This window comes from Tachyglossus aculeatus, chromosome 21 (assembly GCF_015852505.1).
Source record: "Tachyglossus aculeatus isolate mTacAcu1 chromosome 21, mTacAcu1.pri, whole genome shotgun sequence".
Lineage (NCBI taxonomy): Eukaryota > Metazoa > Chordata > Mammalia > Monotremata > Tachyglossidae > Tachyglossus > Tachyglossus aculeatus.
The window spans coordinates 1465256-1521514 of record NC_052086.1 but is presented as its reverse complement, the minus strand read 5'-3'; the positions used below and the strand labels follow the sequence as shown (position 1 = coordinate 1521514).

At 52.0% G+C, this 56259-nt stretch overlaps 2 protein-coding genes across 2 annotated transcripts; one reads left to right on the top strand and one right to left on the bottom strand.

Moving 5' to 3' along the window:
- Positions 1–9178: 9178 nt before the first annotated feature.
- LOC119941814 (peripheral-type benzodiazepine receptor-associated protein 1-like) lies at positions 9179–14071 on the bottom strand. The gene is made up of 3 exons (XM_038762323.1): positions 13331–14071; positions 10683–13248; positions 9179–9774 (listed from the first exon to the last, which is right to left on the bottom strand). Exons 1-3 carry the CDS (start codon positions 14024–14026, stop codon positions 9179–9181), a joined length of 3858 nt encoding a protein of 1285 aa, XP_038618251.1. The 5' UTR covers positions 14027–14071.
- A 13145-nt stretch (positions 14072–27216) lies between these two features.
- UBE2L3 (ubiquitin conjugating enzyme E2 L3) lies at positions 27217–55515 on the top strand. The gene is made up of 4 exons (XM_038763509.1): positions 27217–27293; positions 45402–45497; positions 53563–53749; positions 55341–55515. Exons 1-4 carry the CDS (start codon positions 27267–27269, stop codon positions 55493–55495), a joined length of 465 nt encoding a protein of 154 aa, XP_038619437.1. The 5' UTR covers positions 27217–27266; the 3' UTR covers positions 55496–55515.
- Positions 55516–56259: the final 744 nt, after the last annotated feature.

Genomic DNA, 56259 nt, shown 5'->3' with positions numbered 1-56259 from the left:
GCACTTACTGTGTGCAGAACACTGGACTAAGCGCTTGGGAAGTCCAAGTTGGCAACATATAGAGACAGTCCCTACTCAACAGTGGGCTCACAGTCTAGAAGGGGGAGACAGACAACAAAACAAAACATATTAACAGGATAAAATAAATAGAATAAATATGTACAAGTAAAATAAATCAATGAATATTCATTCATTCAATCGTATTTATTGAGCGCTTACTGTGTGCAGAGCACTGTACTAAGTGCTTGGGAAGTCCAAGTTGGCAACATCTAGAGACGGTCCCTACCCAACAGCGGGCTCACAATCTAGAAGACTTATGTCCATATCGGTCATTTATTTATTTCCATTTGTGTCCGTCTCCTCCTCCCTCCTCCCGTATGTTGCCAACTTGTACTTCCCAAGCGCTTAGTACAGTGCTCTGCACGCAGTAAGCACGATTGAATGAATGAATGAATCAATCAGTCGATGGCATTTAGAAGCAGTGTGGCTCAGTGGAAAGAGCCCGGGCTTGGGAGTCAGAGGTCATGGGTTCGAATCCCGGCTCCGCCACCTCTCTGCCGTGTGACTTGGGCAAGTCACTTCACTTCTCTGGGCCTCACTTACCACATCTGTCAAATGGGGATGAAGACTGTGAGCCCTGATCACCTTGTAACCTCCCCAGCGCTTAGTACAGTGCTTTGCACATAGTAAGCGCTTAAAGACTGTGAACCCACTGTTGGCTAGGGACCGTCTCTATATGTTGCCAACTTGTACTTCCCAAGCGCTTGGTACAGTGCTCTGCACCCAGTAAGCGCTCAATAAATATGATTGATTGATTAACAAATGCCATTATTATTATTATTATTATTATTATTATTATTGTTATTATTATTCTCTGGGCCTCAGTTCCCTCAGCTGTCAAATGGGGATGAAGACTGTGAGCCCCACCTGATCACCTTGTATCCTCCCCAGCGCTTAGAACAGTGCCTTGCACATAGTGCTTAACAAATGCCATCGTTATATTTATTGAGCGCTTGCTATGTGCAGGACACTGTACCAAGCTCTTGGGAGCGTCCAATACAATACAATACATTAGAATTAGCGGGAAAGTGTTTATTGTTCTACCGTACTCTCCCAAGCGCTTAGTACAGTGCTCTGTACACAGTCAGCGCTCAGTAAATACAACTGAGTACCCCCTCCTTCCTCTCCCCCTCCCCCCGCCCTACCTCCTTCCCCTCCCCACAGCACCTGTATATATGTTTGTACAGATTTATTACTCTATTTTTATTTTATTTGTGCATATTTATTCTATTTATTTTATTTTGTTAATATGTTTTCTTTTGTTCTCCGTCTCCCCCTTCTAGACTGTGAGCCCGCTGTTGGGTCGGGACCGTCTCTATATGTTGCCAACTTGGGCTTCCCAAGCGCTTAGTACAGTGCTCCGCACACAGTAAGCGCTCAATAAGCAGCGTGGCTCAGTGGAAAGAGCCCGGGCTTTGGAGTCAGAGGTCATGAGTTCAAATCCCGGCTCCGCCAATTGTCAACCGTGTGACTTTGGGCAAGTCGCTTCACTTCTCCGTGCCTCAGTTCCCTCATCTGTAAAATGGGGATGAAGACTGTGAGCCCCACGTGGGACAACCTGATCACCTTGTAACCTCCCCAGCGCTTAGAACAGTGCTTGGCACATAGTAAGCGCTTAATAAATGCCATCGTTATTATTATTAGTATTAATAAATACGATTGAATGAGTGAATGAATGAGTGAATCGATCACTCAGTGGTATTTATTGAGAGCTGGCTATGTGCTGAGCACTGTACTAAGCTCCTGGGAGCGTCCCATACAATAGAATTAGCAGGAACGTGTCGGCTTATAGTTCTACTGTCCTCTCCCAAGCGTTTAGCACAGTGCTCTGCACACACTGAGCGTTGGATAAATAGGTTTGAACGAATGAGCCAAGCAGTGGTATTTATTGGGCGCTTGCTATGTTCACTCGTATTTACTGAGCGCTTACTGTGTGCGGAGCACTGTACTAAGCGCTTGGGAAGTCCAAGTGGGCAACATCTAGAGACGGTCCCTACCCGACAGCGGGCTCGCACTCTAGAAGGGGGAGACGGACAACAAAACAAAACATCTTCACAAAATAAAATAAATCTGTACAAGTAAAATAAATAAACAGTAATAAATATGTACAACCCTATATACATTTGTTTTGTTCATATTAACAAAATAAAATAAATAGAATAAATATGTACAAGTAAAATAAATACATAAACAGTAATGAAACAGAAAAAGAAATCAATCAATCGTATTTATTGAGCGCTTACTGTGTGCAGAGCACTGGACTAAGCGCTTGGGAAGTCCCAGTCGGCAACATCTAGAGACGGTCCCTACCCGACAGCGGGCTCACGGTCTAGAAGGGGGAGACGGACCACAAAACAAAACATATTAACAAAATAGAATAAATATGTACAAGTAAAATAAATACATAAACAGTACTAAATATGTACAAACGTATATACATTTGTTTTGTTCATATTAACAAAATAAAACAAATAGAATAAATATGTACAAGTAAAATAAATACATAAACAGTAATGAAACAGAAAAAGAAATCAATCAATCAATCAATCGTATTTATTGAGCGCTTACTGTGTGCAGAGCACTGTACTAAGCGCTTGGGAAGTCCAAGTTGGCAACATATAGAGACAGTCCCTACCCGACAGCAGGCTCGCAGTCTAGAAGGGGGAGACGGACAACAAAACAAAACATAGTCACAAAATAAAATAAATATGTACAAGTAAAATAAATAAATAAACAGTAATAAATATGTACAAACATATATACATTTGTTTTGTTCATATTAACAAAATAAAATAAATAGAATAAATATGTACAAGTAAAATAAATACATAAACAGTAATGAAACAGAAAAAAATCAATCAATCAATCGTATTTATTGAGCGCTTACTGTGTGCAGAGCACTGTACTAAGCGCTTGGGAAGTCCAAGTTGGCAACATCTAGAGACAGTCCCTACCCGACAGCAGGCTCGCAGTCTAGAAGGGGGAGACGGACAACAAAACAAAACATAGTCACAAAATAAAATAAATCTGTACAAGTAAAATAAATAAACAGTAATAAATATGTACAACCATATATACATTTGTTTTGTTCATATTAACAAAATAAAACAAATAGAATAAATATGTACAAGTAAAATAAATACATAAACAGTAATGAAACAGAAAAAGAAATCAATCAATCAATCACATTTATTGAGCGCTTACTGTGTGCAGAGCACTGTACTAAGCGCTTGGGAAGTCCAAGTCGGCAACATCTAGAGACGGTCCCTACCCGACAGCGGGCTCACAGTCTAGAAGGGGGAGACGGACAACAAAACAAAACATATTCACAAAATAAAATAAATATGTACAAGTAAAATAAATAAATAAACAGTAATAAGTATGTACAAACATATATACATTTGTTTCGTTCATATTAACAAAATAAAATAAATAGAATAAATATGTACAAGTAAAATAAATACATAAACAGTACTAAATATGTACAAACATATATACATTTGTTTTGTTCATATTAACAAAATAAAACAAATAGAATAAATATGTACAAGTAAAATAAATACACGAACAGTACTAAATATGTACAAACATATATATATATGTTTGGTTTTGTTGTCTGTCTCCCCCTTTTAGACTGTGAGCCCACCGTCGGGTAGGGACCGTCTCTACATGTTGCCAACCTGGGCCTCCCAAGCGCCCAGTACAGCGCTCTGCACACAGTAAGCGCTCAATAAATACGATTGAATGAAGGAATGAACGAATTTATGTAGTTATTATTACTCTGTTTACTATCAATCGTATTTATTGAGCGCTTACTGCGTGCCGAGCGCTGGACTAGGCGCTTGGGAGTGTCCCATTCGGTGTCCAGTCGGATTATCTCCTGTGTACCCCAGCGCTTAGTAGAGTGCCCGGCACATAGTAAGCGCCTAATAAATACTATTAAAAAGAAAAATCAAAAATCTTGGCCGATCCCAAGCGAGAAGGCGCTGCCTTCTGGTTCCCTCTGGTGGCAAGGCTCCTGGTTCGTTTATTCATTCAATCCTATTTATGATGATTATTACTAATTACTATTATTAGTATTATTACTTATTACTATCATTAGTATTATTACTATTATTACTAATTACTATTATTAGTATTGTTACTATTATGTCTTATTACTATTATTAGTCTTATTACTATTATTACTAATTACTATTATTATTATTATTACTATTCTTAGTACTGATTACTATGATTACTAACAATATTATTACTACTAATCATAATAATGGGATTTGTTAAGCGCTTGAGCGCTTCCTGTGTGCAGAGCACTGTACTAAGCGCTTGGAAAGTACAATTCAGCAACAAATAGAAATAATAATAATGATGGGATTTGGTAAGCGTTCACTCATTCATTCAAGCGTATTTATTGAGCGCTTCCTGTGTGCAGAGCACTGGACTAAGCGCTTGGAAAGTACAATTCAGCAACAAATAGAAATAATAATAATGATGGGATTTGGTAAGCGTTCACTCATTCATTCAAGCGTATTTATTGAGCGCTTCCTGTGTGCAGAGCACTGGACTAAGCGCTTGGAAAGTACAATTCAGCAACAAATAGAAATAATAATAATGATGGGATTTGGTAAGCATTCACTCATTCATTCAAGCGTATTTATTGAGCGCTTACTGTGTGCAGAGCACTGGACTAAGCGCTTGGAAAGTACAATTCAGCGACAAATAGAAATAATAATAATGATGGGATTTGGTAAGCGTTCACTCATTCATTCAAGCGTATTTATTGAGCGCTTACTGTGTGCAGAGCACTGGACTAAGCGCTTGGAAAGTACAATTCAGCAACAAATAGAAATAATAATAATGATGGGATTTGGTAAGCATTCACTCATTCATTCAAGCGTATTTATTGAGCGCTTACTGTGTGCAGAGCACTGGACTAAGCGCTTGGAAAGTACAATTCAGCAACAAATAGAAATAATAATAATGATGGGATTTGGTAAGCGTTCACTCATTCATTCAAGCGTATTTATTGAGCGCTTACTGTGTGCAGAGCACTGGACTAAGCGCTTGGGAAGTACAATTCAGCGACAAATAGAAATAATAATAATGATGGCATTTGGTAAGCATTCACTCATTCATTCAAGCGTATTTATTGAGCGCTTACTGTGTGCAGAGCACTGGACTAAGCGCTTGGAAAGTACAATTCAGCGACAAATAGAAATAATAATAATGATGGGATTTGGTAAGCATTCACTCATTCATTCAAGCGTATTTATTGAGCGCTTACTGTGTGCAGAGCACTGGACTAAGCGCTTGGAAAGTACAATTCAGCAACAAATAGAAATAATAATAATGATGGCATTTGGTAAGCGTTCACTCATTCATTCGAGCGTATTTATTGAGCGCTTACTGTGTGCAGAGCACTGGACTAAGCGCTTGGAAAGTACAATTCAGCGACAAATAGAAATAATAATAATGATGGGATTTGGTAAGCATTCACTCATTCATTCAAGCGTATTTATTGAGCGCTTACTGTGTGCAGAGCACTGGACTAAGCGCTTGGAAAGTACAATTCAGCAACAAATAGAAATAATAATAATGATGGCATTTGGTAAGCGTTCACTCATTCATTCGAGCGTATTTATTGAGCGCTTACTGTGTGCAGAGCACTGGACTAAGCGCTTGGAAAGTACAATTCAGCAACAAATAGAAATAATAATAATGATGGGATTTGGTAAGCGTTCACTCATTCATTCAAGCGTATTTATTGAGCGCTTACTGTGTGCAGAGCACTGGACTAAGCGCTTGGGAAGTACAATTCAGCAACAAATAGAAATAATAATAATGATGGGATTTGGTAAGCGTTCACTCATTCATTCAAGCGTATTTATTGAGCGCTTCCTGTGTGCAGAGCACTGGACTAAGCGCTTCTAGACTATGAGCCCTCTCTTCTAGACTGTGAGCCCACTGTTGGGTAGGGACCGTCTCTATATGTTGCCAACTTGGACTTCCCAAGCGCTTAGTCCAGTGCTCTGCACACAGTAAGCGCTCAATAAATACGATTGATTGATTGGATTGAAAGTACAATTCAGCGACAAATAGAAATACTGTGTGCAGAGCACTGTACTAAGCGCTTGGAAAGTACAATTCAGCGACAAATAGAAAGACTGTGTGCAGAGCACTGTACTAAGCGCTTGGAAAGTACAATTCAGCGACAAATAGAAAGACTGTGTGCAGAGCACTGTACTAAGTGCTTGGAAAGTGCAATTCAGCAACAAATAGAAATAATAATAATAATAATGATGGTATTTAAGCATTCATTCATTCATTCAATCGTATTTATTGAGCGCTTACTGTGTGCAGAGCACTGGACTAAGCGCTTGGGAAGTACAAGGTGGCAACATATAGAGACGGTCCCTACCCACAGTGGGTTCACAGTTTAGAAGGGGGAGACTGAGCGCTTGAGCGCGTACTGTGTGCAGAGCACTGTACTAAGCGCTTGGAAAGTACAATTCAGCAATAGAAATAATAATAATAATGATGGTATTTGTTAAGCATTCACTCATTCATTCATTCATTCATTCAATCGTATTTATTGAGCGCTTACTGTGTGCAGAGCACTGTACTAAGCGCTTGGGAAGTACAAGGTGGCAACATATAGAGACGGTCCCTACCCACAGTGGGTTCACAGTTTAGAAGGGGGAGACTGAGCGCTTGAGCGCGTACTGTGTGCAGAGCACTGTACTAAGCGCTTGGAAAGTACAATTCAGCAATAGAAATAATAATAATAATGATGGTATTTGTTAAGCATTCACTCATTCATTCATTCATTCATTCAATCGTATTTATTGAGCGCTTACTGTGTGCAGAGCACGGGACTAAGCGCTTGGGAAGTACAAGTTGGCAATCGATCAATCAATCGTATTTATTGAGCGCTTACTGTGTGCAGAGCACTGTACTAAGTGCTTGGAAAGTACAATTCAGCAATAGAAATAATAATAATAATGATGGTATTTGTTAAGCATTCACTCATTCATTCATTCATTCATTCAATCGTATTTATTGAGCGCTTACTGTGTGCAGAGCACGGGACTAAGCGCTTGGGAAGTACAAGTTGGCAATCAATCAATCGTATTTATTGAGCGCTTACTGTGTGCAGAGCACTGTACTAAGCGCTTGGGAAGTCCAAGTTGGCAACATCTAGAGACGGTCCCTACCCAACAGTGGGCTCACAGTCTGAAAGGGGGAGACAGAGAACAAAACCAAACATACTAACAAAATAAAATAAATAGAATAGATAGAGACGGTCCCAGCCACTTAATATGTGCCAAGAACTGTTCAATCATTCATTCATTCATTCATTCAGTCGTATTTATTGAGCGCTTACTGCGTGCAGAGCACTGTACTAAGCGCTTGGGGAGTACAAGGCCTCACCTCGTTCTCACCACATCCTACGTGTGAGGAGGGAGAACGAGGGAGTTATCTCCCCATCTCATTCATTCATTCATTCATTCGTATTTATTGAGCACTTACTTTCACAGAGGAGGAAACCGAGGCCCACGGCGGTTGCGAAGCGCCCTGTCGAAACTCTCCCCCTTGGTGCCCAACCCTCTCCAAGACGTTGTTGAGCAGCGATGTGACCTAGTGGAGCGAGCCAGGGCCTCGGAATCGGAAGCCCTGGATTCCCCTACCGGCTCTCCCCTTCGTCTGCTGTGAGAACCTGGGCAAGCCAATTAACCTCTCTGTGCCTCAGTTTCCTTAACTGTAAAAGGGGCGTTCGAAACCCGTTCTCCTTCCCGTGACCGTGAGCCCCATGTGGGCTGAGGGACTGATTAACTCTATCTACCCCAGTGCTCAGGACGGTGCCGGACAAATAGCGAGAAGCGGCGTGGCTCGGTGGAAAAGAGCCCGGGCTCTGGAGTCCGAGGTCATGGGTTCAAATCCCGGCTCCGCCAGTTGTCAGCTGGGTGACTCTGGGCAGGTCGCTTCACTTCTCTGGGCCTCAGTTCCCTCATCTGTCAAATGGGGATGAAGACTGGGAGCCCTCCGTGTAGGGACTGTCTCTATATGTTGCCAACTTGTACTTCCCAAGCGCTCAGTACAGTGCTCCGCACACAGTAAGCGCTCAATAAATATGATTGATTGATTGATTGATGACCTGATCACCTTGTAACCTCCCCAGCGCTTAGAACGGTGCTTGGCACATAGTAAGCGCTTAATAAATGCCATTATTATTATTATTATTATTATCAAGCGCTTACCAAATACCATTGGAAAAAAATCCTTTGGAAGTCACCGCCCAGGTTTGCGAGCCAGCTGGACTCTTCGCTGGGGCTCTGGTGGCGCTCGGCCCAGGCCCGGGGGGTCCCGAGCAAGACCACCAGCCTCACGGGCAGCCGGACGTCCAGCCCTCCACCCCCTTTCTTATTTTCTCCCCCCCCGTCGGTCCCCCCTTTCTCTTCCGCGCCCGTGCCGCGTCCAAGATGGGGACTTGCTCTTTGTCCCGACGGCTGCCGGGCCCGAAGGCTGTCCTGAAGGGGATTCACTCCGACTGGGTGGGAGCTGGAAAAGGGGATGCTCCTATAACTCGGAGAGCTGCCGGCCGCGACCGTTGGGCCAGGCCGGATCGATGGGTGGGAGCCGGCCGGCGAGGTGGACCCCGGCCTTGTTGGGGGGAAAGGGGTCCGGCTGGAAGCCCAGAAGGCCAGGCCCCCTCTGGACTGTAAACTCCTGGTGGGCAGGGAACGTGTGTACCAACTCTGCCGTGGGCAGGGAACATGTGTACCAAGTCTGTTGCACTGTCCCCTCCTTAATACGGTGCTCTGCTCACGGGATGCGCTCGATCGATACCACTGATGATGAAAATCTGGTGGGAAGCAGGGGCATGAAGTAGAGGTGGCCTAAAGCTTGCCCGAGCTGACCCCATGAGGCCTAGGCCTTTAGGCTGGTGGGCCTGCCCCGTCCCCCCCACCCCCTCTCTACAATTTCCAAATCTTTTTCTGAGAGAACTTGCCCGCGGAAGAGCTCGGAGGGCCCCGGCCGCAATCTCCCGCAGATTTGACAGGCGGGATTTCTGTGGAAGATGTTTTATTGGCGGCTTTCATTTCCACGGCCTCGGCTTTCAGGCCCCTCGCTGGCGGTCCGGGGGGGTCTCGGCCTTCAGCAGGGCCGAGGGGACGGGCCCCCCCCGGGTCTTTTTATTCCCCGGGAGGGGGGCCCTCCCGGTTCTCGGCCCCGGGCTCGAGGTGGGCTGGCCCGGGGTGACGGTGGTGGGGTGGCGGGGGTTCCCGGGCCCGTGGCCGGGGGCCGCCGGGCCCCCCGAGCGTGGAAGGTGGGCGCCACATGGCTCGCCCGGGCGTGATCCATCCGCCCCTGGCCCCGGGGCCGGGGGGGCGTCCGGCGTGGCCGGGGGACTGCCGGCGGCATGGGATGCCGGCGGCTCCGGGCCAGGGTTTCCCGGAGATCCCGGGGGCAGGGCCCCGTGGTTTTCCGCCGGGGATTGGGTTTCTTGGTCCGGTGATGGTTGACATTCCCAGCAGCCTCTCAGGCCGGGGACCTGGGGCTCTCTCTTTCTAAATACGCCACGTCTAGCACTTGGGTTGCCTTGTTTCTCCTTCACATTGTGCGGGTCGGAGTCCCCAACGCCTTCAAGCAGACTCTCCTCCTCCTCCTCCTCCTCCTCCTCCTCTTCTTCTTCCTCCTCCTCTTCCCCGTCACCTGCAAGGACAGAGATGTGCCCGGCTTAGATGTGCTTTCCAAACATCGTTCTCCGCCCTTCCTCCCTCCTCTGGGTCCTTCTCCGACGGGACCGTTTCCTCTCCAGCCTTCCTTCCCCCGAGTCCGGTCATGGTGGGGTTGGGGCGGGGGTGTTGTAATCGATCCGGACTCGATTCCGGATCGGGCTCCCGTTGGGCCCAAATTCACTCGGCCGTTCTCCTCCGATGGGAGGCAGGACCGGGGGAAGAGTGGGGGCTGCCTGTGGGAGCAATGTGGCCGGTGCCTTCATACTGAGACCCTCGAAAGGACACTGGGAAAGCCAAGCACGGCCTAGTGGAAAGAAGGGAAACCCGGATCTAATTCCAGGCTCGCTGTGTTACGTTGGGCAAGTCACTCCGCTTCCCTGCGCCTCAGTTCTCCTGTTCTCCCTTCTACTTCGCCTGGGAGCCCCATGTGGGATGGGGACTGTGTCCGACCCAATTGACTTGTATCTACCCCAGCGCTTAGAGCGGCGCTTGACACCTAGTGAGCGCTTAACCAATTCCATTAAAGGGAAAAAAAGGCCGGCGAGGGTTCAGGAGAGTGCCGGCCGGACGGCGGGCGCTCAGAGTCGAGCTCGGGGCACAGAAGGCCCGTGCTCGGCACACGTGGAGGGGCAGGGGATCGTTGAAGGGAAGGAGTTCTGTTCCGGCCCCACGCCCTCCTCTTCCCCAGCGTCCGGTGCCGAGCCACGCCTTCGTCGGGTTCAGGGACCGGGACGGAGGCCGCTCTGGTTCCCGGCCGGGTCCGGCCCCCTTCGCCCGCAGCCCCCGTCACCGTGAGCCAAGCCGGGGGTGGTGGTTCCGGGGTGGGACCCTCCGCGCCTGGAGAGGCGGCGGCCGGGCCCGTTCCTCAGCCCCGAGGCTCACCTGCTGAGCTCTCCGTCCTCTTTTCCGGGGTGACTTCCGAGCATCCCTCCGCGGCCGGACCACGGTGGAGGGTGGGCTGGGAGGAGGGGTAGGCCTCACACTGGTGGGCAGACTGGGCCGCGGGGTGGGCAGGTGGCTGGGTGTCAGTCTGGGCTTCCGGGAGGGCAGAAGACGTGGGTTGGGCCGCGGCCTGGGGGTCAGGCTGAGTTGTAAGGTGAATGGCGGGGCCTAGCGCAGGCTGGCCGTCTGGCTGGGCTGTACGGTGGACCGGGGGCCGGCCTGCGGGGTCGACGGCAGGCTGGGCGTCAGGCGGGGCCGCAGGGTGGACGGCGGGCTGGGCGGCCAGGTAGACGGTAGCCTGGACCGCGGCAGCGTGGCTGGTGAGCAGGACCAGGGGCCGGGCGGCCAGGCGGGCAGGGGCCGGGGGCGACGCCGACCGCGGGGCCTCGGGGGATTCCGGAGGCGGCGGGCCGGGCCGGGCCGGGGTCGCCCGCTCCCAGGGGTGGCTGGCGGGGGGAGCGGAGGGCGGCACCAGGTCCGCGGGGATCTGGGCGGGCACCGAGTCCGGGGACTCCCCGTAGCGTGACAGGGTCCTGACGGACACCGCGTGGGGGGGCCGCGGGGCCCGCGGCCAGGGCAGCTCCAGCAGGGCGCTCCCGGCCGTGGGGGACACCACTTCGGCCACCCTCAGCCCGTCGGCGTACACCGCGTAGCCCGTGACCCGCGCCCCGTTGGAGGAGCCCGCGGCGTCGATGGTCACCGGGATCCAGCTGACCGCCACGGCCCCCGGGGTGGGGAGCGGCTCCACGGCCACGGCCAGGGGCGGGTCCGGGGGCCCGGGGGCCCGGGTGGTGAAGGTCAGCCGGGGGGCCGGCGGCCACTCCCAACGGGCCGGCGGCCAGGCCGCCACGCTGGCGCCGTACCGGGTGCGGGGCCGCAGGCCTCGGAAGGAGTAGCCGCCCACGCCGGCCCCGGTCAGCGCCTGCTGCACGCCGTCCAGGTAGACCGCGTGCGGGGAGGCGCCGTCGCCCGACCAGGTGATCTCGGCCGAGGTGGCGGTGACACCGCGCAGGCTGAGGCGGAGCGGTGACCTGGGGGAGCCCGGCAAGGCCCGGCCGCCCCCCGAGAGGCCGGGGCGGCCGACCCGGGCCCTCCCGCGCCCGGCCCGGGTGGCCGGCAGCAGGCACCGCGGGCAGGGCGCGCCGGGGGCCTCCCGCAGTGCCCGCGGACCCCTCCGCGCCCACTCGTACCACGCGCCGTCCTCCTCCAGGTAGTCGCTCTCGTCCCAGGGCCCGAGGGGGCCGGCGGAGAAGTCGCTGAGCTCCGGGGGCGGGAGGGAGGCCCTGTCGCTGTCGGACACCTGCTCCACCAGGTTGGAGGGCACCAGGCCCCGCCGGCCGTCCATCAGCTCCCCCTCGAAGAAGCCGTCCTCGTCCCCCTCCCCGAAGACGTAGATGTACTCGCCCGCCGTCAGGGGCAGCTCCGCCTCGGGGCTGTCGTTGGGGCCGAGGAAGGGGTCGTAGCTGTGCCGGGCCAGGAAGACCCTGAGCCGGGCCGAGGCGGGGCGGACACCGGCCGGGCCGGGCCCGGAGCCCTCCGGCCGGTCCGGGGCGAGGCGGGGGGCCGGTCCGGCCCGGAGACTCAGCCTCGCCGTCGGCCGCCCGCGGAGCCGGGCCTTCTCCGGCGGGCTTCCCTCGCCGCCGGCGGCATCTTCTCCGTCGTCGTCATCGTCGTCCCGCGGCCCCTGGGCCTCCCGGTCGTCGGGCCGGGCTCTCTCCCGCAGACGGGCGTTCTCCCGGGCCAGGCGGGCGCTCTCCCGCAGGGCCTCCCGCAGCTGCGCCTCCAGCCGCCGGCAGCGGTCCTGGGCGGCCCGCACGTCCAGCTCCAGCCGCTCGCACTGACCCCGCCTGTCCCCCAGCTCCATGTCCAGGGTGTGCACCCGCTGCAGGACCTGCTGCTCGGCGGGGCCGGCTGTCGGCGGCCCGTCCCGCGCCGCCCCCGTCGCGGGCTCCCCGGCCTGCGGCGAGGCCCGCAGGGCCTGCAGCGTCACCTGCCTCTGCAGCCGCAGCACTTCCTTCTGGGCCTCGCAGAGGAGACGGCGGCCCCCATCCGCGCCGACGGCGGCCCCAGGTCCGGGCGGGACGGCCTCCAGCCGGGCCCGCAGGGCCCCGCACTCCTCCTGCAGGGCTCGGATCTCCTTGTCGCGGGCCAGCAGCGCGGCGGCCTGCTCGGCCAGGTCCCGGGCCCGCTGGCGGGCGAAGGCCTTCCCGAGCCGGTCCACGTCGAGGCCGGGCAGCCCCAGGCTGGCCTCCTGAAGGGCCCGGGAGTGGTCGTCGAGGCGGCGGGCCAGTCCGGTGAGACGCCGCGCCTTCTCCCGCAGCCGCTCGTCCGGCTCCCGCGGCCCCCGGCTCTCGCCCTCCTCCCCCGGGCGGCGGGCCCCGCGGCGGCAGGGCGGCTCCCAGGGCCGGCGCGGGGCGTCCCCGGCCCGGCCGTAGCCCGGGCGGCCGTCCAGCGAGCGGGAGCGGACGGCGGCGGGGCCGCCGGCCCCGGGCCGGTCCCGGAGGCTCTCCAGCGAGCGTCGCCGGCGGGCCGGGCCGGGGCGCGGATGGACGGCGGCCACGGCGGCCGGGTCGGGGGCCGGGGCCGGCCCGCCCCCGGCGGGCCCGGGCCGGCCCCGGGCTGAGCGGCGGGAGCGTGAGCACGGCGGCCGGGTCCCAGTGGAAGTGCTCCAGGATGTACTTGAGGAACAGGCCGCGCTCCAGCTCCAGCGCGGCCTGGAGGTGCCGGATGCGCGCGGCCTGCTCGCCCTCCAGCTCCCAGCGCGGCTGGGCCTCGGCGGCGACGACGGCGGCGACGACGGGGTCCCCGGCGTCCGTTCCGGGCCTCGCGCCGCGCCCGCGGGCCAGCAGCTCCTCGGCCAGCTGGCGCTGCAGCTCGCGGGCCTGGCGGACGGCCACGTCCCGCTCGTGTCGCAGCAGGTGCCGCACCTCCCGCATCTCGGCCTCCTTCCAGCGCAGCAGCTGCCGGATCTCGGCCTCCCGCGCCCGGAGGGTGTCCTCCCGCAGCTGGCGCAGGTCCCGGGCCCGCTGGCGCTCCCAGCGCGAGCGCAGCTGGTCGCAGAGCCGCTGGCGGTCCCGCTCGGCCGCTTCCCTCAGCTCCCGGGCCTCGGCCCAGAACTGGCGGCGGGCCGCCTGGGCCCGGGCCCGCTCGCCCTGCAGCTGGGCCCTGAGGGCCTCGGCCTCCCGCTTCTGCTCCTCCAGCAGGGCCGCGGGTCCCGGGCCGGCCGGCTTTTTGGGGGCCGCGCGGCCCGGGGCTCCCGGGGCTCCCGGGGCGCCCCTGGCCATGGCTGAGGCCCTGGACCCGCTAATGGCGCCCGCCGCCCCACGACGCCAAGGCCCAACCGCTCCCTCGCACGTGCCCTCTCCGCGCGTGACGCCCGCCCGTCACGTGGGGCTCCCCCAGCCAATCACGTTCTCCCTCTGCCGCCGCGCCCCCCCCCCCGTCTGTCACGTGCTCCTCCCTACCAATCACGTTTGCCCTCTCCCGCCCCCATCCGCTTGTCACGTGCTCCCCCCCACCCTGGTGCGTGGGCCTTCTGCAGCCAATCACGTTTGCCCTCTGCCGCCACCCCGCCTGTCACGTGCTCCTCCCTTCCAATCACGTTCCCCCTCTCCCGCCCCCATCTACTTGTCACGTGCTCCCCCACCCCACCCTGGCGCGTTGGCCTCCCCCAGCCAATCACGTTCTCCCTCTCCCGCCCCTCCCGCCTATCATGTGCTCCTCCCTACCAATCACGTTTGCCCTCTCCCGCCCCCCCCCTCCGCCTGTCACGTGCTACCCCCCACCCCGGCGCGTGGGCCTTCCACAGCCAATCACATTCTCCCTCTCCCGCCCCCCAGTCTGTCACGTGCTCCTCCCTTCCAATCACGTTCGCCCCCTCCCGCCCCCATCCGCCTGTCACGTGCTCCCCACCCCCACCCCGGCCCGTGGAGCCTCCCCCAGCCAATCACGTTCTCCCTCTCCCGCCCCCGCCTGTCACGTGCTCCCCCACCCCACCCCGGCGCGTTGGCCTCCCCCAGCCAATCACGTTCTCCCACTCCCGCCCCCCATCCGCCTGTCACGTGCTCCCCCCACCCCGGCACGTGCGCCTCCCCCAGCCAATCACGTTCTCCCTTTCCCACCCCCCCACCCCCGCCTGTCATGTGGTCCTCCCTTCCAATCACGTTTTCCCTTTTCCACCCCCTCCCCCCCCGCCTGTCACGTGCTCCCCCCACCTCCATGTGTGGGCCTCCCCCAGCCAATCACGTTCTCCCTCTCCCGCCCCCCCCCACCTTTCATGTGTGCCTCTCTTCCAATCACGTTCTCCCTCTTCCGCCCCCCACCTGTCACGTGCACCTCCAGTCCAATCAAGTTCTCCCTCTTCCGCCCCCGCCTGTCACGTGCTCCCTCCCACCCGGCACGTGGGCCTCCTCCAGCTAATCACGTTCCCCCTCTCCCGCCCCCCCCCCGCCCGTCACGTGCTCCCCAGCCCCGGCACGCGGTGGGCCCCCCCCCAACCCACACGAGGCTCACCTCTCCCTATCTCCGACCTGTCACGTGCTGCCCAGGCCCTGCACGTGGGCCTCCCCTTGTCAATCAATTATTCCCTCCCCCGCCTGTCACGTGGTTCCCAGCCCTGACACATATGCCTCCTCCCGCCAATCACGTGCTCCCTCTCCCGCCTGTCACGTGCTCCCCCCAGGCCCGGCACGTGGGCTTCCTCCCACCCGGCTCCTCCACTTGTAAGCTGTGTGATTTGGGACAAGTCACTTCACTTCTCTGGACTTCAGTGACCTCATCTGTGAAATGGGGATGAAGACTGTGAGCTCCACGTGGGACAACCTGAGCACCTTGTATCCCTCCCAGCGCTTAGAACAGTGCTTCGTACATAGTAAGCCCTTAACAAATGCCTTCATTAATCACGTTCTCTCCCCCCCCCCCCCCGGCACGAGGTCGACCCCTCCATGTCACGTGCTACCTTGAGCCCCGGCACGCGGCCCACCCCTTTCCATTGGTCTGGTTTTCCCCGCCCCCGTTTGTCACGTGGTCCCCAGCCCCGTCACGTGGGCCTCCTCCTGCCAATCACGTTCTCCCCCTTCCGCCCCCTCCCCGCCTGTCACGTGGCTCCCCGGCACGCGGAGGGCCCCCCCCCACCCCTCCCATTGGTCACGTACTCCCACCCCCCTCCCACCCGCACGAGGCCCCCCCCCCCCCGCCTGTCACGTGCTGCCCAGGCCCGGCACGTGGACCTCCTCCTGTCAATCACTTATTCCCCTCCCCCGCCCTCCCGCACGAGGCCGACCCCCCCGTCACGTGCTTCCCCCATCCCCGGCACGTGGGCCTCCTCCCGCCAATCACGTTCTCCCTCTCCCGCCCCCTCGCCTGTCACGTGCTTCCCCCTTCCAATCACGTCCCCCCGCCTGTCACGTGCTCCCCGCCGGCCCAGCACGTGGGCCTCCTCCTGCCAATCACGTTCTCCCTCCCCCGCACCCCCCCCCCGCCTGTCACGTGCTTCCCCCTGCCAATCACGTTCTCCCTCTCCTCCCCCCTTGTCACGTGCTCCCCCCGCCCCAATCAATCAATCAGTCAATCAATCAATCGTATTTATTGAGCGCTTACTGTGTGCAGAGCACTGGACTAAGCGCTTGGGAAGTTCAAGTCGGCCACATCTAGAGACGGTCCCTACCCAACAATCAATCAATCAATCAATCATATTTATTGAGCGCTTACTGTGTGCAGAGCACTGTACTAAGCGCTCGGGAAGTACAAGTCGGCCACATCTAGAGACGGCCCTACCCAACAATCAATCAATCAATCAATCGTATTTATTGAGTGCTTACTGTGTGCAGAGGACTGGACTAAGCGCTTGGGAAGTCCAAGTCGGCAACCTATGGAGACGGTCCCTACCCAACAATCAATCAATCATATTTATTGAGCGCTTACTGTGTGCAGAGCACTGGACTAAGCGCTTGGGAAGTACAAGTCGGCCACATCTAGAGATGGTCCCTACCCAACAACGGGCTCACAGTCTAGGAGGGGGAGACAGATGACCAAACAAAACATGTAGACAGGTGTACATGAATTCACTTGACTTCTCTGTGCCTCAGTTACCTCATCTGTAAAATGGGGATTAAGACTGTGAGCCCCCTGTGGGGGCAACCTGATCACCTTGTAGCCTCCCCAGTGCTTAGAACAGTGCTTTGCACATAGTAAGCGCTTAATAAATGCCATTATTATTATTACATTATATTGCCGGGTAATCAGGTTGGCCCACGGGGGGCTCACAGTCTTAATCCCCATTTTGCAGATGAGGGAACTGAGGCCCAGAGAAGTGAAGTGACTTGGCCAAGGTCACACAGCTGACAAGTGGCGGAGCAATTGATTGTGGCCGTGAGGATGGGTCAGAGGGGACAACGCTCACGTCCAAGAGACCTTCCCCTCTGAAGCCTTTTTTCCCCCAGCTCACTCACCCTTCTGCGTCATCTCTTCGTACCGTAATAATAATGAGGGCGTTTATTAAGCGCTTACTCTGTGCAAAGCACTGTTCAAAAAAGTTAAGTGACTTGCCCAAGTTCACACAGTAATAATGCTAATAATAATAATACTAATGGCATTTATTAAGCGCTTACTATGTGCAAAGCACTGTTCTAAGCGCTGGGGAGGTTACAAGGTGATCAGGATGTCCCACGGGGGGCTCACAGTCTTCATCCCCATTTTCCAGATGAGGGAACTGAGGCACAGAGCAGGGAAGTGACTTGCCCAGAGTCACACGGCTGACGAGGCAGCGTGGCTCAGTGGAAAGAGCCCGGGCTTGGGAGTCAGAGGTCGTGGGTTCAAATCCCGGCTCCGCCGCTTGTCAGCCGTGTGACTTTGGACAAGTCACTTAACTTATAATAATAATAATACTAATAATGCTGGCATTTATTAAGCGCTTACTATATGCAAAGCACTGTTCTAAGCACTGGGGAGGTTACAAGGTGATCAGGTTGTCCCATGGTGGGGCTCACAGTCTTAATCCCCATTTTACAGATGAGGGAACTGAGGCACAGAGAAGTGAAGTGATTGTGCCTCAGTTCCCTCATCTGTAAAGTGGGGATTAAGATTGTGAGCCCCACATGGGACAACCAACTTGTACTTCCCAAGCGCTTAGTACAGTGCTCTGCACACAGTAAGCACTCAGTAAATACGATTGAATGAATGAATGAATGAATGACAACCTGATCACCTTGTAACCTCCCCAGCGCTTAGAACAGTGCTTTGCACGTAGTAAGCGCTTGACAAATGCCAAAATTATTATTATTATTATCTCTGCACCACGATCTGTGACCTTCAAACTTTGGATATTTACCCTGCTCCCAACCCCACCGCACTTCTGGGCTTATCTTTAAATGACATGTTATAAATTCCTTATTTATTCATAGAGAAGCAGCATGGCTTAGTGGCTAGAATTCGGGGCTGGGAGTCTGAAGGACCTGGGTTCTAATGCCGACTCCACCACCTGTCCGCTGTGTGACCTTGGACATGTCACTTCTCTTCTCTGGGCCTCAGTTACCTCATCTGTAAAATGGGGACTGAGACTGTGAGCCCCACGTTGGACAGGGACTGAGTCCAACTCGCTTTGCTTGTAACGATAACCATGGCATTTATTAAGCGCTTACTATGTGTAAAGCACTGTCCACCCCAGCTCTTAGTTTAGTGCCCGGCACACAGTAAGCGTTTAACAAATACCACAATCATTATTATTATTATTGTTATATTCATTCATTCAATCGTATTTATTGAGCGCTTACTGTGTGCAGAGCACTGTACTAAGTGCTTGGGAAGTACAAGTTGGCAACATCTAGAGACGGTCCCTACCCGACAGCAGGCTCACAGTCTAGAAGGGGGAGACGTATAACAGAACACATATTAACCAAATAAAATAAATGGAATAAATATGTACAAGTGAAATAAATCAATAAATAGAGTAATAAATCCGTACAAACATATATCCATATATCCAGGTGCTGTGGGGAGGGGAAGGGGGTAAGGCGGGGGGGATGGGGAAGGCCTCCTGGAGGAGGTGAGCTCTTAGTAGAGAACAGATAAGCCACGTTTCCCAGTGGATAGATCCCGGGCTTGGGCGTCAGAAGGACCTGGGTTCGAATCCTGCTTCCGCCACTTATCTGCCGTGTCACCTTAACCAATTTGCTTCGCTTCTCGGTTCCTCAGTTCCCTCGTCTGTAAAATGAGGATTAAGAGGAGGCCTTCCCAGACTGAGCCCGCTCCTTCCTCTCCCCGTCCTCCTCCTCCCCATCCCCCCCGCCTTACCTCCTTCCCCTCCCCACAGCACCTGGATATATGGATATATGTTTGTACATATTTATTACTCTATTTATTTATTTTACATCTATTTTATTTATTTTATTTTGTTAATATGTTTTGTTTTGTTGTCTGTCTCCCCCTCCTAGACTGTGAGCCTCCTACTTCATTAACAAAATTAAATCCATCAGGTCCGACCTCCCCAAAGTCTCTTCCCCCCTTTCTCCATCCCCCCGGCTCTCAACACTCTCTGCTACTCTCCCATCCTTCCCAGCGGTATCCTCAGAGGAACTCTCCTCCCTCCTCTCAAGTGCTACTCCAGCCACCTGTGCTTCTGACCCCATTCCCTCTCATCTTATGAAATCTCTCGCTCCATCCCTTCTCCCCTCCTTAACTTCCATCTTCAACCGCTCACTCTCCACTGGTTCCTTCCCCTCTGCCTTCAAACATGCCCATGTCTCTCCCATCCTAAAAAAACCCTCTCTTGACCCCACCTCACCTTCTAGTTATCGTCCCATATCCCTCCTACCATTCCTTTCCAAACTCCTTGAACGAGTTGTCTACACGCGCTGCCTAGAATTCCTCAACGATAACTCTCTCCTCGACCCCCTCCAGTCTGGCTTCCGTCCCCTTCATTCCACGGAAACTGCGCTCTCAAAGGTCACCAATGACCTCCTGCTTGCCAAATCCAACGGCTCATATTCTGTCCTAATCCTCCTCGACCTCTCAGCTGCCTTTGACACTGTGGACCACCCCCTTCTCCTCAACACGCTATCTGACCTTGGCTTCACAGACTCCATCCTCTCCTAGTTCTCCTCTTATCTCTCCGGTCGTTCTTTCTCAGTCTCTTTTGCAGGCTCCTCCTCCCCCTCCCATCCCCTTACTGTGGGGGTTCCCCAAGGTTCAGTGCTTGGTCCCCTTCTGTTCTCAATCTACACTTACTCCCTTGGTGACCTCATTCGCTCCCACGGCTTCAACTATCATCTCTACGCTGACGACACCCAGATCTCCATCTCTGCCCCTGCTCTCTCCCCCTCCCTCCAGGCTCGCATCTCCTCCTGCCTTCAGGACATCTCCATCTGGATGTCCGCCCGCCACCTAAAGCTCAACATGTCGAAGACTGAGCTCCTTGTCTTCCCTCCCAAACCTTGTCCTCTCCCTGACTTTCCCATCTCTGTTGACGGCACTACCATCCTTCCCGTCTCACAAGCCCGCAACCTTGGTGTCATCCTCGACTCCGCTCTCTCATTCACCCCTCACATCCAAGCCGTCACCAAAACCTGCCGGTCTCAGCTCCGCAACATTGCCAAGATCCGCCCTTTCCTCTCCATCCGAACCGCTACCCTGCTCGTTCAAGCTCTCATCCTATCCCGTCTGGATTACTGTATCAGCCTCCTCTCTGATCTCCCATCCTCGTGTCTCTCCCCACTTCATTCCATACTTAACACCGCTGCCCGGATTGTCTTTGTCCAGAAACGCTCTGGGCATGTTACTCCCCTCCTCAAAAATCTCCAGTGGCTACCAATCAATCTGCGCATCAGGCAGAAACTCCTCACCCTGGGCTTCAAGGCTGTCCATCACCTCGCCCCCTCCTACCTCACCTCCCTTCTCTCCTTCTCCTGCCCAGCCCGCAACCTCCGCTCCTCCACCGCTAATCTCCTCACCGTACCTCGCTCTCGCCTGTCCCGCCGTCGACCCCCGGCCCACGTCATCCCCCGGGCCTGGAATGGCCTCCCTCTGCCCCTCCGCCAAGCTAGCTCTCTTCCTCCTTTCAAGGCCCTGCTGAGAGCTCACCTCCTCCAGGAGGCCTTCCCAGACTGAGCCCCTTCCTTCCTCTCCCCCTCGTCCCCCTCTCCATCCCCCCATCTTACCTCCTTCCCTTCCCCACAGCACCTGTATATATGTATATATGGTTGTACATATTTATTACTCTATTTATTTATTTATTTATTTTACTTGTACATTTCTATCCTATTTTATTTTGTTGGTATGTTTGGTTCTGTTCTCTGTCTCCCCCTTTTAGACTGTGAGCCCACTCTTGGGTAGGGACTGTCTCTATGTGTTGCCAATTTGTACTTCCCAAGCGCTTAGTACAGTGCTCTGCACATAGTAAGCACTCAATAAATACGATTGATTGATTGATTGATTGATTGAGCCCGCTGTTGGATAGGGACCGTCTCTATATGTTGCCAACTTGTACTTCCCAAGCGCTTAGTATATGTTTGTACGTATTTATTACTCTTTTTATTTATTTTATTTGTACATACTTATTCTATTTATTTCATTTGGTTAATATGTTTTGTTTTGTTGTCTGTCTCCCCCTTCTAGACTGTGAGCCCACTGTCGGGTAGGGACCGTCTCTATATGTTGCCAATTTGTACTTCCCAAGTGCTTAGTATATGTTTGTACGTATTTATTACTCTATTTATTTATTTTACTTGTACATATTTATTCTATTTATTTTATTTGGTTAATATGTTGTGTTGTCTGTCTCCCCCTTCTAGACTGTGAGCCCACTGTCGGGTAGGGACCGTCTCTATATGTTGCCAACTTGTACTTCCCAAGCACTTAGTATATGTTTGTATGGATTTATTACTCTATTAATGTATTTATTTTACTTGTACATATTTATTCCATTTATTTTATTTTGTTAATATGTTTTGTTTTGTTGTCTGTCTCCCCCTCCTAGACTGTGAGCCCGCTGTCGGGTAGGGACCGTCTCTCTATGTTGCCAGCTTGTACTTCCCAAGCGCTTAGTATATGTTTGTACGCATTTATTACTCTATTTATTTATTTATTTATTTGTACATATTTATTCTATTTATTTTATTTGGTTAATATGTTTTGTTTTGTTGTCTGTCTCCCCCTTCTAGACCGTGAGCCCGCTGTCAGGTAGGGACCATCTCTATATGTTGCCAACTTGTACTTCCCAAGTGCTTAGTATATGTTTGTATGCATTTATTCCTCTATTTATGTATTTTATTTGTACATATTTATTCTATTTTAATTGGTTAATATGTTTTGTTTCGTTGTCTGTCTCCCCCTTCTAGACTGTGAGCCCGCTGTCGGGTAGGGACCGTCTCTATATGTTGCCAACTTGTACTTCCCAAGCGCTTGGTCCAGTGCTCTGCACACAGGAAGCGCTCAATAAATACGATTGAATGAATGAATCCCCCCCGCCCTACCTCCTTCCCCTCCCCACAGCACCTGTATATATGTAGATATGTTTGTACATATTTATTACTCTATTTTATTTGTACATATGTATTCTATTTATTTTATTTTGTTAATATGTTTTGTTTCATCGTCTGTCTCCCCCTTCTAGACTGTGAGCCCGCTGTCGGGTAGGGACCGTCTCTAGATGTTGCCAACTTGGACTTCCCAAGCGTTTAGTCCAGTGCTCCGCGCACAGTAAGCGCTCAATAAATACGATTGAATGAATGAATGAATGAAAGATGGTGAGCCCCATGTGGAACAGGAACAGTGACCAACCTGATCAGCTCGTTATCTCCCCCGGCACTTAGTACAGTGCCTGGCGCGTAGTACCAAGTGCTTAGTACAGTGCATTGCGCACAGTGAGCGCTCAATAAATACGACTGAAGAAGCCTAGAAAGGGCTCAGTAAGTACCCTAAAAAGGAAGATAGCCCTGGCCACCAACACACCCGGAGGGTCTTCTCTGCGACAGCCGCAGGCCTCAAAGCACGTGGGATTTCGTCAAGACCGTGCCCGTGGACTCTGGACTGAGCAACCACGGGGTTGAGAAACCCGAAAACCGGTCCCCGATCCTCCGCTGAAAGTGGCTGCTACTGTTTTAGTGCCCTGCACACAGTAAGCGCTCAATAAATACGCTTGAATGAACGAATGAATGTTTTCATTGTCGCCCTTTCATCCAATTGTTGTAGCGTTTGTGTGCATCTCTTCCTCGCCCTCGTTTGTATCATTTAATTGCTCTCCCTCTTAAAATGGTATTTTTTAAGCGCTTACTGCAGGCCGGGCCGGTGGAAGAGCCGCCGGCCAGAAAGCCGGAGGTCCTGGGTTCGAGTCCCCGCTCTGATACCCGTTCCCTGTGTGGTCTTGGGCGCCTAGTAAGCGCTTAACAAATACCATCATCATCGTTAATAATAATAATAATGGCATTTGTTAAGCCATGAAGCGTTAATACGATTGAATTAAGCGCTTACGATGTGCAAAGCACTGTTCTAAGCGCACGCCTCAGTTTCCCCAGCTGTAAATTGGGGGCAATAACACCTGAACCCGACCTCGCAGGGGTGCTGTGAGGAGTAAATATGTTTGCACGTATTTATTACTCTATTTTTATTTTACTTGTCCATATTTATTCTATTTATTTTACTTGTCCATATTTGTTCTATTTATTTTGTTTTGTTAATATGTTTTACTTGTCAATATTTACTTGTCCATATTTATTCTATTTATTTTATTTTGTTAAGATGGTTTACTTTTCCATATTTATTCTATTTATTTTGTTTTGTTAATATGTTTTGTTTTGTTCTCTGCCTCCCCCTTCTAGACTGTGAGCCCGCTGTCGGGTAGGGACCGTCTCTATATGTTGCCAACTTGTACTTAAGCGCTTAGTACAGTGCTCTGCACACAGTAAGCGCTCAATAAATACAATTGATTGATTAAATAACGGAAGGTGCTTTGGTAATGAAAACACCACTTAGGAAAACAGGTGTCATTATTGTTTTGTTTTTTTTAACGAGGAGCTGTGTAGCCTAGTGGATAGAGCACAGGCTTGGGGGTCAGAAGGTCATGGGTTCTAATCCCAGCTCTACCACTTGTCTGCTGTGTGACCTTGGGCAAATCACTTCACTTCTCCGTGCCTCAGTTCCCTCCTCTGTAAAATGGGGATTAAGACGGGGAGCCCTTCGTGGGACAGGGACTGTGTCCGACCCGATTTCCTTGTGTCCACCCCGGCGCTCAGAACACTGTGCCTGCTTCTTGGAGTCAGAGGTCCTGGGTTCAAATCCCGGCCCCGCCACTTGTCAGCCGTGTGACTTTGGGCAAGTCACTTCCTCTGGGCCTCAGTTCCCTCATCTGGAAAATGGGGATGAAGACTGTGAGCCCCACGTGGGACAACCTGATCACCTTGTAACCTCCCCAGCGCTTAGAACAGTGCTTGGCACATAGTAAGCGCTTAATAAATGCCATTTTAAAAAAAATAAATACCATTATTAGAGAAACAAGAGTGGCTCCGTGGAAACAGCCCGGGCTTGGGAGTCCGAGGTTGTGGGTTCTAATCCCTGCTCCGCCACTTGTCAGCTGTGCGACGCAACAAAAATAAAGTCACGCTCCCCACCCACAACGGGCTTGCTGTCTATTCATTCATTCATGCACTCAATCCTATTTACTAAGCGCTTCCTAAGTGCAGAGCACTGTACTAAGCACTTGGGAAAGTACAAAAGAACAATAAAGAGTGACAATCCCTGCCCACAACGAGCTCAGAGTCTAGATGGGGTGGGGTGGGGAGCTGACATTGTTACAAATAAACACACATCAATACAAAGAAATAAAATTACATAAATAATAAATGATGATGATGATAATAGTAATAATAATAATAATAATAATAAATGGAATATACATAAGTGTTGTAGGGCTGGGAGGGGGGCGAAAGAGCAAACGGGGCGGGAGTCTAGAGGGGGAGGCAGACATTATTGTTATTGCTATAGTGCACTTTCCCAAGCGCTTAGTACAGTGCTTGGCACACAGTGAACGCTCAATAAAGCCCATTGTGGGCAGGGACTGTCTCTCTTGCTGTACTGTTCTTTCCAAGCGCTTAGTACAGTGCTCTGCCCACAGTAAGCGCTCAATCAATACGACTGAATGAATGAATCTGTAAAACGGGGATAAATACTGTGAGCCCCACGGGGGACAACCTGATGACCTCGTGTCTCCCCCAGCGCTTAGAACAGTGCTTGACACATAGTAAGCGCTCAACAAATACCATCATTTTAGACTGTTCACATCATTTTACCAATCATTTTATACCATCATTTTCCCCCTTTTAGACTGTGAGCCCACTGTTGGGTAGGGACTGTCTCTATATGTTGCCAATTTGTACTTCCCAAGCGCTTAGTACAGTGCTCTGCACATAGTAAGCGCTCAATAAATACGATTGATGATGATGATGATGATCATTTTATTTATTTATGAATAAGCCCCCCTTTTTTCCTCCCCTCCTCCTCCCTTCCCCATTGTCCCCTCTCCCTCACCCGCTTCCCCACAGCACTTGTATATATTTGTACATATTTATTACCCTATTTATTTTATTTGTGCATATTTATGACTCTTATTAAAGATGTGTATATAGCTACAATTCTATTTATTCTGACGGTGTTGACACCTGTCTACTTGTTCTGTTTTGCTGCCTGTCTCCCCCTTCTAGACTGTGAGCCCATTGTTGGGTAGGGACCGTCTCTATCTGCTGATGATTTGTACTTTCCCAAGCGCTTAGTCCAGTGCTCTGGATACATTAAGCGCTCAATAAATACGATTGAATGAATGAATGAAGAATGAATGAATGAGAAGCGTTGGCTGGAAGGCGAGCACCGTCGCTTTGAATGAAGGAATGAAGAGTGATTGAATGAGGAATTTATTCATTCAATTGTATTTATTGAGCGCCTACTGTGTGCAGGGCACTGTACTAAGCGCTTGGGAAGTAAAAGTTGGCAAGAATGAATGAATGAGAATCGTGGCTGGAAGGCGTGTGCCCTCGCTTTGAATGAATGAATGAATGAAGAATGAATGAATGAAGAATGAATGAATGAGAAGCTTGGCTGGAAGACGCGAGCCATCACTTTGAATGAATGAATGAAGAATGAACGAATGAATGAGAAGCACAAGGCGAGCGCTGTTGCTTTGAATGAAGAATGAATGAATGAATGACGAATGAATGAATGAGAAGTGTGGCTGGAAGGGGCGCGCCATCGCTATGAACGAATGAATGAAGAATGAGGCAATGGAGGATGAATGAATGAATGAAGAATGAATGAATGCGAACCGTGGCGGGAAGGGACCCATCGCTTTGAATGAATGAATGAGGAACGAATGAATGCATGAAGAACGAATTAATGAGAAGCGTGGCTGGAAGGGGTGCGCCATCGCTTTGAATGAATGAATGAAGAATGAATGAATGTAGAAGGGATGAGTGAATGAAGAACGAACGAATTAATGGGAAGGGGGCTGGAAGGGGCGCGCCATCGCTTTGAATGAATGAATGAAGAATGAATGAATGAAGAACGAATGAATGAATGAGGAGCGTGGCTGGAAGGGGCGCGTCATCGCTTTGAATGAATGAATGAACGAATGAATGAATGAAGAACGAATGAATGAATGAGAAGCGTGGCTGGAAGGGGTGTGCCATCGCTTTGAATGAATGAATGAACGAATGAATGAATGAAGAGCGAATGAATGAATGAGGAGTGTGGCTGAAAGGGGCACGTCATCGCTTTGAATGAATGAATGAAGAACGAATGAATGAATGAGAAGCGTGGCTGGAAGGGGTGTGCCATTGCTTTGAATGAATGAACGAATGAATGAATGAAGAACGAATGAATGAATGAGGAGCGTGGCTGGAAGGGGCGCACCACCGCTTTGAATGAATGAATGAAGAACGAATGAATGAATGAAGAATGAATGAATGAGAAGCGTGGCTGAAAGGGGCGCACCAACGCTTTGGATGAATGAATGAAGAACGAACGAATGAATGAATGAATGAATCAGAAGCGTGGCTGAAACAGGCGCACCATCGCTTTGAATGAATGAATGAAGACCGAATGAATGAATGGGAAAAGTGGCTGGAAGGGGCAAGCCGTCGCTTTGAATGAATGAATGAAGAACGAATGAATGAATGAGAAGCGTGGCTGGAAGGGGCGCGCCATCGCTTTGAATGAATGAATGAATGACTGACTGACTGAATGAATGAATGAATGGGGGGGGCAGGAAGGCGCGCGCCATCGCTCGGAGCCTCCGCCCCGCCCCTCAGCGCGCCCCGGGCCCCGCCCCTCGGAGACCCCGCCCCCTCATTGGCCACGCCCACACGGAGTCCCGCCCCTCCCCGGTCCCCCCGCCAATAGCCGCGCCCCTCCCGGGCCCCCTCCACCAATGGCCACGCCCCCCCAAGCGCCGGCCCCGCCCCCCGCCCCCCGCCGCAGGAAGTGCAGGGGCTTTAGCCGCCCTGCCGGCCGCGATGCATTGTGGGCCGGCAGCAGCACAGACCCAAGATGGCGGCCAGCAGGAGGCTGATGAAGGTAAAAGGTTTCCGTGCGGGCGGACGGGCCGGGCCGGGCCCCTCACACCCCCCGGTTGGCCCCCGGTTCCCTCCTTTCGCCTCCCTTCCCCCCTCCTCCCCTCCCGTCCCCCGCCGGAGCCGGTCGGGTCGTTGGGCCAGAGTTGGCCCTCTTTTCCCAGAAGCCCCCGGGCCCCTCCCAGAAGCCTCCGGGCCTCGCGCCGTGTGGCCAAGGGGGCAAGGCCCAGCGATGGACGCCTCAGCGCTTCGCACAGCGTTTTCCCCTCCTTCCCTGAGGAGAAAGTAAAAAACGGGGGGCCCCTCCCGGGATTTGGACCCATTTTGGGGGGGCTCCAAGCCCCCCGGCCAGGCCTGGGCCAAACACCGCCCAGGCCCAACCAGGAAGGGTCACTTGGAAGCCACTTCAGCCAGTCAAATCGTATTTTAGACTGTAAGCCCACTGTTGGGTAGGGACTGTCTCTAGATGTTGCCAATTTGTACTTCCCAAGCGCTTAGTACAGTGCTCTGCACACAGTAAGCGCTCAAGAAATACGATTGATGATGATGACTTATTAAGAAGTAGCATGGCTCATTCATTCATTCATTCATTCAATCGTATTTATTATTAATACTAATAATAATTTTGGCATTTGTTAAGCGCTTACTATGTGCAAAGCACTGTTCTGAGCGCTGGGGAGGATACAAAGTGATCAGGTGGTCCCACGGGGGGCTCACAGTCTTCATCCCCGTTTTACAGATGAGGGAACTGAGGCTCAGAGAAGTGAAGTGACTTGCCCAAGGTCACACAGCAGATATGTGGCAGAGCCGGAATCATCATCATCATCATCATCATCAATCGTATTTATTGAGCGCTTACTATGTGCAGAGCACTGGACTAAACGCTTGGGAAGTACAAATTGGCAACATCTAGAGACAGTCCCTACCCAACAGTGGGCTCACAGTCTAAAAGGGGGAGACGGAGAACAAAACCAAACATACTAACAAAATAAAATAAATAGAATAGATATGTACAAATAAAATAAATAGAGTAGTAAATATGTACAAACATATATACATATATACAGGTGCTGAGGGGAAGGGAAGGAGGTAAGATGGGGGGGATGGAGAGGGGGATGAGGGGGAGAGGAAGGAAGGGGCTCAGTGTGGGAAGGCCTCCTGGAGGAGGTGAGCTCTCAGCAGGGCCTTGAAGGGAGGAAGAGAGCGAGCTTGGCGGATGGGCAGAGGGACTGGGGGCATTCCAGGCCCGGGGGATGACGTATGTGGCAGAGCCGGGATTCGAACCCATGACCTCTGACTCCAAAGCCCGTGCTCTTTCCACTGAGCCACGCTGCTTCTCTATTTATTGAGCACTTCCTGTGTGCAGAGCACTGGACTAAGCGCCTGGGAAGTCCAAGTTGGCAACACATAGAGACGGTCCCTACCCGACAGCGGGCTCACAGTCTAGAAGGGGGAGACAGACTACAAAACCAAACAGATTAACAAAATAAAATCAATAGAATATGTACAAATAAAATAGAGTAATAAACACATGCAAAAGATCACTATGGCTTAATTATGAAGTCGGATTTTTTTTAATGGTATTTGTTAAGCGCTTACTATGTGCAAAGCACTGTTCTAAGCGCTGGGGAGGATACAAAGTGATCAGGTTGTCCCACGTGGGGCTCACAGTCTTAATCCCCATTTTGCAGATGAGGGAACTGAGGATCAGAGAAGTGAAGTGACTTGCCCAAGGTCACACAGCCGACACGTGGCAGAGGCGGGATTCGAACCCATGACCTCTGACTCCAAAGCCCGGGCTCTTTCCACTGAGCCACGCTGTGCCCTGCCAAGCACAAAATGAGAGTCAGAGGTCAGGGTGGAGAAGCAGTGAGGCCTAGTGGAAATACCAAATGCCAGAGAGTCAGAGGACCTGATCTCAGTTCTGCCACTTGGCCGCTGAGTGACCCTGGATAAGTCACTGAAAGAGCCCGGGCTTTGGAGGCAGAGGTCGTGGGTTCAAATCCCGCCCCCGCCAAGGCCAAACACCGCCCTGGCCCAACCAGGAAGGGGGACTTTGAAGCCACTTCATTCAGTCAGTCATTCAATCAGATTTATTAAAAAGCAGCGTGGCTCAGTGGAAAGAGCCCGGGCTTTGGAGGCAGAGGTCATGGGTTCTAATCCTGCCTCCACCAAGGCCAAACACTGCCCTGGCCCAACCAGGAAGGGTGACTTTGAAGCCACTTCAGTCAGTCAGTCATTCAGTCATATGTATTAAAAAGCAGTGTGGCTCAGTGGAAAGAGCCTGGGCTTTGGAGGCAGAGGTCATGGGTTCTAATCCTGCCTCCGCCAAGGCCAAACACTGCCCTGGCCCAACCAGGAAGGGTGACTTTGAAGCCACTTCAGTCAGTCAGTCATTCAATCATATGTATTAAAAAGCAGTGTGGCTCAGTGGAAAGAGCCCGGGCTTTGGAGGCAGAGGTCGTGGGTTCAAATCCCGCCTCTGCCAAGGCCAAACACCGCCCAGGCCCAACCAGGAAGGGTGACTTTGAAGCCACTTCATTCAGTCAGTCATTCAGTCGTATTTATTAAGAAGCAGTGTGGCTCAGTGGAAAGAGCCCGGGCTTTGGAGGCAGAGGTCGTGAGTTCAAATCCCACCTCCGCCAAGGCCAAACACTGCCCAGGCCCAACCAGGAAGGGTGACTTTGAAGCCACTTCATTCAGTCAGTCATTCAATCATATTTATTAAGAAGCAGCGTGGCTCAGTGGAAAGAGCCCGGGCTTTGGAGGCAGAGGTCGTGGGTTCAAATTCCACCTGCGCCAAGGCCAAACACCGCCCAGGCCCAACCAGGAAGGGTGACTTTGCCAACTTGGACTTCCCAAGCGCCTAGTCCAGTGCTCTGCACACAGTAAGCGCTCAATAAATACCATTGATTGATTGATTGATTTGAAGCCACTTCATTCAGTCAGTCATTCAATCGTATTTATTAAGAAGCAGTGTGGCCCAGTGGAAAGAGCCCGGGCTTTGGAGTCAGAGGTCGTGGATTCAAATCCCGCCTCCGCCAAGGCCAAACACCGCCCTGGCCCAACCAGGAAGGGGGACTTTGAAGCCACTTCAGTCAGTCAGTCACTCAATCATATTTATTAAGAAACAGCATGGCCCAGTGGAAAGAGCCCGGGCTTTGGAGTCAGAGGTCGTGGGTTCAAATCCCGGCTCCGGCATTTGTCAGCTGGGTGACTTGGGGCAAGTCTCTTACTTCTACATATCTATTCTGTTTATTTTATTTTGTTAGTATGTTTGGTTTTGTTCTCTGTCTCCCCCTTCTAGACTGTGAGCCCACTGTTGGGTAGGGACCGTCTCTATATGTTGCCAGCAAGCGCTTAGTACAGTGCTCTGCACACAGTAAGCGCTCAATAAATACGATTGATTGATTCTCTTCTAGACTGTGAGCCCACTGTTGGGTAGGGACCGTCTCTATATGTTGCCAACTTGTACTTCCCAAGTGCTTGGTACAGTGCTCTGCACACAGTAAGCGCACAATAAATATGATTGATCGATTGATTGCTCCTCAGTGACCTCATCTGGAAAATGGGGATTAAGACTGTGAGCCCACTTTTGGGTAGGGACCGTCTCTCTATGTTGCCAACCAAGCGCTTAGTACAGTGCTCTGCACACAGTAAGCGCTCAATAAATACGATTGATTGGCCACCTGATCACCTTGTAACCTTTCCAGCGCTTAGAACAGTGCTTTGCACATAGCGCTTAATAAATGCCATTATTATTATTATTATTGAGCACTTACTGTGGGCAGAGCACTGTACTAAGCGCTTGGGAAGTCCAAGTTGGCAACATAGCAATCAGTCCGTATTTACTGAGCGCTTACTGTGTGCAGAGCACTGTACTAAGCACTTGGGAAGTCCAAGTTGGCAACATATCAATCAATCAATCGTATTTATTGAGCACCTACTGTGTGCAGAGCACTGGACTAAGCGCTTGGGAAGTCCAAGTTGGCAACATATAGGGACGGTCCCTACCCCACCAGCGGGCTCACAGCCTAGAAGGGGGAGACAGAGAACAAAACAAAACATATTAACAGAATAAAATTAATAGAATGAATATGTACAAATAAATAAATAAATAGAGTAATAAATCCGTACAAACATATGTACATCTATACAGGTGCTGTGGGGAAGGGAAGGAGGTAAGGCGGGGGAGGAGGGGGAGAGGAAGGAGGGGGCTCAGTCTGGGGGCACTTCTCCAGGCCTCAGTTCCCTCATCTGTAAAATGGGGATGAAGACCGTGAGGGCCCCCCCCGCCCCCCCGGGGGACAACCTGATCACCTTGTAACCCCCCCAGCGCCCAGTACAGTGCTTTTCACATAGTAAGCGCTTAACAAATGCCATCATTAACTCCCCAGCACTTAGAATAGTGCTTTGCATGTAGTAAGCGCTTAATAAATGCCATTATTAACTCCCCAGCGCTTAGAACAGTGCTTTGCACATAGTAAGCGCTTAATAAATACCATGATAATAATAATAATAATAATAATAATAATAATAATGATGATGGCATTTGTTAAGCGCTTACTATGTGCAAAGCACTGTCCTATAATGATGGCATTTATTAAGCGCCTACTATGTGCAAAACACTTGTTCTTAACACTGGGGGGATGCAAGGCGATGAGGTTGCCCCACATGGGGCTCACAGTTTTAATCCCCATTTTACAGATGAGGGAACTGAGGCTCAGAGAAGTGAAGTGACTTGCCTAAGGTCACACAGCAGACATGTGGCAGGGCCAGGATTCGAACCCATGACCTCTGACTCCAAAGCCCGGGCCCTTTCCACTGAGCCAGGCTGCTTCTTAATTCTCCGGGCCTCAGTTCCCTCATCTGTAAAATGGGGATGAAGACTGTGAGCCCCCCGTGGGACAACCTGATCACTTTGTAACTCCCCAGCACTTAGTACAGTGCTTTCCACATAGCGCTTAATAAGTGCCATTATTATTATGATGGTGATGATGGCATTTATTAAGCGCTTACTATGTGCAAAGCACTGTGCTAAGCGCTGGGGAGGATATAAGGTGATCAGCTTGTCCCACTGGGGGGCTCATAGTCTTCATCCCCATTTTCCAGATGAGGGAACTGAGGCCCGGAGAAGTGAAGTGACTTGCTCAAGGTCACGCAGCTGATAATTGGTGGAGCTGTGATTCGAACCCATGACCTCTGACTCCAAAGCCCGGGCTCTTTCCACTGAGCCACGCTGCGCTTGACATTAAACCAGGGGTTTGGTCACCACGGTCACCCCGCGGGCATTGCCAAGAATTTGTATTTTTCCCCCCTTTTCTTCCTCCAACAAGGGTAAGGTTTGCAAAGGGGAGCTTAGTACAGTAATGTGTCTACCGAATGTTACTACTGAACTCTCCCAAGTGCTTAGTAATAATAATAATATAGAGGGTGAGCCTGTTGTTGGGTAGGGACCGTCTCTATATGTTGCTAACTTGTACTTCCCAAGCGCTTAGTACAGTGCTGTGCACACAGTAAGGGCTCAATAAATGCGATTGAATGAATGAATTCACCCCCTCCCCAGCTTCGCATCACTTATGTCCACATCTATTTATTTGTATTGATTAATGATGGCATTTATTAAGCGTTTACTGTGTGCAAAGCACTGTTCTAAGCGCTGGGGAGGTTACAAGGTGACCAGGTTGTCCCACGGGGGGCTCACAGTCTTCACCCCCATTTTACGGATGAGGTCACTGAGGCACAGAGAAGTGAAGTGACTTGATAATGTTGGTATTTAAGTGCTTACTATGTGCCAAGCACTGTTCTAAGCACTGGGGAGATTACAAGGTGATCAGGTTGTCCCACCGGGGGGGGGGGGGGGGGGGGAGGGGGGGCTCACACAATTTTAATCCCCATTTTACAGGTGAGGTAACTGAGGCACAGAGGCACACAGCTGACATTGGCAGAGCCGGAATTTGAACCCATGACCTCTGACTCCAAAGCCCGGGCTCCTTCCGCTGAGCCACGCTGCTTCTCTAAGTAAATAATAGTAATAATGATGGCATTTGTTAAGCGCTTACTAGGTGCGAAGCACTGTTCTGAGCGCTGGGTACAGTCCCTGGCACATAGTTAAGCGCTTATTCATTAATTCGTTCATTCAGTCGTATTTATCATCAGTCGTATTTATTGAGCGCTTACTGTGTGCAGAGCACTGTACTATTTATTTATATTTATTTATATTATTATTATTATATTTATTATTTATTTATATTTATTTTATTTGTATTTATTGAGTGCTTATAATGATGGCATTTGTTAAGCGCTTACTATATGCAAAGCACTGTTCTAAGCGCTGGGGGGATACAAGGTGATCAGGTTGTCCCACGCGGGGCTCACAGTCTTAATCCCCATTTGACAGATGAGGTCACTGAGGCTCAGAGAAGTGAGGTGACTTGCCCAAGGTCACACAGCAGGCGTGTGGCGGAGCTGCGATTCGAACCCACGACCTCTGACTCCGAAGCCGGGACTCCTTCCACTGAGCCACGCTGCTTCTCCAAACGCTGCTTATTGCGTGCCGAGCACTGTACTAAGCGCTTGGGAAGTACAAGTTGGCAACATATAGAGACGGTCCCTACCCAGCAATGGGCTCACAGTGTAGAAGACTTAATAAATACGATTAAAAAATAAAAAGGGGGTTGTGGGGGGATCGGCCCCGCCATTCTCGCCCGGGCGGGTGTCTTCAGCCCATCGCCAAAACCCAACCCGGCCCCGAGATCGGGGCTGAAAACGCACCTCCCTGCCGATCGGCTTCATTTCCTTCATTGGAGAAGCAGCGTGGCTCAGTGGAAAGAGCCCGGGCTTTGGAGTCGGAGGTCATGGGTTCGAATCCCGACTCCGCCACACGTCTGCTGTGTGATCTTGTGCAAGTCACTTCTCTGGGCCTCAGTTCCCTCATCTGCAAAATGGGGATGAAGACCGTGAGCCCCACGCGGGACAACCTGATCCCCCTGTATCCTCCCCAGCGCTTCGAACAGTGCTTTGCACATAGGAAGCGCTTAACAAATGCCAATTATTATTATTATTATTCCCGAGGAAGTGGCTTCTCTCGGGTTGACTCGACCCGGCTGGGATGGCTTTCTTTGAGCAGTGCGAAAACAAAACAGAAGCAAAAGCGAAACCGGTGGGGTAGCGGAGAGTCCAAGTTCCAAACTTCCCCGTCCTCTCCTGGGCACCCCAGTTATTTATAATAATAGTAATAATAATAATGGCATTTATTAAGCGCTTACTATGTGCAAAGCACTGTTCTAAGCGCTGGGGAGGTTACAAGGTGATCAGGTTGTCCCACGGGGGGGCTCACAGTCTTCATCCCATTTTACAGAAGAGGGAACTGAGGCCCAGAGAAGTTAAGTGACTTGCCCAAAGTCACACAGCTAAGTGGCGGAGCTGGGATTAGAACCCATAATAATAACAATAATAATAATAATAATAATGTTGGCATTTATTAAGCGCTTACCACGTGCAAAGCACTGTTCTGGGCGCTGGGGAGTTTACAAGGTGATCAGGTTGTCCCATGGGGGGGCTCACAGTCTTCATCCCATTTTACAGAAGAGGGAACTGAGGCTCACAGAAGTTAAGTGACTTGCCCAAAGTCACACAGCTAAGTGACGGAGCTGGGATTAGAACCCATGACCTCAGACACCCAAACCCGGGCTCTTTCCACTGAGCCACGCCGTAAGCATCTAACAAATACAATGATAATCGTCATACCTGTTGTTTCTCCTACTTAGATTGTGAGCCACGCCGAAAGCGCCTAACAAATACAGTAGTGCTCTGCACATAGTAAGCGCTCAATAAATACGATTGATGATGATACAATAATAGTTATACCTGTTGTTTCTCTTACTTAGATTGTGAGCCACGCCGTAAGCGCCTAACAAATACAATGATAATAGTCATACCTGTTGTTTCTCCTACTTAGATTGTGAGCCACGCCATAAGCACTTAACAAATACAATAATCGTCATACCTGTTGTTTCTCCTATTTAGATTGTGAGCCACGCCGTAAACGCCTAACAAATACAATGATAATCGTCATACCTGTTGTTTCTCCTACTTAGATTGTGAGCCAGGCCATAAGCACCTAACAAATACAATAGTAGTCATACCTGTTGTTTCTCCTGTTTAGATTGTGAGCCACACCGTAAGCGCCTAACAAATACAAGGATAATAGTCATACCTGTTGTTTCTCCTACTTAGATTGTGAGCCACGCCGAAAGCGCCTAACAAATACAATAATAGTCATACCTGTTGTTTCTCTTACTTAGATTGTGAGCCAGGCCGTAAGCACTTAACAAATACAATGATAATTGTCATACCTGTTGTTTCTCCTACTTAGATTGTGAGCCAGCTGAAAGTGCCTAACAAATACAAGGATAATAGTCATACCTGTTGTTTCTCTTACTTAGATTGTGAGCCACGCCGTAAGCGCCTAACAAATACAATGATAATCGTCATACTTGTTGTTTTTCCTACTTAGATTGTGAGCCACACCATAAGCGCCTAACAAATACAATGATAATAGTCATACCTGTTGTTTCTCCTACTTAGATTGTGAGCCACACCATAAGCGCCTAACAAATACAATGATAATCGTCATACCTGTTGTTTCTCCTACTTAGATTGTGAGCCCTGCGTGGGACAGGGGTTGACTCTGACCTGTTTATCTTCTATCTTCCCCAATGCTTGATGCGTAATAAGCGCTTAACAAATACCACAGTTGTTGTTGTAATTCAGGATAATCAGACCAAGCAAAATCCCTGCCCCATACGGACTGTATCTCCTAAGAGGGTGAGGTCTAGACTAAAACCACCTTGTGGGCAGGGACTGTGTCTAGCAATTGTCATTACTGCCCTCTCCCAAGCGCTTAGTTCAGTGCTCTGCACACAGTAAGCGTTCAATAAGTGCGATTGATTGGTTGAGGGCCATCAGGAGACCGAAGCCCAGAGAGGTTAAGCGACTTGCCCACGGTTTCAGCGCTGGGCGAGGAAGCGGCGGAGTTGAGATTAGAACCCGGCTCTCCCGGCCGCCCGAGCCGTGCTCTTTCCCTTGGCCACACCGTTTCGCTGCCAAAAAGATGCCAACTCTGGGAAAGGTGAAGAGCGTTGCCCCTGGGAACCGACGAGCCCACCCTCCGATCGGCCCTCGGGAACGGGCTTTCTGTTCCTCCGGCGGCGGGGTGAATCCCCGTCCGTCGGTCGGTCACAGGAGGAAGTGGGCGGACAGGTGTCTGTTTTGCAGCCAAACTGGGTGTGTGTTTGTGACAAAGGGCGTTTAAATGGCTCCCATCCTACGCGGGCATCCCCGCCCTCTTAGGTGCCAGCCTCTCCTCCCCCTTGTACCTGTTTTTTTTTGTTGTTGTTGACCGATCTGGACGTGCCCTCTTACCGGGCACATGCCAAAGGGTGGCAATCCTCTGGGTCCGGGGCAAGGATGTCACCAGAAATGAATTTTTGGCTCTTCTTAGCGCCCGCCGTGCTTGTCAGTGCTCCGTCAACCTGATCACCTTGCAACCTCCCCAGCGCTTTGCACATAGTAAGCGCTTTAATAAATGCCATCGTTATTATTTATCACACCTTCTACAGTGCCCCTCTTTCATTCTCTTCTGCATTGTCCTTGCACTTGGATCCACACCCTTTATCCACCTTCCTTTCGGCCCCACGGCACTTCTGCCCACTTCCATAATTTATTTATATTCGTGTCTGTCCCCCTTTCTAGACCGTAAACTCGCAGTGGGCAGGGAGCGTGTCTGCCAACTCGTTATTATTGTACTCTCCCAAGCGCTCAGTGCACACGTGGAGCGCTCGGTAAATATCCCGGATAAATCATTGGATCGTTAATCCTCTGCGTTGGGGCAGGTCCGTACCCTAACGGAAAGGCCAAAGTTTTACCCTTGGCTCCGGACGGTGGTTCTTTGACCTCCTCTGGAGCCTTTTTGGGGGCCAGGGGAGCGGTTGAGGTGGAGAATTGGGAGAGAGAAGGGACACTTGTAGATATATAGCTGGTCCTTCTTTCTTTTTTAATAGTATTTATTAAGCACTATCTATGTGCCAGTCACTGTTCTAAAGCATGTTAATCGGGTTGTACACAGTCCATGTCCCACGTGGGCTTGTGGATTTCTAGCTGATCCTTCTTTCTTTTTTAATAGTATTTATTAAGCACTTTCTATGTGCCAGGCACTGTTCTAAAGCGCTGTTAATTGGGTTGGACAGTCCATGTCTCACATGGGCTTGTGGATTTATAGGTGGTCCTTCCTTCTTTTTTAATAGTATTTATTAATCACCATCTATGTGCCACGCACTGTTCTAAAGCACTGTTAATCGGGTTGGACAGTCCATGTCTCACATGGGCTTGTGGATTTCTAGCTGGTCCTTCTTTCTTTTTTAATAGTATTTATTAAGCACTATCTATGTGCCACGCACTGTTCTAAAGCGCTGTTAATCGGGGTGGACAGTCCATGTCTCACATGGGCTTGTGGATTTATAGCTGGTCCTTCTTTCTTTTTTAATAGTATTTATTAAGCACTAGCTATGTGCCAGGCACTGTTCTAAAGCTCTGTTAATCGGGTTGGATACAGTCCGTGTCCCACATGGGCTTGTGGATTTATAGGTGGTCCTTCTTTCTTTTTTAATAGTATTTATTAATCACCATCTATGTGCCACACACTGTTCTAAAGCACTGTTAATCGGGTTGGACACAGTCCATGTCTCACATGGGCTTGTGGATTTCTAGCTGGTCCTACTTTCTTTTTTAATAGTATTTATTAAGCACTATCTATGTGCCAGGCACTGTTCTAAAGCGCTGTTAATCGGGTTGGATACAGTCCGTGTCCCACATGGGCTTGTGGATTTCTAGCTGGTCCTTCTTTATTTTTTAATAGTATTTATTAAGCGCTATCTATGTGCCAGGCACTGTTCTCAAGCGTGTTAATCGGGTTGGACACAGTCTATGTCCCACATGGGCTTGTGGATTTCTAGCTGGTCCTTCTTTCTTTTTTAATAGTATTTATTAAGCACTATCTATGTGCTAGGCACTGTTCTAAAGTGCTGTTAATCGGGTTGGACACAGTCCATGTCCCACATGGGCTTGTGGATTTCTAGCTGGTCCTTCTTTCTTTTTTAGTAGTATTTATTAAGCACTATCTATGTGCCACGCACTGTTCTAAAGCACTGTTAATCGGGCTGTACACAGTCCATGTCCCACATGGGCTTGTGGATTTCTAGCTGGTCCTTCTTTCTTTTTTAATAGTATTTATTAAGCACTATCTATGTGCCAGGCACTGTTCTAAAGCGCTGTTAATCGGGTTGGGCAGTCCATGTCTCACATGGGCTTGTGGATTTCTAGCTGGACCTTCTTTATTTTTTAATAGTATTTATTAAGCACTATCTATGTGCCAGGCACTGTTCTAAAATGCTGTTAATCAGGTTGGACAGTCCATGTCCCACACGGGCTTGTGGATTTCTCGCTGGTCCTTCTTTCTTTTTTAATAGTATTTATTAAGCACTATCTATGTGCCAGGCACTGTTCTAAAGCACTGTTAATCGGGTTGGACAGTCCATGTCCCACGTGGGCTTGTGGATTTCTAGCTGGTCCTTCTTTCTTTTTTAATAGTATTTATTAAGCGCTTTCTATGTGCCAGGCACTGTTCTAAAGCGCTGTTAATCGGGTTGGACACAGTCTGTGTCCCACATGGGCTTGTGGATTTCTAGCTGGTCCTTCTTTCTTTTTTAATAGTATTTATTAAGCACTATCTATGTGCCAGTCACTGTTCTAAAGCGCCGTTAATAATAATAATGATGGCATTTATTAAGCGCTTACTATGTGCAAAGCACTGTTCTAAGCGCTGGCGAGGATGCATGGTGATCATGCATCCAGTGGGCTCACAGTCTTCATCCCCATTTTACAGATGAGGTAACTGAGGCCCAGAGAAGTGAAGGGATTTGCCCAAATTGTCACCCGGCTGACAATTGGCGGAGCCGGGATTTGAACCCACGACCTCTGACTTGAAAGCCCGTGATCTTTCCACTGAGCCCCGCTGCTTCTCGACTGTTAATCAGGTTGGACACAATCCGTGTCCCACATGGGGCCCGCAGTCTTCATCCCCAATTTGTGGATGAGGGAACTGAGGCGTAGAGAAGTGAAGTGATTTGCCCGAGGTCCCACAGCAGACAAGTGTTGCCGACTTGGACTTCCCAAGCGCTTAGTCCAGTACTCTGCACACAGTAAGCGCTCAATAAATACGATTGAACGAATGAATGAATGAAGTGGCGGAGCCGAGACTAGAACTCGGGTCCTTCCAACTCTCCGGCCTGGGTTCTGTCCATTAGGCCGCGTTGCTTCGGAAAGCTGAGCCACGCTGCTTGTTGCCAACTTGTACTTCCCAGGCGCTTAGGACAGTGCTCTGCACACAGTAAACGCTCAATAAAGACGATTGATTGATTGATTCTCTCTGCCTCGGTTACCTCATCTGGAAAATGGGGATTAAGACTGTGAGCCCCATGTGGGGCAACCTGATCACCTTGTATCCTCCCCAGTGCTCAGAGCAGTGCTTTGCACATAGTAAGCGCTTAACAAATGCCATTATTATTATTAAGCACTCGGGGAACGGGCGACAGAAGCAGTGGGCAGGTCCTCGTGGGGTCAAAGATCCCGGAGAGCCTGATGCTCGGAGTTGACGCGGATGGGGCAAACCCAGATTGTCGATTTCCCAATTCCTCCCCACCCCGGGATCAGGAAACGCTACTTCCCCACGGGGCCGGGGGAGCGAAGGGACTCGGTTGCACAAGAAACCGCCCAGGACACTGCCCCAAGCCCAGAGGCGAGGGTCCGTGCTGGCTCCCGGGAAAAGTTGGGGACAGGGAGGGAAGAGGCAGGCGGATGGGATGGGTTGGGATGGGATGGGATGGTCCGGGCCATCGAGGGCGATTTGGGAGTACGGGGTCGTCCGCATCAGATCACTGGGGGCGAGGCAGGGGCGTCCAGTTCATGCCGAGTCATTAGCGGAGATGGAGGGTGTCGATGATCAGGGCTGCTCCCCCAGGCAATCAATCAATCAATCAATCGTATTTATTGAGTGCTTACTGTGTGCAGGAGCCGGGGACCCAGAGGGGACAGGCGAGCTCCGCACCTTATGTGCGGTAGCATGAAATAATGATGATAATAATAATAAATGGGGATTGAAACTGCAAGCTCCATGCGGGACAACCTGATTCATTCATTCAAGTGTATTTATTGAGCGCTTACTGCGTGCAGGAGCGGGGGACCCAGAGGGGACGGGTGAGCTCCACACCTTATGCGCGGTAGCATGAAATAATGATAATAATAATAAATGGGGATTGAAACTGCGAGCTCCATGCGGGACAACCTGATTCATTCATTCAAGTGTATTTATTGAGCGCTTACTGCGTGCAGGAGCCGGGGACCCAGAGGGGACGGGCGAGCTCCACACTTTATGTGCGGTAGCATGAAATAATGATGATAATAATAATAAATGGGGATTGAATCTGCGAGCTCCATGCGGGGCAACCTGATTCATTCATTCAGGTGTATTTATTGAGCGCTTACTGTGTGCAGGAGCCGGGGACCCAGAGGGGACGGGCGAGCTCCACACCTTATGCGCGGTAGCATGAAATAATGATGATAATAATAATAAATGGGGATTGAAACTGCGAGCTCCATGCGGGACAACCTGATTCATTCATTCAAGTGTATTTATGAAATAATGATGATAATAATAATAAATGGGGATTGAACCTGCGAGCTCCATGCGGGACAACCTAATTCATTCATTCATTCAAGTGTATTTATTGAGCGCTTACTGTGTGCAGGAGCCGGGGACCCAGAGGGGACGGGTGAGCTCCACACCTTATGTGCGGTAGCATGAAATAATGATGATAATAATAATAAATGGGGATTGAATCTGCGAGCTCCATGCAGGGCAACCTGATTCATTCATTCAAGTGTATTTATTGAGCGCTTACTGTGTGCAGGAGCTGGGGACCGGCGAGCTGCACACCTTATGTGCGGTAGCATGAAATAATAATGATGATAATAATAATAAATGGGGATTGAACCTGCGAGCTCCATGCGGGACAACCTGATTCATTCATTCATTGAAGTGTATTTATTGAGCGCTTACTGTGTGCAGAGCACTGTCCTAAGCGCTTGGGAAGTACAAGTTGGCAACATATAGAGACGGTCCCTACTGATAATAATAACGATGGCACTTGTCAAGCACTTACTACGTGCAGAGCACTGTCCTAAGCGCTTGGGAAGTACAAGTTGGCAACATAGACGGTCCCTACTGATAATAATAACGATGGCACTTGTCAAACGCTTACTACGTGCAGAGCACTGTCCTAAGCGCTTGGGAAGTACAAGTTGGCAACATATAGAGACGGTCCCTACTGATGATAATAATGATGGCACTTGTTAAGTGCTTACTACATGCAAAGCACTGTTCTAAGCGCTGGGGAGGTTACAAGGTGATGAGGTTGTCCCACGGGAGGCTCGCAGTCTTAATCCCCATTTTGCAGATGTGGGAACGGAGGCCCAGAGAAGTGAAGTGACTTGACCAGAGTCACGCAGCTGACAAGTGGCGGAGTCGAGATTAGAACCCACGACCTCCGACTCCCAAGCCCGGGCTCTTTCCACTGAGCCACGCTGCTTCTCTAACTTCCCTGGGCCTCACTTCCCTTATATGTTGCCTACTTGTACTTCGCAAGTACTTAGTACAGTGCTCCGCACACAGTAAGTGCTCAATACGATTGATTGATGGATTGATTGATTGATTGACCTTGTATCCCCCCAGTGCTTCGAACAGTGCACATAGTAAGCGCTTAACAAAAGCCGTCATTATTATTATCATCTTCCGCACCTTCTAGCCTGTGAGCCCACTGTTGGGTAGGGACCGTCTCTATATGTTGCCAACTTGGACTTCCCAAGTCCAGTGCCCTGCACACAGTATGCGCTCAATAAATACGATTGATTGATTGATTGATTATGAAATAGAAGCGAGAGAATTTGGGAGATTCACCCTTGAGGAGCGGGGCGATTTTTCCCCCTGCTGCCCGCTTGGGACCCGTCGACGGCCACGGGGACCTCACGGGTGGCACTTGGGCCCCAGCCTCCGCCTCCCGGTTCCCGGAGTCCCGTTCTCCCGGCGGGGCCGACGAGGAGACCCAGGGAGACGCCCCGGGAATTCACGCCGGGGAGGGATGAGTCAGGGGAGGCTTCCGAGAGGCGGTGCCCTCTGCGGAGGAGGGCGGGGGCCGGCGATTTCCCCACGGCTCCTTCGCCCGGGCCCGGTGCCAAGGAGGCCTTCCCAGACTGAGCCCCTTCCTTCCTCTCCCCCTCGTCCCCCTCTCCATCCCCCCCATCTTACCTCCTTCCCTTCCCCACAGCACCTGCGTATATGTTTGTACATATTTATTACTCTATTTATTTTACTTGTACATATCTATTCTATTTATTTTATTTTGTTAGTATGTTTGGTTTTGTTCTCCGTCTCTCCCTTTTAGACTGTGAGCCCACTGTTGGGTAGGGACTGTCTCTAGATGTTGCCAATTTGTACTTCCCAAGCGCTTAGTACAGTGCTCTGCACACAGTAAGCGCTCAATAACTACGATTGATGATGATGAAGTGACGCTCGACCCGAGGGAGCTCCCGTCGGAGGGAGCGTGGTTACGGCTTGGACGCCTCCCTTCCCCGTTCCCGGGGCGAGGGTTTCCCGGCCCGGGGATGGCAGCCCCCCGGGAGAGTTGCGTAGCGCCCGCCGCCCTTGGGGGCCGGACAGAAGCAGCAGCGGGTGGGCCTGGCGACTCAAAGCTCCCTCACGCTAGAAATCATAATTGCGGCGTTTCCCGAGCGTTCGCTACCGTCTGGGCCAGTCACTTCACTTCTCTGGGCCTCAGTGCCCTCATCTGTCAAATGGGGATCATCATCAATCGTATTTATTGAGCGCTTACTGTGTGCAGAGCACTGGACTAGGCGCTTGGGAAGTACAAGTTGGCAACATCTAGAGGCAGTCCCTACCCAACAGTGGGCTCACAGTCTAAAAGATAATAATGATGGCATTTGTTCAGCGCTTACTATGTGCAAAGCACTGTTCTAAGCGCCGGGGAGGTGGCAAGGGATCACAGCCTTAATCCCCATTTTGCAGGTGAGGGAACTGAGGCCCAGAGAACAATAATAATAATAATGGCGGCATTTGTGAAGTGCCTACTATGTGCAAAGCACTGTTCTAAGCGCCGGGGAGGTGACAAGGGATCACAGCCTTAACCCCCATTTTACAGGTGAGGGAACTGAGGCCCAGAGAATAATAATAATAATAATGATGGCATTTGTTAAGCGCTTACTATGTGCAAAGCACTGTTCTAAGCACTGGGGGGACACAATGGGATCAAGTTGTCCCACGTGGGGCTCACAGTCTTAATCCTCATTTTACAGATGAGGTCACTGAGGGTCAGAGAAGTGAAGTGACTCGCCCAAGGTCACACAGCAGGCATGTGGCGGGGCCGGGATTCGAACCCATGACCTCTGACTCCAAAGCCCGTGCTCTTTCCACTGAGCCACACTGCTTCTCTAGCCACACTGCTTCTCTAAGTGAAGTGACTTGCCCAGAGTAACCCAGCTGACAAGTGGCGGAGCTGGGATTTGAACCCATGACCTCTGCCTCCAAAGCCCGGGCTCTTTCCACTGAGCCATGCTGCTTCTCTGCTGCTGATGAAGCTACTGATGTAGCTTCTCTACTGATGGGATGGAGACTGTGAGCCCCACGTGGGACAACCTGATCACCTTATATCCCCCCCAGCGCTTAGAACAGTGCCTTGCACATAGTAAGCGCTTAATAAATGCCATCATTATTATTATTATCTTGTTAGTATGTTTGGTTTTGTTCTCTGTCTCCCCCTTCTAGACTGTGAGCCCACTGTTGGGTAGGGACCGTCTCTATATGTTGCCAGCTTGTACTTCCCAAGCGCTTAGTACAGTGCTCTGCACACAGTAAGCGCTCAATAAATACGATTGATTGATTGATTATTATTACTGTGCTAAGTGCTGGGATAGACACGGCATTAATAATGATTGCGTTAGCTGTGACGCGCTTACTGTGGGGTAGATAAAAGAAAATCAGGTCCTCGTCACCCTTTGAAGAAACTGAGGCACTGAGCACTGAAGTGACTCGCCCAGGGTCACACAGCAGACCGAGTACAGTGCCAAACGCTTAGTACAGGGCTCATCATCATCATCATCATCAATCGTATTTATTGAGCGCTTACTGTGTGCAGAGCACTGTACTAAGCGCTTGGGAAGTACAAATTGGCAACATAGAGAGACAGTCCCTACCCAACAGTGGGCTCTGCACACAGTAAGCGCTCGATAAATACGATTGAATGAAAGGGGCAGAGCCAGGATTAGAACCCAGGTCCTTCCAACTCAGGCCCGGGCTCTACCCACTAGGCCGTGCTGCTTGTCAGTACAGTACAATTCATTCAGCCGTATTTATTGAGCGCTTTCCGTGCGTTCAGTTCAGTCCAACAGGGAGGACGAGTATCGGATCCCCTTTTGACAAGTGAGGAAACGGAAGCTCAGAGAAGGGAAGTGATTCGCCCACGGTCACCCGGCGGATGAGTGGCGGAGCTGAGATTGGAACCCAGGACTCATGACTCTTACTCCCAGGCTGTTTCAAGCCTGTATATAGCCCGTGCCGGAGCTGTCTAGACACCCCCTCACGTTTCTCCCCGCCCCGGGGACATTTCCACCTGCCCCCTTGGAGCGAGAGGGCCCGGAGGTGTCAGTTCGGGGCCACCCGGGGCCCGCTTGGGATTTGGGATTGAGTCTCCCGGGATCCGTCCCTGGGAATATTCCGGCCTGGTACGCTTCTCCCCTTTCCACGGTGCCTTGGGCGCTCCGCGTGTGTGCGTCTGTCCGTCTACGGGTGCGTCTCCGCCTCTGGGCCTGGCATTCCCCCCGGCGTGTCCCGGATTGATTGGCAGCGGGCGCTTCCCCCATCCCCAGGACACCTGGACCCTGCCTGTTTCGGTCGCCTGACCCCCTTTCTTTCGCTTCTTCCCAGGAGCTTGAGGAAATCCGCAAGTGTGGCATGAAAAACTTCCGGAACATTCAAGTGGATGAAGCTAATTTATTGACCTGGCAAGGGCTGATCGTTCCCGTGAGTACGGATCCTTCCCCCGGGGGATGGCGGGGGGGCCGGGGGGTAGTGCCAGTCCGGCTCGGGAGTGTCTAAACTGCCCGGATCCCCATCCCGAGACGGGAGTCGTGGAATGGCGGACGTCAGCGGGCGATAGAGACGTTGCACGAAGAGGAGGCCCGGGGGCCTCGGAGCCGTGGTCCGGGCCCGCCGAGGTGAGACGGGCGAGGCCGGACCCGGGGCTTGGGCTACCAGATCCCGGGAAGCGGCAAGAACCAGGGCTTGGTCGCCTGTTTGCGATAAGATCTGCAGGGGGGCTCGTGCGTGCTTCCGTACACCCCGGGAAGCGGTAGGCGCCTCTCACACGCCGGGGTGTTGGCCCCGAGCGCGGCCCGTACGGCTCCGGCCGAGCGGGAGAAGGCGGTCGGGGTGGTCCCCGTGGGAAGGCTGAGCGGTTGCCGCGGCGGAGGGGGACGGGGTGATGCCACGACCCCCGGGGACCGCTCCTAGCTTGGCGCCGAATTGGGCTCCCTGGAGAATTCCCACCTCGGGCGGTCACTCAGCTCCCGCCGTCCTGCTAATCCCCGGCACCCGGAGGGCCGTTCCCTCACCCCCCGGGTCAGGGCTCCGGCTGGTCCGCCACCATTCCCGCGCCGTCCGAGTGTGGCACCGGGCACCTGCCGTCTCCCAGGGCCGTGCCCGACCGCTGCTGTGACATCTCCGCCTCCGTGGCTGGCTACTGGGCCGAGGTGGTGGCCACTGGCGGGCAGCTGATTTTCCACCCTGTTTTTTGGAGGCGTAATTTCCCCCACCTTCTCCTCGGCCTCGCTCCGCACTAGATTCACTTTGGGATCTGACGGACTCCTCGTTTTGGGGGGGCACGGCCTGGTTTGCCGGGCCCCAGACGCCGCGGGAGTGGGCATCCGGACTTCCCGCCAGCGCTGTCCGAACGGAGTCGACGAGGGGTGGGAAGCCCCGGGCCGGTGCGGTTCGGAGCGAGAAGCGGCCGGGATGGTTCGGATCCCGGCTTGGGCATCTCTCTGAGGTCCCCGGCGGCAGCTGGGCCGCCCACCCTCGGGATCGGGCCTGGGAATCTCGTCCTTCCCAGCGTCGCGGGGAAGTGTGGAGCCCCAAAGCGGTCTTTCGCTCTCCGGATTCCCTCGCTGGGACTCGGGGGTCCCTCGAGCCCTGGTTTTAGTCGCCCCCTCTTCTCCATCTACCCCCCGCCCCCTTGGATTTGGGAGGCCAGTGATTCCCACATCTCCGTCCCCTCTACTTTTCATTCATTCATTTGCATTTATTGAGCACGTACTGTGTGCGGAGCAATCAATCAATCGTCTTTATTGAGCGCTTACTGTGTGCAGAGCACTGTACTAAGCGCTTGGGAAGTCCAAGTTGGCAACATATAGAGACAGTCCCTTCCCAACAGTGGGCTCACTGCCTAGAAGCAGGAGACGGACAACAAAACATGTGGACACACGTCCAGTCGTCAGAACAAATAGAATTAAAATTTGTCCGCAATCTGGCACCTCCTCCTACCACCACACTCCCTGTCCTCCGATGCCCCGCTGGCCCCTTTATCTTTCTTTCAATCGTGTTTATTGAGCGTTTACTGCGTGCAGAGCACTGTACTGAGCTCTGTGGACTCGAAATCAAAATGCTGATAATTATACCTATTAAGCACTTAGTATGTTCCAGTCACCCTTCTGAGAGCTGGCGGGGAAGATGGAAGAAAGTCGTGTCGGATGTTTCCAGGTCCCGCATGGGGCTCGCGGTCTTCATCCCCGATTTTAGACTGTGAGCCCACTGTTGGGTAGGGACCGTCTCTGTATGTTGCCAACTTGGACTTCCCAAGCGCTTAGTCCAGTGCTCTGCACACAGTAAGCGCTCAATAAATACGATTGATGATGATGATGGAGGGACCTGAGTCACAGAGAAGTTCAGTGACTCGCCCAGAGTCACACAGGAGGAGCCAAAACCCTCTCCCCCGTCAAACTTTGCCATCCCAGCCGACGGTTCCACCGTCCCAGATAATAATAATAATGGCATTTATTGAGCGCTTACTATGTGCAAAGCACTGTTCTAAGCGCTGGGGAGGTTACAAGGTGATCAGGTTGTCCCACGGGGTCTACAGTTTTAATCCGCATTTTACAGATGAGGTAACGGAGGCACAGAGGAGTGAAGCGACTTGCTCAAAGCCACACAGCTGACAGTTGGCGGAGCCGGAATTTGAACCTATAATAATAATAACGATGGCATTTATTAAGCGCTTACTGTGTGCAAAGCACTGTTCTAAGCGCTGGGGAGGTTACAAGGTGATCAGGTTGTCCCACGGGGGGGCTCACTGTCTTAATCCACATTTTCCAGATGAGGTTACTGAGGCCCAGAGAAGTGAAGTGACTTGCCCGAAGTCGCACAGCTGACAAGCGGTGGAGCCGAGATTTGAACCCACGACCTCGGACTCCAAAGCCCCGGCTCTTTCCACTGAGCCACGCGGATGTTTCCTTTCCTCCGCACCCTCGACCCTGCCCGTGTTGCTCTCCGGGTGGAGATGCTGTAATGGACGTCCCCGCTCCCGGCCTCTCCCTCTTCCTACGGCCGCCCTTGTCGGCTTCTTGGGACGCCTTCGGGACGCGACTCTCTGCTCCCCAGTTGTCCCCAGCTCTCCCTGCATCCGACAGAAACTCCCATTAGAGAAGCAGCGTGGCTCAGTGGAAAGAGCCCGGGCTTTGGAGTCCGAGGTCATGGGTTCAAATCCCGGCTCTGCCAATTGGCAGCTGGGTGACTTTGGGCAAGTCACTTCACTTCTGGGCCTCAGTTCCCTCATCTGGAAAATGGGGATTGAGATTGTGAGCCCCTTGTGGGACAACCTGATCACCCTGTAACCTCCCCAGCGCTTAGAACAGTGCTTTGCGCATAGTAAGTAAGCACATATTTATTACTCTATTTATTTATTTTACTTGTACATTTCTATCCTATTTATTTTATTTTGTTGGTATGTTTGGTTCTGTTCTCTGTCTCCCCCTTTTAGACTGTGAGCCCACTGTTGGGTAGGGACTGTCTCTATGTGTTGCCAATTTGTACTTCCCAAGCGCTTAGTACAGTGCTCTGCACATAGTAAGCGCTCAATAAATACGATTGATTGATTGATAGTAAGTGCTTAATAAATGCCATCATTATTATTATTATTATCTCCCAGAAACTCCCGGGCTCGCGGTTCCGGCTGCTTCCCGTCACCCATTATTATTAATTATTAGAGACAGGTGAGGGAGACAACAAAAAACATGGAGACAGGTGAGGGATTGTGTGTTTCCTCTGGGCCTCAGTTCCCTCGTCTGGAAAATGGGGATGAAGATCGTGAGCCCCCCGTGGGACAACCCGATCACCTTGTAACCACCCCAGTGCTTAGAACAGTGCTTTGCACATAGTAAGCGCTTAATAAATGCCATTATTATTAGAAGGGGGAGACGGACAACAAAGCAAAACCTGGAGACAGGTGAGGGATTGTGTGTTTGCCCTGGGCCTCAGTTCCCTCATCTGGAAAATGGGGATGAAGACTGGGAGCCCCCCGTGGGACAACCCGATCACCTTGTAATCTCCCCAGCGCTTAGAACAGTGCTTTGCACATAGTAAGCGCTTAATAAATGCCATTATTATTATTATTAGAAGGGGGAGACGGACAACAAAGCAAAACATGGAGACAGGTGAGGGATTGTGCGTTTGCTCTGGGCCTCAGTTCCCTCATCTGGAAAATGGGGATGAAGATCGTGAGCCCCCCGTGGTACAACCTGATCACCTTGTAGCCTCCCCAGCTCTTAGAACAGTGCTTTGCACATAGTAGGCGCTTAATAAATGCCATTATTATTAGAAGGGGGAGACGGACAACAAAGCAAAACCTGGAGACAGGTGAGGGATTGTGTGTTTGCTCTGGGCCTCAGTTTCCTCATCTGGAAAATGGGGATGAAGACTGGGAGCCCCCCGTGGGACAACCCGATCACCTTGTAACCTCCCCGGCGCTTAGAACAGTGCTTTGCACATAGTAAGCGCTTAATAAATGCCATTATTATTATTATTAGAAGGGGGAGACGGACGACAAAGCAAAACCTGGAGACAGGTGAGGGATTGTGTGTTTGCTCTGGGCCTCAGTTTCCTCATCTGGAAAATGGGGATGAAGACTGGGAGCCCCCCGTGGGACAACCCGATCACCTTGTAATCTCCCCAGCGCTTAGAACAGTGCTTTGCACATAGTAAGCGCTTAATAAATGCCATTATTATTATTATTAGAAGGGGGAGACGGACAACAAAGCAAAACATGGAGACAGGTGAGGGATTGTGTGTTTGCCCTGGGCCTCAGTTCCCTCATCTGGAAAATGGGGATGAAGAGCGTGAGCCCCCCGTGGGACAACCCGATCACCTTGTAACCTCCCCGGCGCTTAGAACAGTGCTTTGCACATAGTAAGTGCTTAATAAATGCCATTATTATTATTATTATTATCATCATTATTATTATTATTATTCTCCCACTAGGCCCCAGCTCACCCCCTGCGCTCCTCCTCAGGTGACCCTCGCCCTCACATGTCGTTTTGTACAAGTTTCTGTTACTCATCTGTCCACGCGTTCAGTTATTTGTCCAGGAGTCCCTCTTTATTTTTATTTATGTATTTTTTTTAATCGATAAAGCCCTTACTATTTAATAATGATGGTATTTGTTAAGCGCTTACGATGTGCAAAGCACCGTTCTGGGCGCTGAGGGGATACAAGGTGATCAGGTTGTCCCACGTAGGGCTCACGGTTTTAATCCCTTACTTATGTCCAGATCTGTAGTTAATTATTTATCTTAACGTCTTTCTCCCCGCCTCTAGACTATAAGCTCGTGGTGGGCAGGGAATGTGCCCGCTTATCGTTGTATTGTACTCTCCCAAGCGCTTAGTACAGAGTAAGCGATCAATGAATACGACCGAGTGAGTCCAATATAACAGAGTTGGTAGGCACGGTCCCTGCCCATAATGAGCTGACTTTCATCCCTGATGACTGATGACTTTCATTAGCCGACTATTCATTCATTCATTCATTCATTCATTCATTCATTCATTCATTCACCTATTTATCTATTTATTTATTTATTTATTTATCTATTTATTTATTCATTCATTCATTCATTTATTTTACTTGTGCATATCTATCCTATTTATTTTATTTTGTTAGTATGTTTGGTTTTGTTCTCTGTCTCCCCCTTTTAGAGTGTAAGCCCACTGTTGGGTAGGGACTGTCTCTAGATGTTGCCAATTTGTATTTCCCAAGCGCTTAGTCCAGTGCTCTGCACATAGTCAGCGCTCAATAAATACGATCGATGATGATGATCCCCATTTGAATGATGAGGCCCAGAGAAGTGGAGCGACTTGCCCAAAGCCGCCCAGCTGACAAGCGGCGGCGGCGGGATTAGAACCCGCGACCTCCGAGTCCCAAGCCCGGGCTCTTCCCACTGAGCCAGCCCCGGCGCGCCGTCCGCAACGCTGGGGTCGACGAAAGCCAATCAGTTTGGACACAGTCCACATCCCAAATGGGGCTCACCCCCTTCATCCTCATTTTGCCGAGGAGGGAACTGAGGCACAGAGAAATTGTGGCTTTGCCCAAGGCCACACAGCAGAGTAGTGGCTGAGGCGGGATTGGAACCCAGGTCCAATTATTAATAATAATAATAATAATGGCATTTATTAAGCGCTTACTATGTGCAAAGCACTGTTCTACAGATGAGGTAACAGGCACAGAGAAGTCAAGTGCCTTGCCCGAGGTCACACGGCAGAGCCGGGATTAGAACCACTTCCCAAGCGCTTAGTACAGTGCTCTGCACACAGTAAGCGCTCAATAAATACGATTGAATGAATGAACCCACAGCCTTCTGACTCTCAGGCTGATGCTCTGTCCACTGTGCCATGGCCCGAGGAGGGCGGGAGGGCAGGCACCTATAATAATAATGGCATTTATTAAGCGCTTACTACGTGCAAAGCACCGTTCTAAGCGCCGGGGAGGTTACAAGGTGATCAGGTTGTCCCACGGGGGGCGCTTAATAATAATAATGGCATTTATTAAGAGCTTATTACGTGCAAAGCACTGTTCTAAGCGCCGGGGAGGTTACAAGGTGATCAGGTTGTCCCACGGGGGGCTCTTGATAATAATAATGGCATTTATTAAGCGCTTATTACGTGCAAAGCACCATTCTAAGCGCCGGGGAGGTTACAAGGTGACCAGGTTGTCCCACGGGGGGCTCTTAATAATAATAATGGCATTTATTAAGCGCTTACTACATGCAAAGCACCGTTCTAAGCGCCGGGGAGGTTACAAGGTGATCAGGTTGTCCCACGGGGGGCTCTTAATAATAATAATGGCATTTATTAAGCGCTTACTACATGCAAAGCACCGTTCTAAGCGCCGGGGAGGTTACAAGGTGATCAGGTTGTCCCACGGGGGGCTCTTAATAATAATAATGGCATTTATTAAGCGCTTACTATGTGCAAAGCACCATTCTAAGCGCCGGGGAGGTTACAAGGTGATCAGGTTGTCCCACGGGGGGCGCACAGTCTCCATCCCCATCTTACAGATGAGGGAACTGAGGCCCAGAGAAGTGAAGCGACTTGCCCAGAGTCACCCAGCTGACAATTGGCGGAGCCGGGATTTGAACCCATGACCTCTGACTCCAAAGCCCGGGCTCTTTCCAACGCCCTGAGGGGAGCTGCGGACGCTTGCGGGAGGGCAGGGATGGTGGGGGGCTCCGGTCCTGGGGTGGGAACTGGTGGCCACCCGTGGCCAGCCGCTGCCAACTCCTGAGAGAAGCAGCGTGGCTCAGTGGAAAGAGCCCGGGCTTTGGAGTCTGAGGTCATGGGTTCAAATCCCCGCTCCGCCCCTTGTCAGCCGGGTGACTTGGGGCGAGTCACTTCACTTCTCCGGGCCTCAGTTCCCTCATCTGGAAAATGGGGGGGAAAGGCTGGGAGCCCTTCGCGGGACAACCTGATCACCTTGTAACCTCCCCAGTGCTTAGAACAGTGCTTGGCACATAGTAAGCGCTGAAAAATGACATCATTATTGTTAGACTGTGAGCCCACTGTTGGGTAGGGACCATCTCTCTCTGTTGCCAACTTGGACTTCCCAAGCGCTTAGTCCAGTGCTCCGCACACAGGAAGCGCTCAATAAATGTGAGAAGCAGCGTGGCTCAGTGGAAAAGAGCCCGGGTTTTGGAGTCAGAGGTCATGGGTTCAAATCCCGGCTCCACCAACTGTCAGCTGTGTGACTTTGGGCAAGTCACCTCGCTTCTCTGGGCTTCAGTTACCTCTGTAACTGAAAAATGGGGATGAAGACCGTGAGCCCCCCGTGGGCCAACCTGATCACCTTGTAACCTCCCCGGCGCTTAGAACAGTGCTTTGCACAGAGTAAGTGCTTAATAAATGCCATCATTATTATTATTATGCCCGCTCTGGCCTCGCTCCCCAAATTCCTCCCCATCCTCATTCCCCTTCCCACACTCAGCCCCCTCCTTCCTCTCCCCTTCCCCATCCCTCCCGCCTTCCCTCCTTCCCCTCCCCACAGCACCTGGATCAATCAATCAGTCAATCGATCGTATTTCTTGAGCGCTTACTGTGTGCAGAGCACTGGACTAGGCGCTTGGGAAGTCCAAGTTGGCAACATGTAGAGACCTACCCAACAGTGGGCTCACCGTCTAGGAGGGGGGATATATGGATATGTGTTTGTACGGATTTATTACTCTATTTTATTTGTACATATTTATTCTACTTATTTGGTTAATAAGCTTTGTCTTGTCGTCTGTCCCCCCCTTCTAGACTGTGAGCCCGCTGTGGGGTAGGGACCGGCTCTATGTGCTGCCAACTTGGACTTCCCAAGCGCTTAGTACAGTGCTCCGCACGCAGTAAGCGCTCAGTAAATACGATTGAATGAATGAATCAATACGATTGAATGAGTGAATAAAGGTGCCAGACGTCACGCGTCGCTCTCCAGCGTGGGGAGGGGATGGCTCTACCTCGTGCCCCCCGTGTCTGAGCGGCCGCCCCGTTCCCCCCCCCCCCCCCGTTTCCAGGACAACCCTCCGTACGATAAGGGAGCCTTCCGGATTGAGATCAACTTCCCCGCGGAGTACCCCTTCAAGCCCCCCAAGATCACCTTCAAAACCAAGATCTACCACCCCAACATCGACGAGAAGGGGCAGGTTTGCCTTCCCGTCATCAGCGCTGAGAACTGGAAGCCGGCCACCAAGACCGACCAAGGTGAGAGCCGTCGGCCCGCCGGGACTGGGATCCCCCCCCCGCCCCCGGCCCGTGCTCGGATATCCCGGTTTGGAAGCTGGAGGAGGTGGGAATTTCCCAGCCTCCCCGCGGGCCCGAGCCTGGCGCTGGGGTGCCCGGGATGACCCGTCGGGGGACGCGGCCGAGCCGCGGCGGGGTGCCCTGCCCGCCGTCCCGCCTCAGTCACGTCCCTGGCAGCTCGGGGGGCACCCGTGCCAGCCTGCCCGCGGCACGGGGTCCCCGCCTTCTGACGGTCAGATGGGCGGACGGACGTGAGCCGATGAAAGGTGGGCGGGCGGGAGCGTTGGCAGCCCACGGGCCTTTCCCTCTTGCCCGTTCTGCCGACGGAGGCCGCTGGCACCTGGGCACACGAATGCCCGTCGTCCGGTGCCGCGTCTGCCGACCCTCCCCGGCCTCAGGGTGATCGGGGCCGGCGGCCAGTCCCCCGGGCGGACCGAGGCCGGCCCGCCGCGGGCTCCGGGACCGCGTCAGAAGGCGGCACACGACCGGCTTTCCCCGTGAGGGATGGGGCAGGGTGCCAGCTGGGCTCTGGCAGGGTGGCAGGGCCACGGTCCGGCGGAAAGGCCGGGCAGGGAGGCGGTGTAGCCTAATGGGGGGAGCCGGAAATCGGGGGGCAAGAGACGCGAGGCCTGCCCGGTCGCTGCGCTGGGAGGTCTCGGGCCATCATCATCATCATCAATCAATCAATCAATCGTATTTATTGAGCGCTTACTGTGTGCAGAGCACTGTACTAAGCGCTTGGGAAGTACAAATTGGCAACACATAGAGACAGTCCCTACCCAACAGTGGGCTCACAGTCTAAAAGGGGGAGACAGAGAACAGAACCAAACATATTAACAAAATAAAATAAATAGGATAGAAATGTACAAGTAAAATAAATAAATAAATAGAGTAATAAATATGTACAACCATATATACATATATACAGGTGCTGTGGGGAAGGGAAGGAGGTAAGATGGGGGGATGGAGAGGGGGACGAGGGGGAGAGGAAGGAAGGGGCTCAGTCTGGGAAGGCCTCCTGGAGGAGGTGAGCTCTCAGCAGGGCCTTGAAGGGAGGAAGAGAGCTAGCTTGGCGGAGGGGCAGAGGGATTGGGGGCATTCCAGGCCCGGGGGAGGACGTGGGCCGGGGGTCGACGGCGGGACAGGCGAGAACGAGGTACAGTGAGGATCAATCAATCGTATTTATTGAGCGCTTACTATGTGCAGAGCACTGTACTAAGCGCTTGGGAAGTACAAATGGGCAACATATAGAGACAGTCCCTACCCATCAGTGGGCTCACAATCTAAAAGGGCCAGCCGCTACATCTCCCAAAGCCTCAGTTTCCCTCCTCCGCGTGCCGGAGCCGCGGCCCCGATCCCCCCCCGCCCCCGGCGACCCCAGCCGAGGGCCCCGTGTGGGGCGGGGACGGCGCCGGTCGAAAGCGAGCCGTTCTCCCGAGCGCCCAGCGCGTGCCGAGCGCCGTGCCGGAGAGCAGACGAGGACGGGGAGGGCGGAGGACGCCGGCCGGGCGCCCGGCGGGCACTGACGGCCCTCGTGTCCTTTCCCCGACAGTCATCCAGTCCCTCATAGCGTTGGTGAACGACCCACAGCCCGAACACCCTCTGCGGGCCGACCTGGCGGAGGAGTACTCTAAGGACCGTAAAAAATTCTGTAAGAACGCCGAGGAGTTCACAAAGAAATACGGCGAGAAGCGGCCCGTGGACTGAACGCCGCGGCCACGGCGGGCGGGCGGGCGGGCGGGCCGGGCGGGCCGGGCGCCCGGACCCCCCCAACCGCCGCCGCCGAGCAGGACTCCATGGGAAATTGGCGAGGGCCACCGCCTGCCGGTAACACTTGTGGCCGTTACTAACTTTCTACCGTTTTCTTAATCCGATGTGGTCTAGGTAACCCGTAAAGAAAGGATTCAATACCCAAAAGATGTTCTAGTTCCGCTTTCCTTGTTTTAAAAAAAAAAAAAAAAAAAAAAGAGAGGAGAAAAAAGAAAAAAAAAAAAAAGTCACCGCTTCAACCTCCCCCGAGGGTCCGTTGTTTCTTTTCCCCGTCAGTCGACCCCAAGCCGCCAACTTCCATCCCGCCCTCACGGCCGCGCGGGCCGAGCCGACGGGAACGGCCGCGGCTGTCCTGGCGCCCGTGGACGGTCCCCACGGGGTTTTTATTTTCCTTTTATCCTCCCCACGCCCCGGGTTCAGCCTCCCAGCCCAGCAGGGAGTTGCGGCTGTTGTGTAGTTGCGTGCATCCCCCCTTCCCTCTCTCCACCCCACCTTTTCTCTCTCTCATCCCAGTTCCCTCCGTCTCTTCCTCGTTCCCCCCCCCGTCCCTTCTCCCTCTCTCTCGTTCTCCGTCCCTTCCCCATCCCTGCCCCGGGCTGCTGAATCCCGAGTTCTTCCCACCCTCGCTTTGGAATCGAATAAAGCGTCCGTCCCCCCGCCCGCTCGAGACGCAAGCGGCGGGGAGGAGGTCTGGGGCCTTC

Coding starts and splice junctions, on each gene's coding strand:
- LOC119941814 (XM_038762323.1), bottom strand. CDS start 14,026: ATGGCCAGGGGCGCCCCGGGAGCCCCGGGAGCCCCGGGCCGCGCGGCC. Junction 13,249..13,330: donor CCCGGGCCCGCCGGGGGCGG/GCCGGCCCCGGC, acceptor CGCTCGCTGGAG/AGCCTCCGGGACCGGCCCGG. Junction 9,775..10,682: donor GAGGACGGAGAGCTCAGCAG/GTGAGCCTCGGG, acceptor CTGTCCTTGCAG/GTGACGGGGAAGAGGAGGAG.
- UBE2L3 (XM_038763509.1), top strand. CDS start 27,267: ATGGCGGCCAGCAGGAGGCTGATGAAG. Junction 45,498..53,562: donor GGCAAGGGCTGATCGTTCCC/GTGAGTACGGAT, acceptor CCCCGTTTCCAG/GACAACCCTCCGTACGATAA. Junction 53,750..55,340: donor GGCCACCAAGACCGACCAAG/GTGAGAGCCGTC, acceptor TTTCCCCGACAG/TCATCCAGTCCCTCATAGCG.